We start from the raw sequence: 72,089 nt of genomic DNA on the forward strand, positions 1-72,089 counted from the left end.
GCTAGCTTGGATATGGCAGGTGTGCTTCCTGAACTTAGTCGCACTTTTTCCTTTTTCTTGTCTCCTCTTTTCCTAATGACTCTGTCCAAATAGGTTCTTTTGTGAACGCTGCTACCGAAGATGAGCGTGTTGAAGCTCGATCCAATGTACTTCTCAGGCTTGCACAGGAGCATGGTTCTAACTTTTGGGGCACACCTGAACGTACCCGCCAGATCGTCAGATTTCAAGATCGTGCGCTTCAGGTCCTCGATTTTCTCGACTTTTGTACGAGGACTTTGTCTTTAGTTTATGGGACCATGTTTCCGCGTAACAAGATGCCAGAGACCCTTCCTACTTTAATGGAACAATTTCGAGATGCTCCTCGGATCCATGGCTTTGTGCGAGCCCAATTAGCTGCTGGCGCAAGGTTTGCCATGATTATGATAAAAATCTGTTGCCCGAAATTAGATATGGGTCAAATTGTTCCGAAATGCCTGGCGAAGATGGCGAAGAGGAAAAGGAACTTCGGCAAGTATGATGACATTGCCACCCCTGTTGCTGAGGATATGATGGATGAACTTCTTCGACTGGACGCCGAGTTCTTCGTGAAGGGTAGTTATGCGGAACATAGCACTCGCGCTGTAAATAATGAGCGATTGACCATAGATAATATTCTGGGCAATAATTGAAGATTTTCCTCCGAAGGATTTGTATCCCATATGATGTAAACAGAAGCTATATTTGTAAAGTTTATTGTTTTGTCTTTGCCAAGCCCCCAAGCATTTTGCTGGCGATGATTTTTATAATGCGAGGTTGTCCCAAGGCAAAATAAATTATTTTGAGTACTATATTTGCAGGCATTAGCCACTGAGCTTTATGTCGATCAATTTTTGTACTGCTATTTTTATTTTTGCTAGGTGCTTTTGCACCAGGGCGAGATATTTTGTAAGTTGTACCCCTCGATATCACGGATATATATATTGTATCTTTTGGGTGCGAGCCCCCGAGCCCGTCGAAAAAGATATATGATTCCACTATCTTTATTATATTGAAGCACCGCGAGCCCGCCTCATTAAAAACCTTCTCCGGCCCCACTCGGTGCCCCGAAAAAGGAAAAGAGTGCGTCTGACAACTCGCGGGCGTTTCAGTACATTGTAGCTTTACAAAGGAGGACTATATTTCGACACTAAGCGTAAAAACGCCTTAGCTGTGCCACGTTCCAGGGATTTTTCTCGGGATTCCCTGTCTTCTTATCCTTGATCCTGTATGCTCCTCCTTCAATGACTTCTGTGACGACATAAGGGCCAAGCCATGGCGACTCGAGTTTTTCAGTACGCTCTTGATTGAGTCGCAAAACTAGGTCTCCAACCTGAAAGGATCTTGGTCGCAAACATCGACTGTGGTAGTTTTTCAGGTCCTGCTGATATTTAGTTACCCTTGACAATACTTCGTCTCGAGCTTCGTCGAGTGCGTCAACGTCGTCTTCCAATGCTCTCCTGGAAACTTCTTCATTATACTCCGTGACTCTGGGAGAGTCGTGCTCTATTTCTATCGGCAGTACTGCCTCTGCTCCATGGACCAGGAAGAATGGAGTCTCCTGTGTCGCTGTATTTGGTGTTGTTCGGATGCTCCATAACACACTCGGCAACTCCTCTGGCCAAGTATGTCGAGCTTTTTCCAATGGCCCTAACAAGCGTTTCTTGATACCATTGCAGATGATACCGTTGGCTTTCTCGACTTGGCCATTGGTTTGAGGATGCGCAACTGACGCGAAGTGCAATTTGATGCCTACCTCTGCACAGTACGCGTTGAATTCCCTGGATGTGAAGTTGCTGCCGTTGTCCGTGACGATGCTATGAGGTACTCCAAATCGAAAAACAATGCTCTTCACGAATTTTATTGCTGACGCTGCATCTGGTGAATTTATCGGCTTCGCTTCTATCCACTTGGTGAATTTGTCGACAGCGACGAGCATATACTCGTATCCTCCTGGCGAGGCCTTATGTAATTTTCCCACCATGTCGAGACCCCATTGAGCAAAGGGCCAAGATAAGGGTATAGGCATTAACTCCGCTGCCGGAGAGTGAGGTTTTGCGGCAAATCTCCGGCACGCATCACCGGTTCGCACTATTTCCTTCGCATCCTCAATTTCCGTTAACTAGTAAAATCCAGCTCGAAAAACTTTGGCCGCAATAGCTCGGCTACTTGCGTGATGGCCGCATACTCCTTCGTGTACTTCCTTCAGAATTACTCTTCCTTCTTCGGGTGTCACGCACCTCTGTAGCACACCCGAAATACTTCGCTTATACAACTCCCCTTTGACCACAGTAAAAGCTTTAGATCGTCTAATTATCCGCCTTGCTTCAACTGGATCATCGGGTATTGTTTTCCTTAGGATGTACGATATGTACGCTTGCATCCATGGAATTTGCACCATCATGACTAGCTCCTGTTCCTCTTCTTCTTCCAGTGATTCTTTTGCAGCCCCCGAGGGTTTTGCCTCCTTCTTTTGCTTTTTTGATTTCATCGGCTTGGTGGATCTCTCGCTTATTTCTTCCCAAAACACACCTGGAGGAATCGCCAGGCATTGCGACCCGATATTTGCAAGAACATCGGCTTCATCATTGCTCAATCTGCTGATATGATTTACCTCACATCCATCAAACAGCTTTTCTAGCTCATTATACATCTCCTTGTATGCTATCATACTCTCGTTGACTGCATCACATTGATTCATGACTTGTTGTGCCACCAATTGTGAGTCGCCAAAGATTTTCAGTCGGGTTGCACCGCAGGCTTTCGCCATCTTCATCCCATGTATAAGAGCTTCGTACTATGCCTCGTTGTTGGACGCGTTTGGGAACGTCATCCGTAAGACGTACTTTAATTTGTCGCCTTCAGGTGATATGAGGATCACGCCTGCTCCAGCTCCCTCTAATCTCTTGGATCCATCGAAGTTCATGGTCCAAGTTCTCGATAAATCTGGATGTCCTATATTTTGCAACTCCATCCACTCTGCGATGAAATCTGGCAAAATTTGCGACTTTATTGCCTTTCTTTTTTCATACGTGATGTCCCGAGGGGAAAGTTCTATTCCCCAAAGGGAGACACGGCCTGTAGCTTCTGGATTGTTTAGTATATTGGATAGGGGAGCCTCGTTAATCACTATTATCGGATGCGCCGAAAAATAGTGCCGCAATTTTCTTGCGGTTGTAAACACTCTGTATGCGAGCTTCTGGTACTGCGGCTACCGCTGTTTTGAAGGCGATAAAACCTCACTGATGAAGTATACCGGTCTCTGCACTCCGTGAAGTTTTCCTTCTTCTTCTCTTTCGACAACTAGTGCTGTGCTGACCACTTGGGGTGTAGCCGCAATGTATAGCAGGAGAGGTTCCTTCTCTTTTGGCGCCACCAAGATTGGTGGTGTCGAAATTGTGCGTTTAAGATCCTCGAAAGCCCTGTCTGCCTCTTCGTTCCACTGGAACTTTTCTCCTTGCTTGATTAAGGCGTAGAACGGTAGCGCCTTTTCTCCCAGCCTGGCGACGAATCTGCTTAAAGGTGCGACTCGCCCAGTTAGTTGCTGTATTTCTTTCAACTTTGTTGGCTTCCTCATTGTTACGATAGCCTGGATTTTTTCGGGATTTGCTTCAATCCCTCTTGCTGAGACTAGGAACCCGAGAAGTTCTCCCGCAGGAACGCCGAAAGAACATTTCGTCGGATTTAACTTGAGACAGAACTTGTCGAGGTTGGCAAAAGTTTCTTTCAAATCCTCGATCAATGTTTCCCCCATTTTTGAAGTTATGATGACATCGTCGATGTAGACTTGTACGTTTTTTCCGATCTGTGTTGCTAGGCATTTCTGCATCATCCGCTGATATGTTGCTCCCGCGTTTTTCAAACCAAAAGGCATTGTTCTGTAACAAAACACGCCATACGGTGTGATGAACGCTGTCTTGGCTTCGTCGTCTTCCTTTAATCGGATCTGGTTATAACCAGAATATGTGTCCAAGAAGGAAAGACGTTCGCATCCTGCCGTGGAGTCGATAATTTGATCAATCCTTGGGAGGGGAAAGTGATCCTTTGGACAGTGTTTATTGAGGCACGTAAAGTCGACACACATGCGAAGGACTTTCGTGTTTTTCTTCGGCACCATCACTGGGTTAGCTACCCACGTGGCTTCTGTAGATATCTCTTTAATAAAACCAGCATCTTTGAGTCGATCAATTTCTGACAGCATAGCTTTGCGGTTTGGTTCTGAAAAACGCCGCAAAGGTTGTTTGATTGGTCTCGCAATAGGATCCAAGTTTAGGTGGTGCTCGGCAAGTTCCCTGGGTACTCCTGGCATGTCAGCTGGACACCATGCGAAGATTTTCCAGTGCTCACGGAGGAACTCGACGAGCGCGCTTTCCTATGCGAGGTCCATATTCGTTGCAATGGACGTCGTTTTCTTTGGGTCCGTCGGGTGGATCTGCACCTCTTTTGAATCCTTTGTCGTGTTAAAGGTTGGTTCTCTGAGTGGCCTCCCTGTGTCTGGCAACACATCATAATCAGTGAGCCTTGGCGCTATATATTCTGCTTGCATCCCGAAAGTTTCTGACAGCTGATGAAAATCTCTGTCGCACTTGTCAGCTAACGCAAAGCTTCCCTTGACTGTGATTGGTCCTTTGGGTCCAGGCAACCTCCACAATAAGTACGTGTAGTGAGGTACTGCCATAAACCTGGCATATGCTGGTCATCCCAACAAAGCGTGATATTGCGACGGGAAATCCACGACTTCAAACTCCAATTTCTCTATCCTGTAATTTTCTCGGGTCCCAAACTGAACGTCGAGATTGATCTTGCCCAACGGATAATTTGGTTTCTCTGGCGTGATCCCGTGGAAATGTGTATCAGTTGGTGCTAAATTTGCCAGGGATATGTTCATTTTCCTTAATGTATCTGCGTACATAAGGTTTAAGCTGCTGCCGCCATCTATGAAGACTCTCGACACTTCAAAACCAGCAATTACTGCGGGTAAGATAAGTGCGGATTGCCCTGGTCGAGGAACCTGCTGTGGGTGGTCCGCAATTGTGAAGCCAATGTCCTGTCCCAACCAATTTAGGTACCCGACTGTTGGTGGAGGCATCTTTTCTGCCATGAATACTTGCCGTGAAATTACTTTCTGCGCCCTGTTAGATGGCCTGGCTTTCTGAATCATCAAGACTACACCATTAGAGTTAGGGTCAACATATGGAGGTGGTTGTGGAGCTGCCGCTATTCTGAGCTGGTGTCGATTTTCGTCCGTAATTGCGGGAGGAGGTGGGAGATGTATCTCGCTCCTTGGCCCCTGGGGGTTTCTATTCATCGCTTGAGCGTTGGCCATCCCTGCGGCTCGCAACATTGCTTGAAAATTTCGAAACTCCTTCTGCAGATGTCCGGACTGCCTCTTCCCATTATTATCAAGGTAGAAATGCATCTGGCATGGTCCGTTCATCATTTCCTCGGGAGACACATATGGTCTCTGAAACCTTGGTCCACTATTTTGCCTATTACCGCGGTAGTCACCTCTGTTGTCGCCTTGTTGCTCGTTACTTCTTTGGTAATTATCTTGATTGCTTCCTCCAGAGTTTCCTCGGAACCCAGCCGATATGTGGCCAGGAGCATCATTGTTGTAGAACTGGCGAGAAAATCGCCTTCTATTTTGAAAATTTCGACTGCGGTCCTCCTCTGGCGACCTGTGTCGCTTGTTATGTATAGCATCTTCTCCATCTGCCCACTTGTTTGCTATTTCCATCAATGCTGATATTGTTTTTGGGTTAGTTCTTCCTAGGTCCTCGACAAAATCTCCTCGTCGAATTCCTGCCACGAACGCATCTATTGCCCTCTCGTCAGATATATCTTCTGCCGAGTTTTTGATGATGTTCCACCTCTGTATATATTTTCTCATAGATTCGTCGTGTTTCTGTCGGCACGCCCTCAACTCTTCCAGTGATGCTGGTTTCTTGCAGGTGGACCGGAAATTTTTCACGAAGATGTCTTCGAAACTATCCCAGTTGTCGATAGAACCTGGGGGAAGTTTCTTTATCCAAGATCGTGCGGCTCCACTCAGATGTACCTGGATGCTTTGCATAGCTGTTGCCCTCGTTCCTCCTATTAACTTCACCATCTCGAGGTAGTCGACGAGCCAATCTTCAGGATCCTGCAAACCATCAAATTTCTTGAAGTTTTCGGGTAGTTTGAACCCTGAAGGGACTCGAGTTTTTCGGACTCGTCTTGTAAAGCATGGGAGCCCGCATAGATCTTCATCTGCAACTTCTGGTGAGTACCGATGTTCTCTTCTTTCTTGCCGCGCTCTGTCTACTCTTACTTGAGCCGTTGTATCTCTTGCTCCACTTGTTCTTGGTGGATCTTGCACTACTGCAGTGGGTCGTGGACTATTTTGCCTTGCAGTTCCTTCAGGAGGTGTAGTTGTGAATGATGTTCCCATGACTCCAACTCCTGCCATTGCCATGTTGAACAACGCTTCTCTCGGATCCCCAGGGGGTGGTCTGGACGCGAGGATATAAGCTTGTGTTGCCATGTACCCAGCTTCTGGTGTTTTTGGGATAATATTTCCCCTGGTGTCGATCGTCATGAAAGACATGTCGAGGTTTTGAACCAGAAATGTTCAAAAAAAAAAAGAGGTTTTGAACCAGATGCTCCCTCTCTCTTCGGGTATATTTTGCAGTCGAGATCTTGCTCTTCTCCGAGCTTCTCTATGACTATCTCCCGAAGTTCCTGATTGTCGGCTTAGTTCTGCTCTTCGCCTGCTTGACGCAGAAGCTGCCTCCTTTCTCCTGTTCAAGGAAGCTGTTTGTTTTTCCAGTTCCCTACTCACACGAGCAAGTCTATATTGATAAGCTTGTAATTCTTCTGCCGTAGCAGTTGTAGTCATTGGTTCTGAACCGTCCATGGCTCTTGCGGCTCTATCCCATGCTGCTTGCGGGAGTTGGACTTTTTCACGAGGTGAAGACCCGACATATTTAGTGCCTAGGCCTCTTCTGAGATCAGCGGGATCGACGTATGGGTTTCCCAAATCGTCGAAAGCCTCTGACGTCTCTGGTTCTGCTCAGCTTGCCTCCTCGATTGCATAGACTTGATGATATTTTGGGTGTTGATTTTTGTCAGGATTGGTAACACCATCATAGAGATTGGTGAAGACCTTTCCGATGGCCGCAGTTTTGTCGATGAAGTTGAAGCTGTCGACGCTGTCGGAGTCGCTGCTTATAAAGGAGTCCGTAGATGACCCGAAGGATGTGTCGCTGAAGATCTTGGCGAGTTTTCCGCCTGCCTTGGTGTTGATGACGCGTGGCGACGAAAGTTCTTCATCGCTCGATGAAAAGTCAGAATCGATCGCTGAAAATTCTGACGAGATCGGAACTTCGAGACGATAAGATCCCTCCTTGTTGACGATGAATCGGAATTCTCCGAACGTCATGATGATGGGCTCCTCCAGATACGCACATGCATCCAAACGGGAGGGCGGGTGAGGTACAAAATCGACTAGATCAGTTTTTTCCCATTTACCTCGATCCATCGCATTGCTTGCTACCGACGAAGTCGACGATTCTGGACGTGCCATCGAGATCAGCTCCTTGCAACCTCTAAATCCCACAGACGGCGCCAATTGACAAGGGATTAACTTGTCAATGCCTACGGATTGTAGACTAGGGTTTCGTTGGATGTAGAGGGCAAGTAGATCTCGAAGGTTTCAGCCGAAAAGTACTCGACGATGTAAGAACTAGGGTTTGTGAGACAATGATTCGATCCTTTCTTTGTCCCTCGACTCCCCCTTATATAGGAGGCGTAGCCGAGGGATTCATGACACACAAGTTTACAGAGTCCGGGAGGGTTTCTAACCCATCCCGCAAGATTACAATCGAGGACTCCTATTACAACTCTAGCTTTCCTTAACAGTATCTTGGACTTCCGAATCTTCTTATTCTTCGGGTCGTGGACTTTCAATAAACCCCGGGTACCATCTTCGGCAGGCCCATTGGGTATGCCTATGTCACCGGCATACCACTGCATGGTGTAGTATGCAAGTCTGATATAACACCAATGAAACACCGTTCCACTAGTATTATATCGCTCAGAGTGGTACAACAGAAACATATGCGGGTCCAAGGCATGTCTATAGAATTACACACAGACTCTGTTACATAAGATCATCACAGCCTCCTACTTTACAATGAGGTAAAATTGCAAATAAACTCCAGAAGAACGACTCGTAGTCTAATCCTATCACGAACTCTACGTGTAGAGTATTTAACTAGCTACAGGGGCTATGAATAGATTCTAGCTAAATAGGAACTAAGTTTTAGGAAACTAGTTCCCTTCTATTGCTAATCTAGGTTTCTCCTTGTTGGATGAGGTGTTTAACTCCTCTGACAGGGTCCTGTCCCTTGAAGTAGTTATTGACTCCTCGGCCTTCGAGTTGCACTGTAGATCCTCCTCCGATGCCTCCATATATAAGCAGGGGATTTAAGAGTGGGATGAGTACGAGCGTACTCAACAAGTTCATTATAGGAAAGAGGTGTTTAATGCACTAGCTACGGCATTAGACCGGAAAGTCTAATACCAATGTAGGTTTTCATAATCATTTCTTCAAAAGGTTGCTTTTATTCAGAAGAAATATGTCCGTCAGCCTTCACCGGTTTACTAGAACTTCATGGAGTTCCTTTCCGGCAGCGTTCACAGTTCCAAAACCTGGAACAGGGAGTGACAGGTCACGATTCATTACACTCTGCAGAGGTATGTTGCTTTACCCATAAGAGATCTTAACCTTGGTGCCAACCGAGGGCGACCCGTCCACACTTCCTTTGGTGTGAGGCCCGGTATAAGGTCATAGCCAATCATATTCCTCCGCTACCTCGCACACCCACCCTTTGTTGCATGCCCCGACCCTGGGTCCTCGCCGGTCCCATTATTCCCATTTTAGGGTGGACCCCGACCACGACGACAGTCTGGGATCGAACCAAACTCCTTCGCCGGTAGATGCAACCCCTCATAGACCGCAATACCGTGGGGACTTTAGGCTTCCCCAGCCACCAAATGATCCTCGGGCTACAAGTGTCTACGGACTATGCCGTGGGGACTTTAGGCTTCCCCAGCCACCAAATGCACCCTTGGAATACAAGTGTCTACGGTAGAGCGCGTCCGTTGATGTACAAGAGGTGGAAATACAATTGACTATTCCGTCCCACTCCAGATCTTATGGTTAACACGGGTATTACGGCACAAGAATCACTGGACGACATTTGTTGTTTAATCCTAGATGGATATAAACCCTTGCAATGGAACCTCCACCATATCAACATATACCATGGTTCCATTGCCCACCACATAGTCATATTCATAGTTATGAAAATAGTATTTTTGATTTTTATGCAAGAGTGATAAGTATAGTACTTTGCAAGTAATTTGGTAAAAATACTCAAATGACATGAGCAAGCGATGAACTTGCCTTTCTTGACTGCAAGATTATGCAGGCAAGGTCTTCGATATGCAATAACTCCAAATTCTGAAATAGCATCATCGTCCGGTAAGGACGATGTTTAAAAGATTTCAAGGATGCAATAATGCATAAGTATGAGATGCATTCACTCTAAGCGTGACCTAACCCCGATGATTTAGGATTAGTGAGTTGTAATGATTAGTTCAAAGTGTGTTGCACTTTTAGATGGTTCACAAACAAGGTTTTTATTAAGGTTGATTGCTTGGTACTATAAATAAGTAATGCAATATATCACAACAATAAGATTACTAGAAAACAACAATAAGAATTGGTATAATCCTAACATGTAATGAACAGTTGTTGGTTTTAGCACTCTATGGCATGGTTAATGCTTAATTATCATATACTTCAAAAGAATAACTTTTGAAGAAAATGTTCTTTAATAAAGAACAAGTATGATAATTAGGGTTGTGGAGTTCTATGGGTTGCTATGGTTGCAACTAGTTGTTAGAGTAAGTATTAGGTGGATCACAACAATGTTGGATTAATCGACATCTAGGGCTTGTAAGGTTGAGTTAAGCCTAGGCATCCTAAGCAATTATTGTACAAGGCTGCTATCAAGGTTGGTTCATCTTGCTGATGATAGCTAGCTAGGGTTTATAGGTCCTATTAGGCAGGTTTGATGGCTACTCTATATTTACTTAAAAAGAATAACTTTTGAAGAACATACTTCTTAAGTAATAAGAAGTATATCAATTAGGGTTGAGGTTGTTTAGGTTTTATTATTGGATTCACTAAGTGAAGAATGGTTGGTTTCTAAATAAAATGGTTCATAATTATCCAACACTAGTAGGGTTTAGTGGAACATGGTTATGTAATGCACAATAGTAGATATGGTTGCTATTAGGGTTCATCACAATGGTGTGATTCTTGGTATGGATAACTAGTGTTGATGCCTAAGAGAATAGTAACTAGGGTTTACACTAGATTGATCATATTTGTTCATCTTGGTTTGATGAGTATACCTACATATGATGCTAAATTATTGGTGATAGGGTTCCTATATTGTATGTGAATTTGGTAATCATTTAGCTACTAATTATGGATTTATGATTACTAATGAAGTAACATGATCACATGTTAATTTTGGTTTTAGGTTTGGAAATAATCTAGGGTTCACATGAAGTAGTGGAGTTAGGGTTTGGTTCATAATTGAATTAAGGTTTTAGGGCTCCACCTAAAATTATGAGGTTATCACTTTGTTTATAATGGAACTAGGGTTTCCTAATTACCCTAAGTTCTTAGTTTGATAAATTCATTATAAGGTTAAAGTTATTAAGAACTTTGAATTAAAAATAAGATTGGATTTGGCATTTTATTATTTTTAAAGAATTAATAATTAAGATAATTATTAATTAGGGTTTAAATTCCAATAATAAAGATTTAATAAGTTCCAAATAAAGGGAATTAGTTTTAATGTTTTCTTTATTTACTTTACTGGTTTTTATTTATTTTATACTATTTTCCTAATTATTGAATTTTTAATTCAATTAGGAATAATAGAAAATGCTTAAATAATAATTATTAAGTACTTAAATTTTTATTATAAATAAAAATTTCATATTATATTTTTATTAGATATAGTTTTCTTTTCTAAGAATTTTAATATCTTATTTTCATTTTTCTGAGTTAATATGAATTTTCCAAATTCTTTCAAAGTTGCTGGAATAATGGAATTGAATTAAAACGAAGTTAAATACTAAGGTTACCCGGGTTAGAGCTACACACAGCCACTGGCCAGTGGGCCATTGCCACGGTGGCTGCCACACAAGCATTGACCAAGGTCAAAATCGAAATCATCTTCAGAGGCTACTGGACGGCGTGGATTTCGTCATTTGACGACGATTCCGAATGTGCGCGGGCAGGAGACTAAGCGGGCTAGACTCAGGGTGATGTGGTGGTCAGTTTGGTGGTGGCGCCGCTGTCTTTGGGTCGCCGGAGCTCGGTCGGCATTGAGGTGCGGCGGCGGCAGTTTACGGGATGGATGATGCGGCAAAGCTATGGCGATGAATTGAGCAAAGCGAGACTACCAGAGGACTCAGGAGATTACCAGGAACACGATGATGAGGTCGGAGAAGCTCGCCGTGGTCTGGTTCGCCAGAATTTGGTGTCACCGGCCTTCGGGAAGATGAGATCGTCGGCGTCGATTTCGATCACGGCGGCTCGATTCCTTCCGTGGGCGTAGCAAGTCGAGGACGGCGGTCGCGCTGGAGTGCTCGGCTTGGCTCGGGGAGGCTTCCATCGCCGGCGATAAAGGTCACCGGTGAGGTCCAGGGTTTCGGTGAGAAGGAAAATGGGACAGCGAGGAAGAAGAGAGCGGTTAGGGTTCGTCCAGGGTTTTTATATGGCGCTAGGGCGCGCCTCGTCACGACGCCGAGCTCTGGGAGGTCGTCAGCGTCGAGGAGAAAGAGGGCACGGCTCCTTGCTATCCTCCATGCGTGAGAAGTCGATGAGGACGAGATCCTCGTTGATATTTTGGACGAAAGGGTATTTGGACTATGTTGGGCCGTGGCTTGGTCCAGTTGTTGGGCTGCTGCTGGGCAGAATCGGCAAGGTAAGGTCTGGTAAGGTTTTTCCCCCTTTTTCTCTTTTATTTATTTTCTGTTTTGTATTTCTACTTTGAATTCAGATTTGAATTCAAAGTTTAACTCTTTTCTATTTTGACAATTTGTATTAGGATTTCATAACAATGGTAACATGGTATTTTTGTTCTAAATAAATATTTATCATATTGAGTTTTATTGTAATTTTCATTAAGCATAATTTTATGCACTCATTTTAATTTCCTTTTTCTTGTGACTTAAATCTGTTTGGAATTAATAGAGTTGATAATTTCAACTCATAGTATTTCAGAGGTTGTTATTAAGATTTGGTTTTTTTTATTTGAGGAGTGTATGATTCACATTTTATTTTATGTGAGCACCAATGTATCAGGGTTTTATAGTTTCTATCATAACCCCCTTTATTTAGATTAGTTCTATCATTATATTTGAAAGTATCAAAGTAGGTATTGTTTCCATCATGGTTTATCTTGATTACAAGGATAAATGGTTGATCATTACACATACGGTTTTAATTATATAATGTAGCACAAGGTTTTTCTTATGTTCAAGAATTGAAGCATAAGATTTATTTGATGTGCAAATCTAGGGTTCTAATACTATTTACCTAATGACACATGGGTTGGAGATTAATTGTGGTTTAGGTTTTATTGGTGATCACCCAAGTGATGCACAAACTAAGATTGATATGTAATTCTAGGTTATAGATGTGGGATGACACCATATTGCATTGGTTAGGGTTTAATCTCCCCTACCCATGATAAGGTGGTTATTTTCTTAACAGTTGTTATTCTCCTTTGGTTACTAAGGATCCAAGAATTGGTTTTATCTTCTACCAATAGACTTCTATTCTCATTCTTAATTTATCACTAAAGTAACTAAAGTGATTATGGTTCTTTTTATAGTTAACTTTGGTTATATGGAATAATGATTCTCACCATATAAAGTATATAGTTTGACTCTAGGGTTTTCTTAGGTTCTTTAATTGAGGAATAGATAAATTATACATGTGGTAGGATTCTTCTTATGATCACCAAGTGATTCACAAGTTAAGGTTGCGGATATAAGCCTAGGGTTGCTTACTAGTGATCTTCCTCTAATTTCATGTGGTGATTAATATCTACTTGTCCTATTAGGATTTAACTTACCCTCACAACCTCAAGGGCATGATCATGGATTAGGCATGATCAACTTGTTCTTAATATCTCTACCTCAAGTTCTTAAGGTTTATGATCATCACTCAATTAATAATGATCAAGGTTTGGCTTCCTAAGGTATCTCTCATGAAATGAGTTTCTCACTTCTATGATCAAGCATTGTCTTGATCAACTAGGGCATAACACTTCTAATTTACTTTCTTGGATGGGACTAATATGGTTGCCTCAATAATTTATATCCCAGGAGAATGCCTGAGATAACAACTTATAGTTCTACTTAAGGAATGATGATTTAATCATCAGGACATATGGATAGTTCTCTTCCTTAGATTTAAGTGTTGCCTCAACTAGTTTGAGTATAACACCATAGGTTGAGCTATTTCATATAGGAATAGGATATTCTAGGTTTTATGGTGTACTCATAAGATTTCTTTAGGTGTGAAAGGTTATGTCTCCATCTGGATATCTTAGTTGAATTACTCTCCTACTTACTTTATCAATTCATGGATATGGTATTATTCCATGTGATATTAGATTATCTCACCACTCAAAGGAAAAATGTTTACAACCTAATACTTTAGTTCAAAGGTTGTCCTTTATTCTTAAATAGGTAATGCTAGGATTAGTATGATTGGTCTCTCTCATTTGGGAAAGTCTTTAATACTAACCTAAGGTTAGGCTCCATAGAGGTTGATGTGATCATCAATTCTATGTTTAGCATAATTGGGTTCTCTCTCTAGGGTTGTCTTGAATAATACCCTGGGGTTTCTCTTAAGGATGATGATTTGAATACATGGATGTATATCCAAGGTTTAGCTCAAGGTTTGTTATTGCTTCTTTAGTAATTTAGAACTCTCACGTCTATAGGTTTGATGTATAAAGATTTGGAATAGAGAAGAATATATATTCCTGAATTGATCTCCTTGTCTTGTTTCCAAGAATGAAGTAAATGGATACCATGAGGTTCATGGTAGGATCATGGATTTGTTTAAGACATGGAAAAGATAAGTGAAGAATGGTTTGTCCATTTATTGTTACTTGATTTCCAAATAGATGTATGTTCATATGTTATGACAAGGAATTCCATGTTATGATCCTTTATAAGATCAAGCAATTGATCATTGAGTAAAGTGTTGTTGTGTTGATTTTAGTTCCATTTGATCTAACCCCTTAGATCAAATCATCTCTACCCAAAACAAGGTTTTAGCAAAGTCACATTGAGCTTTATAGCGCTTGACTTGATGAGCTACTTCAATTCCACCAAGGTCAAGTGAAACTTCAGTTACTGTGACTGTTTTACTTTAAAGCGCGAAAATTCCCCGGATTTTCTATGCATGAATGCAATGCACACATCTGTTTCCTATATTTTTGTGACCCCATTTCCTGGGATATTACAGTCTCTACCCCTTAAACTAAACTTCGTCCTCGAAGTTTGATCTCTCTCACGTTTCGGAGTGTGGATCTGACTTGTGCAGACTACAAATTTTCTCGAACTCCGTGATGATCTCTATTGATATAATTGTATATATCCCTTGTCCAGTTTCTTCCTGGAATCCATGAGTGTCTATCTCTGAACCATGGCTTCTTACTTCGATTCCAAGATTTCTTTCAATATCCTAATCTTATTTCCTTTCTCAATGAAGATTCAATGATTGGGACTTCTTCTGGTGTTGCTAGTCTTAACTGAAGACTAATTTGACAACTTACTCCTAATTGGCAAAATAAGTCTTTGTTTTCCCTTACTACTAGAACTGCAATAATGGTACTTAGTAAGGTACTTACCATGGAAATGGTCTTGATGGTTTATTTCCCTAAGAATGGATTAGACTAATTTAGTCTATCCGATCTTGGATTATAATTGATACCTATAACTATTTTGGTTCCTTTAGGTTCCATGAAAGGAATCTTTCGAATGGACTTTAATTTTGGTATGGTCAATCTCCTTCGGTCTTTGGCCTTTATGAGCTGTATTTGGTATACGATATTTTCTTCGTCCAACTTCTTTATGCTTGACTTACTTGAGCTTTCGTACTTCTGAGTAAATATTACTCACTTGCTCAAGTGATAGTCCAATTATTACTTCCTCGAGGTATGTACCTCGGCTTCTGGTCTGACATCATTCTGAAAGTAGTGTTCGTTAATCTTATGAAAATAAGACCGAACTTCCTCTCAGTTCAGACCTTCTTCTACTATTTTGCTCAAAGTATTGAGTTATTGTACATCCAACTCAATCTTTACTCTACCCCTTGGAGTTTTCTTATGGTCTTCAACTCCTTTTCTTCCAACCATTGGACTTATGGTTAGAATATTGGTCTAGGTCTAGTTTATGGGTTGTACTTTTCTAAGGTCTTGTGAAGAATAGTTGTGGTGTATCCACTCAATTGTGGACATCCAATGTGAATCCTTCGACTAAATGATTATAGGTCATAGTTATCTGGCTGACAAAATTTTATTTGTTCTCAACTTCTTGGTACAAATAATCCAATTATGGACTACTTGATACCAATTGTGGCTATTTGTTATCTACAAGTGTTCTCTATTATAGGTTTTGACCAATTGGTCGGAACATCTTCTACTTTATCTCGCAGTATTGATCCTATACCAACTGTGGTCTTCTGATACCAACTGTGGTCTTCTTATATATGTTCTGGTTTCATAGGTCATCTTCCTTTTTTGAGGATTTATTTTTGCAAGAAAACCACTAGCTGACACTATGAATATAGTATCTTAAGTGATTTCCAATGCATTTCCTCTTCTATAATGACTATGGTTCTACTTCTACTTCTCCATAATCACCATATTTCTCATCTTCATGCTTCTCCTGTACTAAGGTACTCCTTTGTTGAGGCTAAGCATGAGTCTTGATTGATACTTCCTTTAGAGTATTGTGGTTGCTTCCCACAACTTTGCTCCTTTTGTGTGATGAACCTTCATCTTGTCTTCCCAATCTTCAGAATTCGTCACTTCCTCACACGAATACCATTACCCTCTAAATCGATAACATCAAGTAAGAACTCGATATTGCAACATGCATTTGCATATCAAAGTCAAACTTCATGTATGGATCTAGTCAATCAATGAAATTCCAAGAAAATCCAAGAAGATTCAGCTTTGTGTTTATAATACACACCATCATAAGCCCGAATATAATAGTTGAGTAAGACATCTCTGAACATCAGGCTCTGATGTGTAGTATATAACACCACATAAGATAGGTTTATATCGTGATACTTAGCACGAATATTTGGCATTCTACTATTTATCTTGACATTTACCTGAATTGCACAATTGCAATGAGATAAACTTGAAACAAAGTGGTCTGGAATAGTTAAGGTTAATCTAATTTTCTTTGAAAATACTACTTAACTTCCATTTTGTTGAGGACTATTTCACATGATATGTCTAGGTTCTAACATTGCTACTCTAAACACCTATTTATTAGGATATAGCTCCTATACTTCCAAGTGTTTCTATCATAAGACTATGGTCATGATGTGCTTGGCACACTTCCCATGGTTTTGGAACACAATTCTTGCACTATTGTTGAACAACTGGCTTCTTATTGTTCTCCTCCTAATTATGTATGATGTTCTAATCCATCACATAATGATTCTCAAGTGAATCTTATATGATTACTATCTCTACCATGTAGATAGACATATTTTATTCCTATCACTCTTCCTTACCTCCCATGATTGACTCATCATGGTCTAAACTACCTCATATAACTTATATTCATCCCTTATTATTAGTTGTTTTACAAGTTTGGATAATTTACTTACCCATTACTTGTATTAGTTTACACCTTCTAGTAGGATATTTTCTTATAATCAGATCTTCATCACTTGGTATTACTCTTATTACAAGTCTGGATAATTCTTACTTAACCATAACATGTGTTGGTATACATCTTCCAATAGGATATCTTCCTTATGGTTGTATCCTCTCTTTGGACTACCATGTATTGTATACCAACTATGGTCTACTCATCTATGGTTTTTGAGGATTTAATGGAGTGCTACTTGTTTGGGTTTAGCTAACTAACTTCACTTAGGAAGAATAGGTAAGAAGGGTGACTCAAGTGTGTCAGGATTATTCTCAAGTCATAAGAAGTATTTGGTTTTCCTAAGACAATTTCCTATAGACACTACCAATCCTATAGGTCTCCTTTAAAGGGTTTTAATCCTAGGGTCAAAGCATTTGCTCTGATACCAACTGTGGTGACCTGGCATACCACTGCATGGTGTAGTATGCAAGTCTGATATAACACCAATGAAACACCGTTCCACTAGTATTATATCGCTCAGAGCGGTACAACAGAAACATATGCGGGTCCAAGGCATGTCTATAGAATTACACACAGACTCTGTTACATAAGATCATCACAGCCTCCTACTTTACAATGAGGTAAAATTGCAAATAAACTCCAGAAGAACGACTCGTAGTCTAATCCTATCACGAACTCTACGTGTAGATTATTTAACTAGCTACAGGGGCTATGAATAGATTCTAGCTAAATAGGAACTAAGTTTTAGGAAACTAGTTCCCTTCTATTGCTAATCTAGGTTTCTCCTTGTTGGATGAGGTGTTTAACTCCTCTGACAGGGTCCTGTCCCTTGAAGTAGTTATAGACTCCTCGGCCTTCGAGTTGCACTGTAGATCCTCCTCTGATGCCTCCATATCTAAGCAGGGGATTTAAGAGTGGGATGAGTACGAGCGTACTCAACAAGTTCATTATAGGAAAGAGGTGTTTAATGCACTAGCTACGGCATTAGACCGGAAAGTCTAATACCAATGCAGGTTTTCATAATCATTTCTTCAAAAGGTTGCTTTTATTCAGAAGAACTATGTCCGTCAGCCTTCACCGGTTTACTAGAACTTCATGGAGTTCCTTTCCGGCAGCGTTCGAAGTTCCAAAACCCGGAACAGGGAGTGACAGGTCACGATTCATTACACTCTGCAGAGGTGTGTTGCTTTACCCATAAGAGATCTTAACCTTGGTGCCAACCGGGGGCGACCCGTCCACACTTCCTTTGGCGTGAGGCCCGGTATAAGGTCATAGCCAATCATATTCCTCCGCTACCTCGCACACCCACCCTTTGTTGCATGCCCCGACCCTGGGTCCTCGCCGGTCCCATTATTCCCATTTTAGGGTGGACCCCGACCACGACGACAGTCTGGGATCGAACCAAACTCCTTCGCCGGTAGATGCAACCCCTCATAGACCGCAATACCGTGGGGACTTTAGGCTTCCCCAGCCACCAAATGATCCTTGGGCTACAAGTGTCTACGGACTATGCCGTGGGGACTTTAGGCTTCCCCAGCCACCAAATGCACCCTTGGAATACAAGTGTCTACGGTAGAGCGCGTCCGTTGATGTACAAGAGGTGGAAATACAATTGACTATTCCGTCCCACTCCAGATCTTATGGTTAACACGGGTATTACGGCACAAGAATCACTGGACGACATTTGTTGTTTAATCCTAGATGGATATAAACCCTTGCAATGGAACCTCCACCATATCAACATATACCATGGTTCCATTGCCCACCACATAGTCATATTCATAGTTATGAAAATAGTATTTTTGATTTTTATGCAAGAGTGATAAGTATAGTACTTTGCAAGTAATTTGGTAAAAATACTCAAATGACATGAGCAAGCGATGAACTTGCCTTTCTTGACTGCAAGATTATGCAGGCAAGGTCTTCGATACGCAATAACTCCAAATTCTGAAATAGCATCATCGTCCGGTAAGGACGATGTTTAAAAGATTTCAAGGATGTAATAATGCATAAGTATGAGATGCATTCACTCTAAGCGTGACATAACCCCGATGATTTAGGATTAGTGAGTTGTAATGATTAGTTCAAAGTGTGTTGCACTTTTAGATGGTTCACAAACAAGGTTTTCATTAAGGATGATTGCTTGGTACTATAAATAAGTAATGCAATATATCACAACAATAAGATTACTAGAAAACAACAATAAGAATTGGTATAATCCTAACATGTAATGAACAGTTGTTGGTTTTAGCACTCTATTGCATGGTTAATGCTTAATTATCATATACTCCAAAAGAATAACTTTTGAAGAAAATGTTCTTTAATAAAGAACAAGTATGATAATTAGGGTTGTGGAGTTCTATGGGTTGCTATGGTTGCAACTAGTTGTTAGAGTAAGTATTAGGTGGATCACAAAAATGTTGGATTAATCGACATCTAGGGCTTGTAAGGTTGAGTTAAGCCTAGGCATCCTAAGCAATTATTATACAAGGCTGCTATCAAGGTTGGTTCATCTTGCTGGTGATAGCTAGCTAGGGTTTATAGGTCCTATTAGGCAGGTTTGATGGCTACTCTATATTTACTTAAAAAGAATAACTTTTGAAGAACATACTTCTTAAGTAATAAGAAGTATATCAATTAGGGTTGAGGTTGTTTAGGTTTTATTATTGGATTCACTAAGTGAAGAATGGTTGGTTTCTAAATAAAATGGTTCATAAGTATCCAACACTAGTAGGGTTTAGTGGAACATGGTTATGTAATGCACAATAGTAGATATGGTTGCTATTACGGTTCATCACAATGGTGTGATTCTTAGTATGGATAACTAGTGTTGATGCCTAAGAGAATAGTAACTAGGGTTTACACTAGATTGATCATATATGTTCATCTTGGTTTGATGAGTATACCTACATAGGATGCTAAATTATTGGTGATAGGGTTCCTATATTGTATGTGAATTTGGTAATCATTTAGCTACTAATTATGGATTTATGATTACTAATGAAGTAACATGATCACATGTTAATTTTGGTTTTAGGTTTGGAAATAATCTAGGGTTCACATGAAGTAGTGGAGTTAGGGTTTGGTTCATAATTGAATTAAGGTTTTAGGGCTCCACCTAAAATTATGAGGTTATCACTTTGTTTATAATGGAACTAGGGTTTCCTAATTACCCTAAGTTCTTAGTTTGATAACTTCATTATAAGGTTAAAGTTATTAAGAACTTTGAATTAAAAATAAGATTGGATTTGGCATTTTATTATTTTTAAAGAATTAATAATTAAGATAATTATTAATTAGGGTTTAAATTCCAATAATAAAGATTTAATAAGTTCCAAATAAAGGGAATTAGTTTTAATGTTTTCTTTATTTACTTTACTAGTTTTTATTTATTTTATACTATTTTCCTAATTATTGAATTTTTAATTCAATTAGGAATAATAGAAAATGCTTAAATAATAATTATTAAATACTTAAATTTTTATTATAAATAAAAATTTCATATTATATTTTTATTAGATATAGTTTTCTTTTCTAAGAATTTTAATATCTTATTTTCATTTTTCTGAGTTAATATGAATTTTCTAAATTCTTTCAAAGTTGCTGGAATAATGGAATTGAATTAAAACGAAGTTAAATACTAAGGTTACCCGGGTTAGAGCTACACACAACCACTGGCCAGTGGGCCATTGCCACGGTGGCTGCCACACAAGCATTGACCAAGGTCAAAATCGAAATCATCTTCAGAGGCTACTGGACGGCGGGGATTTCGTCATTTGACGACGATTCCGGACGTGCGCGGGCAGGAGACTAAGCGGGCTAGACTCAGGGTGATGTGGTGGTCAGTTTGGTGGTGGCGCCGCTGTCTTTGGGTCGCCGGAGCTCGGTCGGCGTTGAGGTGCGGCGGCGGCAGTTTACGGGATGGATGATGCGGCAAAGCTACGGCGATGAATTGAGCAAAGAGAGACTACCAGAGGACTCAGGAGATTACCAGGAACACGATGATGAGGTCGGAGAAGCTCGCCGTGGTCTGGTTCGCCGGAATTTAGTGTCACCGGCCTTCGGGAAGATGAGATCGTCGGCGTCGATTTCGATCACGGCGGCCCGATTCCTTCCGTGGGCGTAGCAAGTCGAGGACGGCGGTCGCGCTGGAGTGCTCGGCTTGGCTCGGGGAGGCTTCCATCGCCGGCGATAAAGGTCACCAGTGAGGTCCAGGGTTTCGGTGAGAAGGAAAATGGGACAGCGAGGAAGAAGAGAGCGGTTAGGGTTCGTCCAGGGTTTTTATATGGCGCTAGGGCGCGCCTCGTCACGACGCCGAGCTCTGGGAGGTCGCCAACGTCGAGGAGAAACAGGGCACGGCTCCCTGCTGTCCTCCATGCGTGAGAAGTCGATGAGGACGAGATCCTCGTTGATATTTTGGACGAAAGGGTATTTGGGCTGTGTTGGGCCATGGCTTGGTCCAGTTGTTGGGCTGCTGCTGGGCAGAATCGGCAAGGTAAGGTCTGGTAAGGTTTTTTCCCCTTTTTCTCTTTTATTTATTTTCTGTTTTGTATTTCTACTTTGAATTCAGATTTGAATTCAAAGTTTAACTCTTTTCTATTTTGACAATTTGTATTAGGATTTCATAACAATGGTAACATGGTATTTTTGTTCTAAATAAATATTTATCATATTGAGTTTTATTGTAATTTTCATTAAGCATAATTTTATGCACTCATTTTAATTTCCTTTTTCTTGTGACTTAAATCTGTTTGGAATTAATAGAGTTGATAATTTCAACTCATAGTATTTCAGAGGTTGTTATTAAGATTTGGTTTTTTTTATTTGAGGAGTGTATGATTCACATTTGATTTTATGTGAGCACCAATGTATCAGGGTTTTATAGTTTCTATCATAACCCCTTTATTTACATTAGTTCTATCATTATATTTGAAAGTATCAAAGTAGGTATTGTTTCCATCATGGTTTATCTTGATTACAAGGATAAACGGTTGATCATTACACATACGATTTTAATTATATAATGTAGCACAAGGTTTTTCTTATGTTCAAGAATTGAAGCATAAGATTTATTTGATGTGTAAATCTAGGGTTCTAATACTATTTACCTAATGACACATGGGTTGGAGATTAATTGTGGTTTAGGTTTTATTGGTGATCACCCAAGTGATGCACAAACTAAGATTGATATGTAATTCTAGGTTATAGATATGGGATGACACCATATTGCATTGGTTAGGGTTTAATCTCCCCTACCCATGATAAGGTGGTTATTTGCTTAACAGTTGTTATTCTCCTTTGGTTACTAAGGATCCAAGAATTGGTTTTATCTTCTACCAATAGACTTCTATTCTCATTCTTAATTTGTCACTAAAGTAACTAAAGTGATTATGGTTCTTTTTATAGTTAACTTTGGTTATATGGAATAATGATTCTCACCATATAAAGTATATAGTTTGACTCTAGGGTTTTCTTAGGTTCTTTAATTGAGGAATAGATAAATTATACATGTGGTAGGATTCTTCTTATGATCACCAAGTGATTCACAAGTTAAGGTTGGGGATATAAGCCTAGGGTTGCTTACTAGTGATCTTCCTCTAATTTCATGTGGTGATTAATATCTACTTGTCCTATTAGGATTTAACTTACCCTCACAACCTCAAGGGCATGATCATGTATTAGGCATGATCAACTTGTTCTTAATATCTCTACCTCAAGTTCTTAAGGTTTATGATCATCACTCAATTAATAATGATCAAGGTTTGGCTTCCTAAGGTATCTCTCATGAAATGAGTTTCTCACTTCTATGATCAAGCATTGTCTTGATCAACTAGGGCATAACACTTCTAATTTACTTTCTTGGATGGGACTACTATGGTTGCCTCAATAATTTATATCCCAGGAGAATGCCTGAGATAACAACTTATAGTTCTACTTAAGGAATGATGATTTAATCATCAGGACATATGGATAGTTCTCTTCCTTAGATTTAAGTGTTGCCTCAACTATTTTGAGTATAACACCATAGGTTGAGCTATTTCATATAGGAATAGGATATTCTAGGTTTTATGGTGTACTCATAAGATTTCTTTAGGTGTGAAAGGTTATGTCTCCATCTGGATATCTTAGTTGAATTACTCTCCTACTTACTTTATCAATTCATGGATATGGTATTATTCCATGTGATATTAGATTATCTCACCACTCCAAGGAAAAATGTTTACAACCTAATACTTTAGTTCAAAGGTTGTCCTTTATTCTTAAATAGGTAATGCTAGGATTAGTATGATTGGTCTCTCTCATTTGGGAAAGTCTTTAATACTAACCTAAGGTTAGGCTCCATAGAGGTTGATGTGATCATCAATATCTATGTTTAGCATAATTGGGTTCTCTCTCTAGGGTTGTCTTGAATAATACCCTGGGGTTTCTCTTAAGGATGATGATTTGAATACATGGATGTATATCCAAGGTTTAGCTCAAGGTTTGTTATTGCTTCTTTAGTAATTTAGAACTCTCACCTCTATAGGTTTGATGTATAAAGATTTGGAATAGAGAAGAATATATATTCCTGAATTGATCTCCTTGTCTTGTTTCCAAGAATGAAGTAAATGAATACCATGAGGTTCATGGTAGGATCATGGATTTGTTTAAGACATGGAAAAGATAAGTGAAGAATGGTTTGTCCATTTATTGTTACTTGATTTCCAAATAGATGTATGTTCATATGTTATGACAAGGAATTCCATGTTATGATCCTTTATAAGATCAAGCAATTGATCATTGAGTAAAGTGTTGTTGTGTTGATTTTAGTTCCATTTGATCTAACCCCTTAGATCAAATCATCTCTACCCAAAACAAGGTTTTAGCAAAGTCACATTGAGCTTTATAGCGCTTGACTTGATGAGCTACTTCAATTCCACCAAGGTCAAGTGAAACTTCAGTTACTGTGACTGTTTTACTTTAAAGCGCGAAAATTCCCCGGATTTTCTATGCATGAATGCAATGCACACATATGTTTCCTATATTTTTGTGACCCCATTTCCTAGGATATTACAGCCAAGTATGTGCTTGTGAATCCAAGAGGGAGTATTTATACTCGATAGTGGGTTCATGCCTCTAGTAATCTGGGAGAGTGACAATAAATTCTAATGTTGTAGATGTGCTATTGCTACTAGGGAGAAAACAACAATGCTTTATCCAAGGATAATTCTATTGTTTACTTTACACACTTTACTTAATGCAATAATCCATTGCTTGCAACTTAATACTGAAAGGGGTGCAGATGCTAACCTGAAGGTGGATTATTAGTCATAGATGCAGTTGGATTACGGTCTATGAATCTTGTTGTAATGCCCAAATGAATCTCATAGTAATCATCTTGTCATGTATGGTCTTTATTATGTCAATTACCCAGCTGTAATTTGTTTACCCAACATGTTATTTATCTTTATGGAGAGACACCTCTAGTGAACTGTGGATCCCGGTTCCTTTCTTTTGCACTGATAAAACCATCTACTGAAAATACATGTTATGTTTCCTTAGATTGCCAACTCCCGCAGCAACTGCAAGCATTGTTCTCTTTATTTCACTACAAACAAACATATCTTTCCACACTATACGTCTAATCATTTGTTTTTAGCAAAACCCGTGAGATTGACAACCTCATTGTAAGTTGGAGCAAAGTATTTTGGTTGTGTTGTGTCCAGGTTCAACGTTGTTGCTGACACCGGTAGTGCGCCCAGCAAAAGTCAGCTAGCAACACCTTCAGAAGTGATTTCTTTCTCCTACTGGTCGATTAAACCTTGGTTTCTTACTGAGGGAAAACTTGCTGCTGTGCTCATCATATCTTCCTCTTGGGGTTTCCTAACTGCGTGCTCTGCACAACATCATGGAGTTATTCCTTTGTTCTTGGTGAGAACTCGGTTTAGGAGATGACACGCAGTCAATATCGCCTCCCCCCACCATGCCTTGGAGATACCCGGTGTGTCTAAGAGGAAGGTGTGATGATCACAACAACAAGTTTTTCCTCAGCATGAAACCAAAGTTTAATCGACCAATAGGAAAAAGGCATGACTTCTGAAGGTGTTGTTGGCTGACTAGTGGCAGGACGCACTACCGGCATCAACAACAACGTGGAACCTGCACACAACACAACCAAAATACTTTGCCCCAACTTGCAGCGAGGTTGTCAATCTCACCGGTTTACTGAACACAAAGGATTAGACGTATCGAGTGGAAAGATAAGTTTGCATAAAGTAAACAGAACATGAATTGCAGTAAGTAAACAGAACAGGATTGTAGTGGTTGAATTTATCAGTGTAAATGAAACGGACCGAGGTCCATAGTTCACTAGAGGTGTCTCTCCATAAAGATAAATAGCATGTTGGGTGAACAAATTACAGCTGGGCAATTGACAGAATATCGACCATACATGACAAGATGATTACTATGAGATTTGATTGGGCATTACAACATAATACATAGACCGTAATCCAACTGCGTCAATGACTAATAATCCACCTTCCGGTTATCGTCCGAACCCCTTTCAGTGTTAAGTTGCAAGCAACAGATTATCGTATTAAGCAATGTGTGTAAAGTAAACAATACAATTACCCTTGGATAAAACAGTGTTGTTTTCTCCCTAGTAGCAACATCACATCTACAATCTTAGAAGTTATTTTCATTCTCCCAGAAAACTAGTGGCATGAACCTACTATCGAGCATAAATACCCCCTCTTGGAGTCACAAGTATCTACTTGGACATAGTATCTACTAGCAACGGAGAGCATGCAAGATCACAAATAACATATGACATGAATATATAATCGACCTCAACATAGTATACAATATTCATCGGATCCCAGCAAACACAACATGCAGGATTACATAAGGATGATATTGATCATGTAGGGCAGCTCACAACATCTATACATGAAGCACAAAATAGAGAAGACAACCATCTAGCTACTGCTATGGACCCATAGTCCAGGGATGAACTACTCACGCATCACTTCGAAGGCGGGCATGGCGATGTAGATGCCTCCGGCGATGATTTCCCCCTCTGACAGGATGCCGGGAAGAGCTTCAGAACTCCCCAAGATGGGTTCTGCAATGATGGCCGCGACGGAACTTTTCGTGGATGGAGGCTCGGGTATCCAGGGTTTCCCCGAGAAGATGTATAAATAGGCGGAGGATTTAGGTCGGTGGGGTGCCTGGGGGGCACACACCACCCCTAGGCGCGGGCCACACCCAGGCCGCGCCATGGGGTGGTATGGCCGTCCTGTGGCGCCTCTTCGACCCCCCTCTGGACTATGTCTTCGTTTCAGTAAAATATTGACTTCGGCTTTTGTTTCGTCCAATTCTGATAATATTTCCTGTATAACTTTTCTGGAATACAAAAACAACAGAAAACAGGGAATTGACACAGTGGCATCTTGTTACTAGGTTAGTGCCGGAAATCATATAAAAGTGCAACGAAGTGTAAGCAAAACATATATGAATTGGTGTAAAACAAGCATGGAGCATCAAAAATTATAGATATGTTTGAGACATATCAGGGAGGCGTCCTCTTATGGATTATACCATGTTCCTCACAAAACGAATCAAACTAGTTGGAAAAATACTCTCCACCGCGATTAGACCTAAGTCGCTTGATCTTTCGATCAAGTTGGTTTTTTTTGTTTCAGCTTTATAGACTTTGAAGAAATTTAACGCCTCATCTTTTGATTTTAGGAGATACACATAGTAATACCTAGTAGAATCATCAATCAATGTCATGAAATATTTTTTCCACCTTTTATCAACATGCCATTCATCTCACAAAGATCTGAATATATGAGTTCTAGAGGTGCCAAATTTCTTACCTCTGCAGTCGTATGAGACTTGCGAGGTTGCTTAGCTTGAACACACACTTGACACTTAGAACCCTTGACAGTAGTGAAACTTGGAATTAAATTAAATTTAGCTAGCCGCATTATACAACCAAAATTAACATGACAAAGTCATGAATGCCAAACATTTATCTTAATATTGGTGCAAATATGATTAACAACTTTATTACAAATGTATGATAGGGATAATAAGTGGAAGAAGCATCCGCACTCATAATATTTACCAACAAAGGTTCTAAAGTTTGACACAACAAATTTATTGGACTCAAATAAAATCTTGTAGCCATCTCGACATAGGAGGGACCCGCTAACAAGATTTTTATTGATAAAAGGGACATGATACACGTTCAGTGCGCACAGTCTTTCCTGAAGTGAACTTCAGATTGACCGTACCAACAACACGAACAGTAGCATGCGAGTCGTTGCCCATCAGCACGGAGGAAGTCTCTGCGGCCTGATAAGAAGAAAACATGGAGATATTAGCATAAACGTGTACATTGGCACCTGTGTCAATCCACCATTCAGGAGAATGAGATACTGAAAGGATAGTAGGAAATATACCATACCTAGCATCCTTCACCTCAGTATCTCCAATGACAACATTGGCGGTCTTGCCGCCTTTCCTATGTTGCCTCTTGTCAAAGCGGTTTGGATAATTGAAAGCCCAATGATCAGGATCACCACATATGTGGCACAATACTCCTTTCTTCTTATCAGTCTTTTTCTTGAAGTTGGTAGATTGTGATGCCTTGTTCTTTCCATCAAATTTTCCCTTGCCATCGTACTTGTTCTTGAACTTGTGGGGCTGGAAGTTTTTCTTCTGTACCAAATTGGCACTGGAACCTCCCTCAGCACCTCGAGCACGTGTGTGTTTTGCTCTCGCCTTTTCTTCAACATGAAGAGTACCAACGAGGTTCGTGACAGAAAACTCATGTATCTTGTGTTTCAGAGAAGTAGCAAAAAATTTCCATGAAGGAGGAAGTTTGGCAATTATGCCTCCGGCAATAAACTTGTCCGATAACACACATGTGAACTGCTCAAGTTCGTTGGCAATGGACTATATCTCATCAGCCTGATCAACAAAGGAGCGCTCATCAGTCATCTTAAAGTAATAGTATTACTCCATGCCATATAGTTCACTACCCGCGTCCGAGACCCCAAACTTAGGCTCGAGCGCATCCCACATGTCCTTGCCCACAGTGATGGACAAATATGAGTCACTAATATTCTCACCAAGAACACAATAATAGCGCCCCTCAAAAGAGTGTCGGTTTCCTCGAAAGCTTTCTCCTCGAGGGGAGTAAGCTCTCCTTTAGGCTTGCCTTTAGTTGCATCAAAGCATCTCATGGTTGTGAGCTAGAGAATTGTTCTAGCACGCCATCTCTTAAAATTCACACCCTCAAACGGAGGTGGCCTCAGAGATGCAACAAAGCCAATAGGGGAAAAGTGCCTATAATAAGGTTTTTGGATTGTTGGAGATATAAGCAATTTTCCGCATAAAGTAACCAAGAAAACAGTAGATAAAACATGGTTAGAAATAAAGGAATCAAACTAGACATGTCATCTAACAGAGAGTAGGAGAAAAACCAAACTATAGAAGAAATTAGTACTATGATATTAACTAGGAGAATGAGAAGAACATACGGGACAGCGGAAGTAGACATGTTCACGTTGCCGTTGTTGTCGCCCATGTCGTCGTAGAGGCTACTGATGTCCGGGAAGAAGTCCTCGTCGAGGAAGAGCTCGTTCGAGTCTGTGATGAAGATGAAGCCAGTAGTCGCCCAAAAACTTTATCGCCACTCTCCCGTACATGATCACAAGAGACAGGGTTTCGGAGGCCTGCTGCCCCAACTCGCGGCGCACGCCGCAAGATGGGGTGGGGAAGATCTTGATCGCCGCAAAGCATCGGAACTAGGTGGCTCTGCACTTTTGTGTGTGTTCTTTTGGAGAGGGGCGACCTCTCTTTTATAGGCACACAGGAGGAGGCGAACATGCTGCGATGGAATAGGAAACGACCGGACAGAAGACATAAGACAGAAGACGAACTGAAGAGAAAGCATTATTCATGTCCACTACAACAGAACGTTTCAGCTTCAACCATTTAAATTCCATTCATGTGTGGCAAAAAGGAGAGCGCAAACCGCGGCGCGCGCGTTGTGACGAGGCGGGAGGAGGAGCTCTAGAGTGTGTCAGCCCCTTTCTTGACTTCAAAGAGAGATCTTCATCTTCTCTATGTATAATTCTTGTTTTCCAGGGAGACATTTTGTTAGTGCTGGTCCAGTATATTTTTCACATATCCAGGTTGAAAAGAGTTGCTCATATGAGATAGATAGCCACCGAAATGAATTTGTTGTTGAGTCATGGTAAAGATACGGAATATTTAGTGTGCGGCACTTTGTTGTTTCTCCTCCAAATTTTGTTAGCTTCAGCTCATTCCAGGAAAACATTGGCTATTAGTACACTTAGGACAGTAAAAATGAAATAGAGGTGTTTTTTTGTTTTGTTTTGGGTGCTAATATTGGTTCTTTGGTTTGTTCAGATACGGGTTTTCTTGGATTAGTTTGACTGCTTCTTGATCTTTTTCTCGGGGCAACAGAAGAGATCTACCGGTAAGTCTCCAATCCTGCTCAATGTATTTCTGTCTGTCTTTCTCCCTCACTCTTGCTCTCGGAGCATGTACAGCAGTCACGACAAGGGTGATGGAGAAATCCCCAATCTCATTTCCCTCTTTCTCTATGACCTTACTGCAGTATCTACATTTTGATTTTTAGCTATGCATTTCTAAATAACGAGTGATGAACTTATATAAATTCTCCTACTGTATGTTTTAGGATCAGGTTGTTGTGCTAAGCAAGATAAATGCACATTGGATTAAACCATAGCTATAAGGAAATAATTTTGGTGGTGCTCTCAATTTGTTTCTGTAAATGCAAGCTCTCAATTTGTTTTCAGAATGGCACACATGAGGGTCATTGATTCAGTGTTAGTTCCAATGGTTAAAACCTTGTGCTTCTGTAGTATAATTCCCTGCTCTTTTGCTGCGCAAACTACCGACTGAGGTTCAACAATTTTGCTGCCTAACTCGTTGTTTAATACTCGTGAGACGTGGGGCAGTCGTCGCCCTCGAGTCCACCGACGACGACAACGAAGGGCCGCCAACCGTTGTCCCGTCCGACCGCGAGCTCTGCCATAGCCGACCTCGAGATCTGTCGTCCCTGGCTGAGATTCTCCGCCGTTCCCGTGGGGGGTCCTACCCTTACACGATCCAGCCCTATGCCCTATCTACCTGGAGCACCTCCACCGCCTGCCGGTCCCGTCCCGTCCAGTTGATTTCCGGCCCTGTGGTTCTTCCTGCCCAAATGTGCAACTGTTGCAAGATGCAGCAAGCTGCTCCTCTACGGCCCTGCTGCTTGCCCAAAGGTAATTTGGTCCTACTACTTTCCAAGATCAGCTCTGGTAGGTGACATGCAAAGAACCATTTTAGATCAGATCTTGTATATGGTGTAATTTGCACGAGGCACGTAACAGTTGTGTTCATTCTTTTAGTTCAATCATATAAAATCAACTTCAACTCGGTTTACTACTGATGTTGGCCTTCAGTTATAACCCGTTTAAATGTTGTGTTTTCTCTCCTACTATGCATTTTATTTTCAAACTTAGACCCACCCATTACTTTTGCATTGGTATCAGTAATCAATTTTAGCTGAACTTATGTTTGATAGAGATAGCTTCTGGTTGTACAGTTTTATCTCATTGAACTTCAGTGGGGAAATGTTTGAGCTTAGGCTTACAAAATTTCACCAGCAAGTTAATTGATTTTTTGTGGAACATGTGCTGCAGATCATGACAACAAAGAGGTCATGTTAAACTTTTTATTGGATCAGTTCCAGAACAGCAAGTGAAGATGATGGGAGTAACTTTCACATTTACTGTAGTATCCGCCCTTAGATTTGTTAATACATGTACTCTCTGTTGCCTGTTGATATACTTTACATAATCTCAGGACTCGAAAGGCTGCTAGGTTGTACAACTATTTGAGCTTTTAGCATTTTCATGAAATAGCGTGAACATTTATAACTTAAAATTCTTGTAATGAAGGTTCAGGAGATAAAGGGTGCAATAAGTTTTTTGCTAAGAAAATCTGGTGATAAACTATCTACATCTTTCTTAGAAAGTCTGCTGCTGGAAAGAGTAGTGAGGAGGTAGCACTTCTGTGATCTTAATTCTTTAAGTTAGTGTTTGCTAATGTACTGATAAGGTGATGCATTTAATCTATATCTTAATCAAATGATTAGATTGGAGATTCTCACTTTTGTTCTAGGACTCTCTGGGTTAATAAAGATACAGTATATATGTTGTGAAACTAAAGTTTGAGACTGTATTACCTGAACAATATCCTTGTACATGACATGACCTTGTAAAACGAAATTTCGATGTTGCTGAGATTTACGAGGCACAAATCTGTCGGTCAGAAGAGATATCATTGATAACAGTGTTTTGTGGGGGTTAATCTTCTACTCAGATAGGCTAATGTGCTTTTCTCTAATGAAAAACTATAAAGCATGAGTGTATTCCTGCAAAATATAAGGGTGAGCTTAAATAAAGAATGATTTCCTGAAGAGAATGGTTAAGAAACCCAGCAGGTGCTTTGCCTATTCTGGATATCAACATATGTTCTTCATGAACTGTCTTTGATTTTGATATAAAGCTTTGATGGACAGCAGGACTTCGCCTCCTTGTGTTCATTAGCTCAAAGGATGTGACCCTAATATTTGGCCACCAGATCCATCAGGCCGATGGAAGCCAAGACGATGACCCATGGCGAAGCTGCGGCGTACGTGGCATCTTTGGTCGAGCCAAGTTATATAGTATAAGATTGTCTCAAAAGGAATTAAGTTCGTTGACTAGCGATAATAAAGATACTTGATCCTTTTTCCAGATCACTATGATATCTCTTTCAGATTTCTATGTGTATTGTATTATGTTTACACCGGAGCTTGAGGGACAACATTCAGTTAGTATTATTATGTATATATCATGTATCTATTGTGCTATAAAATTATGCTTGCGTAATTTGACTTTAAAAAAATGTTTTCTTACATTTGCTTGCTCGCCATTAGATGGGCAAGCGTGCGGCTTGCCGCGCTTTCCTACCTAGTTGGTTAACAATGTTGCCGCAAGCCTTTTCCTACCTAGTTAGTTAACAATGTTGCCACATGCCCCCTACGAACATCACAATCAGCGCACGGGTGCATGGCGCGCCACACCTTACTGATAAGGAATTGACAAGGGGGAGAAAAGCTCACTCCAACAACAGACGAAGGGAACACCAACTGGATGGAACAAAGAAAACATTAGCTCCTTTATGGATGGAACAAAGAAAACGTTAGCTTCTTTATTATTATTAGGTATATATAGGCATAGATAGACTTCCACTACATCATTACATCATGATTTAACTTATTAGTTCACTAATCAATGTAACACGATAAAACTTAGTTCACTTCGTCATTACATGATCCATTACATCACGACTCATGATATAGCTTAGCTCATTACATCACTTCAGTACATAATAACTTATTATAGTATAGATGTCACATGATTACATTCTGAAGTCCATCAAAGACCAGACAACCGTGAAGCCGAACACCCCTGCGCCACACAGAGTATTCCAGTGATCTGAGCCAGTGCGTTTTGGGGTCAAATCAAGGGTTCGTTCTCCCTTAACACCATCAGCCTCATTAACAATGTGAAATGCCAGCATTTCTTTAAGACAGATAGTCATGACACGACGCCGTAGTTTGACAACCCGACTTTCATCACATGTTACCACGCCATCTGCCTTACTATCATGAATCAGAATCGGTTCTTTAATGCCCTTGATGCCAACCGTAATATTTCCATCCAAATGTCCCATAAGAAGCTTGATTTCAAAGGTTACTTCGACTGCATTCAAAACAGTTGCAACTCTCACTTCCATAGTGCTGAGCCAGCTCTCGAGGGTTTCACTTCTAACCACAACATCTCTCTCTCTAGACAATACTCGGCCATCAATACTAATTAGTCCTTTGCTGAACTGCTTGTCTTGATCCTCTTTATCATCCTTAAGATCTCTGATCTTAAGATCTATCTCTAGATAGATAAAGTCAACCAAGACTAGACCTCGATCTGGGCCAGTTAAAATCAATGTCTTGTCCTATCAAACGAAGCTCACGAGAAATTAGTGTATGTACAGCTGGAATGGCAATTAAAAGCAACCTATGAAAAGAATTGCACATGATATTAGAGTATATTTATCTAAATACTGTTGAATTGCACAAGACGATAATAAGCAATCTCTCTTATCATCAACCTATAATACTCAAAATGGTTTTTTAGAGGTCTATTTAACAACCTATATTAAATGCATTTGTCAAATATAATATAAATTGAACGACAAGGACTCTGAAGCAAATATGTACCTCATCGTTGATGACTTGGCAATCATCTCTATGACGGCGGAACAAATAAATGCACTTGTAGTCAATGCTATCTCTGACGATAACACTGCCATAGACGTTGATTGGCAAGCTTACATCTGAGGAGACTACGCTGACTGAGAGGATGTTTGCAGAGTCCTCTAGCGCGAACTCATCTTCGTACACGCTATCGGTGTATCGCATTGGAGGGATAAGAGCTGAAATGGAAAAGCAAAAGGCCAAAAACATCTATCAAATATGGTGAAAAAAAACATCAGCGATATTATTTCATCACCATTTCCCACTGCTCCCTACTGAGTTAACCCATTTAATGTTGTTATAGGTTGACTCAACATAAATGGCTATGGCTTCATCCAAATCAGAGAATACAAGATGCATGGATGATTTCTCAGAAAAGCTGTACGTTTCTCCTATCCAAATATACAAGCACGTCTACTTGATATGACTTACAACCAAATTTTCTTCCCCTGATATGCCCATAACTGCATCCTAACGCAGTATGCAAGCCTAGATAAACTACGAGCTAGTATGGAAAACATAAGACGAATAGTCGATTATCATGCATAACAAATTCAGCACATGATTAGTATGAGTAGTACTACTGCATACTATTTCATAATCCATACTGAACCAAAGTGAAAGATGTATCCAAACCACCTATTCTCTGACTGGATGCAGATTTTCTGTAACCACTATGCAATCATGAACATGAATGAAACTAGTAGGAGAAAATATGATTTCACTATATGTGCCAAGGTAATTTCAGTAAAATCAGTGATCCATGTTGTTAAGTGATATATGGATCCAATCCAAATCAATGCAGATTCTTTGTTTACCGCTACACAGTAACAATGAACATGACCTGTGCGGGTAATCTCCCAGTAATCGCCATGGACTTGGCAAGCGAGGGGCCTAACCACGCGGAGATTTTTGCTGTGCCGAGGAGAGAGAATACAACTAGACCGCGCAGAGAAATAGACCAGGGCACCCCTCTACTTGTTGAACGTGCCAGACAATGGTTGGCTTTCATTGGATTAACAAAACATCCACGAAGCGGGCGTGGCTCCTCTGCAGTACAGCTATTACTGTACAGCTACAGTAGTTAACAAAATCTGCCGTTAAATTTCATCCAACGGCAATCTCGCGCAGGAAACAGAAGCATCACCGTGAACCGCTGCGCCTATGGTGCTGAGGGACAAGAATCTGGCGGCGCTCGGCGGAGGGAGGTGATTGGAAGATCCTTCGCCGTACTTTCCACTGCTACGTAATAAGCCCGTCAGCCCCGCCGAACAACCAAAACTTAGCCAGGCGCATTCTGGCCGACGTTGCCGGAGTCAGCGCTATGCTTTCGGTCGACTGGTTTCCCTACACGATCTTGTATACAGGTTGTGACTATTGTTCACGGCAAGCAGTTTCACTAAGAATTGAGCTCCTAGCAGTGGCAGTCCAGCGCAGTGCAGGGCACGCCGACGAACAGATTGGCAAGGAATCGAACACCTAGACTGAGTAAACTTCCGTTTCTTGTCAAACAGCATCCATGGCGGTCCCTGCCGCTCTGGGAGTGTGGGACATCAACTGCTGCTAGGTCCCTGTTGGCGTTCTGATGCCGATCGGCATGCCATTGTGGCTGGACGCACTTTCTCGCGGTAACGAAGTGTATGGACTCATGACTCATCGGTTGAGCAGTTGCATGCTGCGCGGCGCGCGGCAGTGGGGACTTCATACGCGAGGAAGAAGAAGATACTAGGATCGCTGGGATATGCTAGTTAGATGTACGTCGTTGGATGAAATTTAGCAGCAGATTTTATCAACTACTGTAGCCGTACAGTAATAGTTGTACTGCAGAGGAGCCACGCCCCCACGAAGCCTCCTCCCGTTTGTTTCTTTTGTTAAAAAGAAAGAAAGAACTCGTATCGAGACCCAGGCCGTCCTCTCTCCCAGGACTCCTCACACCACTCGCTAATCTTCCCTCTTGCTCTTATTTCTCTTGTCCGCTAGGGTCCAGCCTGCGTCCACGTCAGGACAGAGGGACGGTGACCTGAGTAATCGTTGGTGGCGGCAGGTGAAGTGGAAATTATGAACATGATTAATCATATTACCGGTATGGGAAAATAAATGATTCATTGTTGAAATGAAGTATCACCCTTTGTTCACGTCCTGTCAGTGGAAACTGAAGCTTTTAGGACATATCCAGATTACAAGCCACCAGACGAGCCTGTGTCTGAGTATCAGACCATACCACTCAACAAGATAGAATATTTTGGTGTTCACTACAAACGGGTAACTAGATTGATAGTCAATCTTTTCTATTGCTGAAATATGTGGCTTAATTCTACTCTAAACAGTATTTTTTTCATGTAGTACTGTTCTTTGAATATAGCTTATTTCAAGTCACTCATGGACTCTCACCACCGATCTACTCTGGAATAAGTGTTGGGTCAACACACTGTCTTCTACACCACTTCTTTGCAACAGGGATTATGTTGCTGGACAAATCTTTTTAGGTAGGCATTTCCTTTTACAAAGATATACTCCGTATATAGGTAGGCATCTCACAAGCCATGTCCCCCTTGGTTGTTTTTGGACTACTATGAAATTAGTGGTTTGTGCTTGCTTTTAGGAGTGCATCGTTTCAGAGGACAGGCCCCTTTTTTGACTTTTTTGAAATCAGAATTTTAAAGTTTCAAAAAATTCCAAGAAAAATCCTGCATATAGGTAATGATGACTTCTACCTGTGCAACAAATCAATGCAAAATATTATGTATTCCGGGCTGTGTAAAGAAGACAAAATTCGAGATCTGAGATAATGAACAAGTGTAAAATTCAAAATCCTGCAGATTTGTCATTATTTATCATTTTTGTGTATGCCAATACATACTATTTCCTATTGAGATTTTGCAAGATCATAGAATACATCATTGCCAACATCTAGAACTTTTCTTTGGAAACTTTAAAACGTCAATCTCAAAAAAAGTCAAAAAAAGGGCTCCAGGGAGCCCGCCCTTCAAAGTGACTTTTCGGTGCTTTTATTCCCTTTTATGTTTCAGATGTAGCTGATTTAAATTATTACGTTTCGTATGTGTATGTTTGAGATTGATCTCTAAACTGCTTAACTTTGTTTTGTTGTTGGAAGGATTCTGTTAGCAGCGTAGAGACAACTTAATGCTTGCGTAGTGGCTTCTGAATAAGGTTTATAGTTTGCGTTGGAGCTTTTGTAATGAATAACGAAAGAGGTACCAAATGAATATAAAATAACAATCCAGATGGTTATACTTCACGTAAAATTTGTTATTTTCTCAGGATTTCTCTAAGAACTTTTGCCATCTGTACAAGTTCTGATCATGTTGCTGCCTCTGCAGGCCAGCAAGACGATTGGTGTCGACGAAGAAGAGTGTCTGTTGTGTCTGATTATGGAATGATTTGGGCACATAAGAGTACTACCGCCTTAGCAATTGCAAGGTATGTTCTAATGCCATGTCTGCTTAGCTAAATTTTGTGTTGACCTAAGTATGAGATCTAATCCCAAATATTTGTCCACACATGACCGTTAAGAGGCACGCCCTAGGTCCTAGTCGATGATTGTACCCCAATATGTAAGTGAACCTTGTACAGTGTGCATACATCAGAAATTTACAAATAGGAGTATTATATACTGTACAGTGTGCATACATCAGAAATTTACAAATAGGAGTAACAATTATGGATGAAGATATAGGTTACTTACACAACTCATTTATGTCGAAGACGGAAAAATCTCGAAGGAAAAACCGAGTGTAGACGTTGCGCTCCAACTTGGTATTGTACTCGATGATGGATTTCTTGACGGTTTGGTGCGCCTCGTCTCTCCGCAGGTTCTCCGCCACCTTCCGCGCCATCTCGTCCTCCTCCCGCCGACGCCTCTCCCTCTCCGCCAACGCCCAGGCCATTTCCTTCGCCTCGTCGTAGAATAAAGGCTCTACTAAGAAGCACTGCTCCTCTTCCCCTTCATCCTCTACATGCGCCATGCCGCCGATGCCTTCAAATCGCCGCCGCCGATGAGGCCGATGAAGCTAACCCTAAGGCGCCGTATAGAGGCCTGCCCGACTGCCTTCCTCTTTGTTTGTTCTTATAACTGCTGATTTGGGCTGGGCCACGACCCGACCGACATATCATCCTACACCTATAGCACGCTCAGCAGCGTGGCGGAATAAGCATCGCCTGAAGGCGATCCCGGGTAGGCCGGCCCATTAACGTGTTCGCCAAAAGAAACGCGGTACAGTAGTAAAAAATGTTTTATAGGTGTCCATGATCTGAAATGTAGCCCCACCGTTCCCATCCCCGTTTCAGTCCATGGAGGCCTGTGCTCCAGCGATTTTTTTTAAAATAATACACTTTTTTTATTAATTCCATAAATAATACTTATTTTTAACTTTTTACACGAGTAATATACCGTCGGGTTCACTGAACCCGAAATTTGAAAATCGGGGCAGACGACCCCGAAACGAGGCGAATCTGGCCCTGTCGCGCCGTGTTGGAGCCACGGAGCCCAACTCGCTTTATTCTGGCGACGGAATCCCGAGGGAAGGCCTGTCGGCCAGTCGGCCTGCTAGCGGCAGAGTTGTCGTGTCGCAGCATCCCGAGGGGGAGGAATCGGCGTCCTCCACCCCGAAACGAGCGATTCGGGTTTCCCGACCCCGAGATTCCCCTGGTTAAATTCGATCGCCCGACGCTGCTCCTCTTCTTCCTCCTCAGTTCTTCCTCACATCAGTCCTCTCTCTCTCTCGTTTCCTCTCAGCTCCACCTCTGTTTTCTCCTATTTAGCTGTGATTTGTCCAACACTTTGATGTTATTTCACCACCAAGTGATGTAGAATCACCTAATCTATAGATGGGTTAGATTTAGGAGCGTTTTGGTGGAGGTGGTGGTGGTGGTGGTGGTAGAGGTGGTGGTGCTGCTGCTGCGTGGTGGTGCTGCTGCGTGCTGGTGCTGGTGTTGCTGCTTGGTGGAGGAGTTGGCCTGCTAACGGAGCAGTTTCGCACGCTTCAAGGGTAAACCCTAATCTGTGATATTAGATGGTATAATTATGCATGGTGTGTTCGTTAACTTGACGGATTAGTTACAGATATGTAGTTGGTCATTGTTGGTATATTTATTAATTTATGAGTGTAGGTGTTAGATTTTTTGACGAGTCTGTAATTTGTATAGGTGAGCAGATATGTCAGATAGAGTAAAATTCGTTGTTTACTTCGGTAACGGCACGGTCCGAACAACTCCGATGGGAGATGATCTGAGCGAGTTTCAGTATGAGGAGTTGCATTTGTCAAACCCAAAAACATGGCGAGTTAGTCAGTTGAAGGAGTGGTTGACCGTGAATTTCGGGCTTAATCCCGAAGCATACACTGTTGGTGTGCATGCTTTGTGGAGCAGCTCAAGTACCCAAAATTTCTGGCGGTTGAAGGCGATTGAGCGGACCTCTCAATGGGTGCACTGGTTAGAAGCGTGCGAGCGCAGGGAACTCACCCCATCGCCTTAATGCTTCCCGAGGCGACGGAGGTGAATTCCCAGGAAGGTGAGGGTGAGTTCCATCCAGGCCACAGCAGTCAAAGTTATGATGCTGGCGGCAGCAATTTCCAATCCGGGCAGAGTAGCCATGTAGCTGGTGGTCATGATGGTAGTGCTGAGGTTGATAGAGAGGAAGAAGAAGAAGGGCACATGCAGAACATGATGGACGAGGAAGACGAGGATGGAGTGGAGGATGAGCTTGACTCAGATGAATCCGATGGATCCGATAATTCAGATGACAATGAGGAGGAGGATCCGATCCCCTCTTCTTGGAACCATGATTTGTCGGAGGCAATGATAGTGGATGATCAGCATGATTCTGCCTGGGAGTACAACATGAACACCATCTCAGTTGGTGCTAGATATGCTGAGAAGAGACATCTGCAGGAAGCAATCACTCAGTGAGCAATGAACACGCAAAGGGTATTCAGAACCACAGTTTCAAGTCAGAAATTCTTGACAGTGGTCTGCAGCAATGCTAGATGTCCATCAAGGGTGCATGGGTACGTACTGTCCGAAGTATGACACAACATGGGTTGTGAGGACTTCGTGCTGCACACCTTTGTCCTTAAGAGTATGCTGAAGGATCACCAAAACCTTACATCCACTCTGCTTGCTCACCTGTTCTACAAGGAGATTGTAGAGAATACAGCGATGGGGGTTAAAGCCATCCAGGAAAGAGTTCACCTTCAATATAAGTATGAAATTTCATATGGCAAGGCATGGAGGGCTAAACATATGGCACTGGAGAACAGATTCGGGACCTTCCTAGATGCTTATGACGGTGTCGTCCGTCTCCTCCTGACATTGAAGGACCGGAATCCGGGCACCCATGTGGACATACAAGACTGTGTGATATCAAAGTTCCCTAATGTCAGGGTTCTTCACAGGGTGTTTTTCGCATTCAGCATATGCATCGAGGCGTTCATGCACTGTCGTCCGGTGATGTGTGTAGATGGAACTTTTCTAACTGGCAGGTAGAGGGTTCAGATTCTGACAGCCATTGGAGTGGACGGCAACAATCGAATTGTGCCTCCCGCATTTGCATTTGTTGAGACCAAGAACACCGCTAGCTGGTTATGGTTCTTCATGCAGTTAAAAAATTTGATAGTGAAAGATCACCCAAATGTGTGTGTGCTCCACGACAGGCATGCAGGTATACTTGCGGCTATCAAGACGCTGAAAGAAGCCGGACCTGATGAAGAGACGCCATGGCAGGATATGCAGAGTAGGTGGTGCATGCGTGATACGTCCCAAACGTATCTATAATTTCTTATGTTCCATGCTACTTTTATGATGATACTCACATGTTTTATACACATTATATGTCATTATTATGCATTTTCCGGCACTAACCTATTGACGAGATGCCGAAGAGCCGATTCTTTGTTTTCTGCTGTTTTTGGTTTCAGAAATCCTAGTAAGGAAATATTCTCGGAATTGGACGAAATCAACGCCCAGGGTCCTATTTTTCCACGAAGCTTCCAGAAGTCCGAAGAGGAAACGAAGTGGGGTCAGGAGGTGGCCACACACTAGGGCGGCGCGGCCCAAGCCTTGGCCGCGTCGGCCTGTTGTGTGGGTCCCCCGTGACGCTTCCTGACCTACCCTTCCGCCTACATATAGTCTTCGTCGCGAAACCCCCAGTACCGAGAGCCACGATACGGAAAACCTTCCAGAGACGCAGCCGCCGCCAATCCCATCTCGGGGGATTCAGGAGATCGCCTCCGGCACCCTGCCGGAGAGGGGAATCATCTCCCGGAGGTCTCTTCATCGCCATGATCGCCTCCGGATCGATGTGTGAGTAGTTCACCCCTGGACTATGGGTCCATAGCAGTAGCTAGAAGGTCGTCTTCTCCTCATTGTGCTATCATGTTAGATCTTGTGAGCTGCCTATCATGATCAAGATCATCTATTTGTAATGCTACATGTTGTGTTTGTTGGGATCCGATGAATATTGAATACTGTGTCAAGTTGATTATCAATCTATCATATATATTGTTTATGTTCTTGCATGCTCTCCGTTGCTAGTAGAGGCTCTGGCCAAGTTGATACTTGTGACTCCAAGAGGGAGTATTTATGCTCGATAGTGGGTTCATGCCTCCATTAAATCTGGGACAGTGACAGAAAGTTCTAAGGTTGTGGATGTGTTGTTGCCACTAGGGATAAAACATCGATGCTTTGTCTAAGGATATTTGTGTTGATTACATTACGCACCATACTTAATGCAATTGTCTGTTGCTTGCAACTTAATACCGGAAGGGGTTCGGATGATAACCTGAAAGTGGACTTTTTAGGCATAGATGCATGCTGGATGGCGGTCTATGTACTTTGTCGTAATGCCCTGATTAAATCTCATAGTACTCATCATGATATATGTATGTGCATTGTTATGCCTTCTTTATTTGTCAATTGCCCAACTGTAATTCGTTCACCCAACATATATTTATCTTATGGGAGAGACACCACTAGTGAACTGTGGACCCCGGTCCTATTCTTTACATCTGAAATACAATCTACTGCAATTGTTCTTTACTGTTCTTCGCAAACAATCATCATCTTCCACACAATACGTTTAATTCTTTGTTTTCAGCAAGCCGGTGAGATTGAAAACCTCACTGTTACGTTGGGGCAAAGTACTGTGATTATGTTGTGCAGGTTCCACGTTGGCGCCGGAATCCCTGGTGTTGCGCCGCACTACACTCCGCCACCAACAACCTTCAACGTGCTTCTTGGCTCCTCCTAGTTCGATAAACCTTGGTTTCTTTCTGAGGGAAAACTTACTGCTGTGCACATCACACCTTCCTCTTGGGGTTCCCAACGGACGTGTGTCTCACGCGCATCAAGACTGTTTTCTGGCGCCGTTGCCGGGGAACGAAGAAAAGTTAGGAGATCAAGACACGCTGCAAGGGGAGTCTCCACTTCCAATCTCTTTACTTTGTTTTTGTCTTGCTTTATTTTATTTACTACTTTGTTTGCTGCACTAAAACAAAACACACAAAAAAATAGTTGCTAGTTTTACTTTATTTACTATCTTGTTTGCGTTCTCTATATTAAAAACATAAAAAAATTAGTTACTTGCATTTACTTTGTTTTGTTATCATGTCTAGCTCTGTACCTGTTACTTCCTCACCTGAGGAATTAGTTTTTACTTTCAAACAAGGGGATGAGGAGAGTTTTAAAGATGCTTGGTCTAGAATTTTTGATTCTTATCGTAAAGCTGAACCTCAAATGACTCTAAGTTTGCTTCTTAGTAACTTTTATTTTGGGCTTATGATTCGCTATAGATATGCCTTAGATGCTGTAGTGGGAGGAGATTTCCTTCATTGCAATGGGGATCTAGCTTTTAATGCCATAAAAAAATTGGTTACATCACATAGTTCAGCTAATAACTTTGATTCAGCTCTTACTAGCATTTATAATAGATTAAACACTCTTGAGACAAGCGCATCTTGCTTGAAAGAAAATTATAGTTATGTTCGCAGCCGTCTTGATCAAGTTTTAGTGAACTCTGAACCTTCAATGTGGGACCCTACTATTAAGGTTATTATTGGTGGTGAAACTTTTCATGCCCGTTGTGATATTATGTCTGAATTTTGCCTTATGCCTAAGAGTATTTATGAATCTTTGACACTTTGGGGACTCGTTGAAGGAGGAGAAGGAATAACTCTTATTGATAACTCTGTTATAATTCCTAAGGGAATAGCCGAGGGTGTGCATACAACCATTCTTGGAAGAACGGTATCCACTGATTATCTTGTTATTGAATGTGTAGGAACAGGACAAATCACACTTGGAAGATCCCTGCTAAAACTAGTGGGAGCAATCATAGATGTGGGAGAAGGCACCCTAAAATTCACCTCTACACCGGGAGGTAGACATGTATTCCCTAAACCAAAGGGTAAGAAAAAGAGTAAGAAAGGTAGGCGTAAAGCCCGAGGTAATGTTAATGCTTCATCTCTTGATAACACTTGATACACACTTTCTGCGCCTAGCTGAAAGGCGTTAAAGAAAAGCGCTTATGGGAGACAACCCATGTTTTTACTACAGAACTTTGTTTTATATTTGAGTCTTGGAAGTTGTTACTACTGTAGCAACCTCTCCTTATCTTTACTTTATTGCATTGTTGTGCCAAGTAAAGTCTTTGATAGTAAAGTCAATACTAGATTTGGATTACTGCGCAGAAACAGATTTCTTGCTGTCACGAATTTGGGTATGGTTCTCTGTAGGTAACTCAGAAAAATCTGCAAATTTACGTGCGTGATCCTCAGATATGTACGCAACTTTCATTAAATTTGGGAATTTTCATCTGAGCAAGTCTAGTGCCCCTGGAAAATTCGTCTTTACGGACTGTTCTGTTTTGACAGATTCTGCCTTTTATTTCGCATTGCCTGTTTTGCTATGTTTGATGGTTTTCTTTGTTCCATTAACTTTCAGTAGCTTTGTGCAATGTCTAGAAGTGTTAAGAATGATTATGTCACCTCTGAATATATGAATTATGCACTGACCCTCTAATGAGTTTGTTTTAAGTTTGGTGTGGAGGAAGTTTTCAAGGGTCAAGAGAGGAGGATGATACAATATGATCAAGAAGAGTGAAAAGTCTAAGCTTGGGGATGCCCCCGTGGTTCATCCCTGCATATTTTAAGAAGACTCAAGCGTCTAAGCTTGGGGATGCCCAAGGCTTGGGCATCCCCTTCTTCATCGACAACATTATCAGGTTCCTCTAGTGAAACTATATTTTTATTCCGTCACATCTTATGTGCTTTGCTTGGAGCGTCTGTTTGTTTTTATTTTCGTTTTGTTTGAATAAGATCGGATCCTAGCATTCTTTGTTTGGGAGAGAGACACGCTCCGCTGTTTTGTATGAACACATGTGTTCTTAGCTTTATCTTTAATGTTCATTGCGAAAGTTGGACTATTTCATTCATTGTTATATGGTTGGAAACGGAAAATGCCGCATGTGGTAAATGGTATAATATCTTGAATAATGTGATACTTGGCAATTGTTGTGCTCATATAGATCATGTTTAAGCTCTTGCATCATGTACCTTGTACTTATTAATGAATAACTACATAGAGCTTGTTAAAATTTGGTTTGCATGATTGATCTCTAGAGTCTAGATATTTTCTGGTTAAGGTGTTTGAACAACAAGGAGACAATGTAAAGTCTTATAATAGCTACAATATGTTCATATGTGAGCTTTGCTGCACCATTTCATACTTGAGTTTGATTCAAACAACCTTGCTAGCCTAGCCTTGTATTGAGAGGGATTCTTCTCGTGCATCCAAATCCTTGAGCCAAATACTATGCCATTTGTGTCCACCATACCTACCTACCACATGGTATTTCCCCGCCATTCCAAAGTACATTACTTGAGTGCTACCTTTAAATTTTCATTCTTTGCCTTTACAATATATAGCTCATGGGACAAATAGCCTTAAAAACTATTGTGGTGAAGAATATGTACTTATGTGTCTTATTTCTTAATAAGTTGCTTGTTGAGCGGTAACCATGTTTCTGGGGACGCCATCAACTTTTACCTTTGTTGAATATCATGTGAGTTGCTATGCATGTTTGTCTTGTCTGAAGTAAGGGCGATTTTCATGATCAAATGGTTTGAGTATGCATACTGTTAGAGAAGAACATTGGGCCGCTAACTAAAGCCATGAATCATGGTGGAAGTTTCAGTTTGGACACAAAACCTCAATCTCTTATGAGAATATTACCTGTTGTTGAATGCTTAAGCATTAAAAGAGGAGTCCATTATCTGTTGTCTATGTTGTCCCGGTATGGGTGTCTAAGTTGAGAATGATCAAAAGCGAGAAATCCAATGCGAACCTTCTCCTTAGACCCTTGTACAGGCGGCATAGAGGTACCCCTTTGTGACACTTGGTTGAAACATATGCTATGGAATGATAATCCGTGTTAATCCAAGCTAATTAGGACAAGGTGCGAGCACTATTAGTATACTATGCATGAGGCTTGCAACTTATAGGATGTCTTATACATAACACATATGATTTTTTACTACCGTTGACAAAATTGTTTCTTGTTTTCAAAATGAAAAGCTCTAGCACAAAAATAGCAATCCATGCTTCCCTCTGCGAAGGGCCATTCTTCTACTTTATTGTTGAGTCAGTTTACCTACTTCTTTCTATCTTAGAAGCAAACACTTGTGTAAACTGTGTGCATTGATTCTTACATGTTTACCTATTGCACTTGTTATATTACTTTGTGTTGACAATTATCCATGAGATAAATATGTTGAAGTTGAAAGCAACCGCTGAAACTCATATCTTCCTTTGTGTTGCTTCAATGCCTTTACTTTGAATTTATTGCTTTATGAGTAACTCTTATGCAAGTCTTATTGATGCTTGTCTTGAAAGTATTATTCATGAAAAGTCTTTGCTATATGATTCATTTGTTTACTCATTATCTTCATCATTGCTTCGAATCGCTGCATTCATCTCATATGCTTACAATAGTATGATCAAGATTATGATAGCATGTCACTTCAGAAATTATCTTTGTTATCGTTTACCTACTCGAGGGCGAGTAGGAACTAAGCTTGGGGATGCTTGATACGTCCCAAACGTATCTATAATTTCTTATGTTCCATGCTACTTTTATGATGATACTCACATGTTTTATACACATTATATGTCATTATTATGCATTTTCCGGCACTAACCTATTGACGAGATGCCGAAGAGCCGCTTGTCGTTTCTGCTGTTTTTGGTTTCAGAAATCCTAGTAAGGAAATATTCTCGGAATTGGACGAAATCAACGCCCAGGGTCCTATTTTTCCACGAAGCTTCCAGAAGTCCGAAGAGGAAACGAAGTGGGGCCACGGGGCGACGACACGCTAGGGCGGCGCGGCCTGGGCCCTGGCTGCGCGGCCCTATTGTGTGGGTCCCCCGTGACGCTTCCTGACCTACCCTTCCACCTACATATAGTCTTCATCGCGAAACCCCCAGTACCGAGAGCCACGATACGGAAAACCTTCCAGAGACGCAGCCGCCGCCAATCCCATGTCGGGGGATTCAGGAGATCGCCTCCGGCACCCTGCCGGAGAGGGGAATCATCTCCCGGAGGTCTCTTCATCGCCATGATCGCCTCCGGATCGATGTGTGAGTAGTTCACCCCTGGACTATGGGTCCATAGCAGTAGCTAGATGGTCGTCTTCTCCTCATTGTGCTATCATGTTAGATCTTGTGAGCTGCCTATCATGATCAAGATCATCTATTTGTAATGCTACATGTTGTGTTTGTTGGGATCCGATGAATATTGAATACTATGTCAAGTTGATTATCAATCTATCATATATGTTGTTTATGTTCTTTCATGCTCTCCGTTGCTAGTAGAGGCTCTGGCCAAGTTGATACTTGTGACTCCAAGAGGGAGTATTTATGCTCGATAGTGGGTTCATGCCTCCATTAAATCTGGGACAGTGACATAAAGTTCTAAGGTTGTGGATGTGCTGTTGCCACTAGGGATAAAACATCGATGCTTTGTCTAAGGATATTTGTGTTGATTACATTACGCACCATACTTAATGCAATTGTCTGTTGCTTGCAACTTAATACCGGAAGGGGTTCGGATGATAACCTGAAAGTGGACTTTTTAGGCATAGATGCATGCTGGATGGCGGTCTATGTACTTTGTCGTAATGCCCTGATTAAATCTCATAGTACCCATCATGATATATGTATGTGCATTGTTATGCCTTCTTTATTTGTCAACTGCCCAACTGTAATTCGTTCACCCAACATCTGTTTATCTTATGGGAGAGACATCACTAGTGAACTGTGGACCCCGGTCCTATTCTTTACATCTGAAATACAATCTACTGCAATTGTTCTTTACTGTTCTTCGCAAACAATCATCATCTTCCACACAATACGTTTAATCCGTTGTTTTCAGCAAGCCGGTGAGATTGACAACCTCACTGTTACGTTGGGGCAAAGTACTGTGATTGTGTTGTGCAGGTTCCACGTTGGCGCCGGAATCCCTGGTGTTGCGCCGCACTACACTCCGCCACCAACAACCTTCAACGTGCTTCTTGGCTCCTCCTGGTTCGATAAACCTTGGTTTCTTTCTGAGGGAAAACTTACTGCTGTGCACATCACACCTTCCTCTTGGGGTTCCCAACGGACGTGTGTCTCACACGCATCAATGCGCCACGTGGAGGTCAATTTCTTCTCGCAGTTTAGGAGAAGAGTCTTATGAATCTGTTCAAGAAGTTGTGCAAGCAGAATCAAGAATGCAAGTACACTTTTATCCGAGGCAAGCTGGATGAGTTCACTAAGGACCATGTGCGGCAAAGGAGAGCCGCGCGAGCTGCATTACCAGCAGCTCATGCAACAGTTGTGGCACAGGGTACACAGGTTCCGGAAGCCACAGAGCCAGATCCTATTGGGCTATGTGACCTGCCTGGATTTGACCCACCCAATACTAGAAGGAGGACTGGACGACGAATTAAAAAAATTGCAGAGTGGATAGAGCACGAGCCATTAGAAAGGTGGTCTTTGCTGCATGACACACATGGAGCTAGGTATGGTGTGATGACTACCAACCTAGCTGAATCATACAACTTCGTGCTTAGGGGAAATAGGGCATTGCCGCTGACAGCCCTTTTGGAGGGTATGTTATATGGCACTATGAATTATTTCAAAGAGAGACGCCAGTTGGCTATGAGTCATATGCTGCAAAATCCAAATACTCCTTACTGTAAGGCCATTATGGAATATATGGATGTCAAGATGAAGAAAGGTATGTCACACACTCTTCTGGCCATTGGTAATCAGGAAATGAGGTTTGAGGTGCGCTTACCTACCGACAAGTTTGGTTGTGTGAATGCAGTGAGAACACATGAGGTCAGAATTGGAAATGAAGAATGGCCATCGTGTGAGTGCACATGCAACAAACCGAAGGTTCTTCACCTTCCATGCTCCCATGTGCTGGCAGGTACCAGACAACTAGGGATGGACTCAATCTCTTTCTCTCTCCATATTACATGAAAGAGTCTATGCTGAACACCTGGACCGGTGAGATGGTAGGATATAGAGTTGTGGGAAATTTTACTACGCTGATACCAAATGAAAGGCGGTACATCCCTGGCCTAAGGTTATTGCAGACAAGCAGAGGTCGACGGGAGACAAGGCGCATTAGGAATGCTATGGATGAGGTCGAAGCGGGTGGTCCAACTAGGCAATGTTTTATGTGCAACCAGTTTGGACACAGGGACCCCCTATGTCCCACTCTCTACCCAGCGGCTGGAACGGCGGCTAACCGTGTTCGAGGCAACCGAGGAAGGTGTGGGAGGGGAAGAACTAGAGGGAGACAGTAGCAAATTTGTAATATGTATGAACTATGGTTTAAGTTGTAGTATGTGTGAACAATGCTTCAATTTGTAATATGTAAGAACTAAGCTTTAATTTGTAGTATGTCTGAACAATGCATCAATTTGTAATATGTATGAACTATGCTTTAATTTGTAATCTTTGTGATCGATGATTTAATTTGTGCTATGTTTGAACAATGCTACAATTTGTGATCGATGGTTCTATGTGTGCAGATATGGCGGTTCGATCGTTGCTTGGTCCACTGATTGATCATAAACATCGTGCAGCGCACTTGGAGGCTGATCCGCAGAGCCTCGAGCCCCTGCAACCCGTACTCCAAAGAAGATCTGGATGATACACCCTGAATGGGTTGACAGGTACGTGTTCAATTGTTTTGTATCAAATTTATAAGAACTATATTGGACCTGCTTTAGCTTGTGCATGATTTGTTTTGCAGGTTGAAGTGGCCTGGTCTACTACCTTTCGATCGATTAGTGGGGGGCCGAGATCACATGTCGCACCTGAACTACGATGTTGCTTTTGATCACCTTCTTAGTGGATCGGTGGAGACCCGAGAACCACACGTTCCACTTTCGCTGGGGTGAGATGACTCCTACTCTAGAGGACGTGTCTATGTTGTTGGGCCTTCCGTTGGCTGGTTTGCCCATAGGCCCATTGGAGAAAACCGTCAGCTGGCAGCACAGCATGGATGCACGTTTCCATGGTATTCGCGCAGACGTTGGGCCTATGACTTTTAAGGCTCACGACCCTCGCCAGGCATGGCTACACGAGTTCCAGGTTCATAACAGTTTCGTCTTATTTATCATAGCTTATTTACCTCATAATATGTAAGTACTAACATTGAAATATATCTTGACAGATCGAGCAGTTCGGATACCCAGATGAACCGATGACTCGGCCCAGATCACTCGCAGCTTGGAGGCGTACCTCATGTGGCTAATCGGGAAGACGATGTTCACGGACAATCACGGGAACACGATCAGTGCGTGGTACATCCCTATAGCTCATGAGATAGCATAGGGCACAGAAGCTGAGCACATCACACAGAGGAGCTGGGGTTCTGCGGTCTTAGCCGCTACGTACCGAGGTATGTGTAAGGGTTGCTAGCTCACCTCGCAGGGTTCTGGAATTGTTGGATGCCCACTCCTGTTGCAGCTCTGGTCCTGGGCGAGGTTTCCCATCGGCCGTCCTGAGATTGGTGGTGGGTCTTGGTCGACAGACGAGATGTACGACGCTGAGCGCATCGACATGCCGACGTTTGGTTCTCTATGGACATCGCGGAAGGTATACACAATATTTACTCCGTGTTTATATTGTTATATAAAATGTAACACTAACATAGTTATGCTATGTTATGCAGAGACGTTTTGGGCATAATCGGCTAAGAAATTGTTACCCAGCATTCACACAACAGTTTGACCTACTACTAGAGAGCGATGTCAACTGGGAGCCATACAGTGAGGACCACCGCGACGGGGCATACCCAGTCGGGATATCGAATATGTGTACCAGAGATTGGGCCTACTGGATGACGAAGGAGAAGATCATCTTCGATATCTTCGTGGAGGAGATGTCGCTGCAGAGGGTCATGAGACAGTTTGGACAACGTCAGTTGATCGAGCCACCATATCCCACCGTTCCTCTACCACACGCATCCACATGTGAGTACAATTTAATTTTATCCTAAGTTATTACATCAATTGGACAACCATTGACGACATGCATTTTCAGGTTGAACAGAAAAGGAGCAAACAAGACTGCTGTTGGATGGGTACAACTCCTGGCTCCATACATCACGGGTTGGGCCACTGCGCCAACAGTATCATGGGCCACTAGGGAACTTTTTTAACGTGTCACTCATTACTTTTCCCTTATATGATTCTCTATACTTCATAAATAATTCTGCAAGTTCCATAGAGTATAAAGCAGGTCCTTCCATAACAACAATTTTTAGTTTTTTGATTTTTCAATTTTTTATGGAATTTTAGATATATAGGAAAAATAAAACAAGACAAAAATAAACTAAACAAAACAAAATGAAATAAAAACAGCGAGAGAGGTGGAGTGTACTCCCCAGGTGAACTTATAAGTAGAGCTATGCTCCCCGGCAACGGCGCCAGAAAATAGTCTTGATGACCGACAAGTATAGGGGATCGCAACAGTCTCCGAGGGAAGTAAAACCCATATTTGTTGATTCGACACAAGGGGAGCCAAATAATACTTATAAGCATTGACAACGGAGTTGTCAATTCAGCCGCACCTGGAAAAGCACTAGCAACAGGGTGATGTGAAAGCAGTGGTAATATGATGCGGCACCAGAAAATAGTTGGTACTACTTTGATGGCATGTTGACAGGGAAATGTGACGCGGCAGTAATGTGAGAGCAATAGTAACACAGCAGTAGCAGTAACACAGAGGAGATGGCACTGGAAAATATCCCAGCGCGCGCAGTTGATTGAAAAGCAATGATGATGAAATAAAGGACCGGGGTTCCCGACGATCTACACTAGTGGCAACTCTCCAGATAACAAGTGTTGGGTGAACAAATTACAGCTGGGCAATTGACATAATTGAATTTAGCATTAAGACAAAATATCCAGTCTATTAATATCGTAGGCATATTTTCCATATATATACATACGTGCTCGCAATGAGAAACTTGCATAACATATTTTGTCCTACCATCCCGTTTGCAGCGGGGCCTCAAGGGAAACTACTGGTAATTAAGGTACTCCTTTTAATAGAGCACCGGAGCAAAGCATTAACACTTGGTGAAAACATGTGATCCTCATATCAAAGTCATCCCCTCCGGTTATCCCAATTCGAGATCACTTTGGGACCTCGGGTTCCGGACAAAGACATGTGCATACAATTTGTAGATACAATCTAAGCAACAATTATAGAGCCTAGATCTAAGATCATGCCACTCGTGCACTAGTGACAAGCATTAAACATAACAATATTGCAGCAACAAATACTTCACAAACTTATAAGGTATACTGAACATAATGATCAATCCATCAGATCCCAACAAACACAACACCAATTACATCATATGGATCTCAATCATGTAAGGCAGCTCATGAGATCATTGTATTGAAGAACATGGGAGAGAGTACCATCTAGCTACAGCCAAGAACCCATAGTCCCTGCGGGAATTACTCACAAACCATCATTGAGTCGAAGTGGAGGCGGTGGAGTCGATGGCGATGGCTCCGGGGGCACTTCCCCGTCCCAGTAGGGCGCCGGAACAGAGACTTCTGTCCCCCGAAACTTGGTTTCGGCGATGATGGCGGCTACGGAACTTTTCGTGGACGGAGGGTGATATGTTTCGGAGTTTGTAGGTCAGAGGGGTCTTATAGGCGAAGAGGCGACGCGAGGGGGTGCACGGGGTGCCCATACCACCCCCAGACGCGGTTAGGCTTGGGCCCGCGCCTGGGCATGGTATGGCTGCCCCGTGGCACATCTCCGTCTCCCCTTCTGGCTCCCGGAGTCTTCTGGTATATTAGAATTTCTGTGATTTTTCCAGAATTTTCCGAGCACTTTCAATTTTGGATATTTTCTGCAATACAGACATAATAAACAGAAACTGGCACTGTGGCACTTGTTAATAGGTTAGTCCAATAAATGTCATAAAATGATACAAAGTGCACATAAAACATAGAGAAATTGGTGTAAAACAAGCATGGAGCATAAAAAATTATAGATACGTTTGCAGCGTATCAGCCTACAGCCAAGTATAAATACTCGACTGTAGCCTCGGAGGCTACTCCCATCGGGAGAGCTGGTCGCGCACCCGATGAAATAAATAAAGCAAGTAGCAGGTCTGAATTCAAAATATAGAGTGAAGGAAAAATCCAAGTTGAGCCTACACCCAAGTGTAAACACTCGGATGTAGCCTCGGGGGATACTCCCATCGGGAGCGCTGGTCGCGCACCCGATAAAATATATGAAGGAAGAGAATAATAAAATAAAATATAAGGCGAACAATTATCGTCGTACATCTTCGAGTTACATATAACTCGTCATGTACTCCCATCGGGAGAACAAGATATTATCATAGAGTGACTTGGGAAAATTGGCAATTCCAACAGTCGGTAAAGGTACTCGACAATATATTCCCAGAGCGCGTCCGCCGCGGTAAAAACTTTGGATGCCGTAATACTTTACGAAGGTAAGTGCAATGTCCCAGGTTTAGAGATGATCGAGGGGTAGATTTTAGAAAGGGATGTGCATTGCATCGTAAATTCTGGGGAAATTTCGCGCTTTTAGAAGAAAACTGCATCGAAGGGGGACAAGTTTCTCTCTCGACACCTTACAGGGTTAGGGTTTCGAGAGTGCGATAAATTTGGACCTCACTTAACTCAATTAGGTTTTTGAGAAGAGAGAGAGAGGTTAGTGCATCACAACTTTAAGTTGCATGATTGAATTCAAACAACTTGTGTTTGAATTTCAAATTCAAACATCAAATGATTATATCATAATTCAAATTGAGTAATTCATTAAACAAATATAATTAATCAAGAATATAAATAGTACATCTATTAAGTAAAGCTCATTAGAGAAACATTGAGCTTTATTGATAATCACACAAGATACAAAGTCATTTACAATATCCAGAAGTGAATTATGAAATCTTACAACTCATTACAAGAATTGAATAAATAGAAAAAGAAAAAGGAAAATTACAAGTAAATGTAATGACCTAAACTACACAAGATATCTTCATGAAAAGCTTGGGCTTGATGATCTTGATCTTCATCTTGATCATCTCATTGTTTCCTGCACAAACACAAAGATTAAACAAGAGGTTATGCCAAGTGGCATTGCCACTTGGCAGGTTAGTAAAAGAATGAAATTTGAGAGGATATGACCAGAATCAGCCGAGCTGATCCACTCACAGGCACAAGTCCCACACACACACACACATGCAGCTCACACTGCTTGTGTGCATGCTCAACAGCAAGCCAGGGAGTGTTGCATGCATTCCACACACACATAGCCAGGGGAGAAGCACCAGCATGGCTGTCGACCATAGAGGAAAGGAGAGAGCCAGTATAAAAGCTTCTCAGAAGCAAACCCTAGCCATTCCATCGACAGGCTTCAAAGGGTAAGAACACCAAGCACAGCAAGAACAGCAAGAACAGGAAGAACAGCCATAGTTGTTCAACCTATTCCAATAACACAGAGATTAACCAAGCATCAGAAGCTTGCCAGGAGGAGCAGGGCAAGCAAGCCAACAACCCAGAAGCAAAACCTCTACACCCACAACTTTTCTAGGAACTGGAGTGAGGTATACACTGATGAGCATGAGCAAGCCATAGTTTTGCTCATAAATAAGCATATGCATGCATCACAGAAGCAAAAAGGGGTAGAACACCCTGTTTGTGTCATCACTTGGCTGCTAAGCCATTTGGTGCTAACAAACATGAGAACAGCCAGCAGGAAATCATCCCAAGGGAACATTGGTTGTGTCAAAACAGTGACACAACCAAAGAAATCCATCATGGATTTGATCCTATTTAGCCAGCCAGATTTACCAAGCACCCTACAGCTAGCTAAGCCATCAGAATATGGACAATAATCTGTCCATTATCTTTTCAACATCAAATATCCTAGCAGCCCATGGATGACTACCAGAAATATTCCACAGAAGCATACACAAATGGTAGGAGCAACCATTTCTAGCAGAAAAGCCCTGCTAGGGTCACAACAACTACCTAGCCACACAGAAAAGCCCACTAGAGAAACATATCATCACTCCAAGGACTTCATGCATCACAGGAGGTGCCAACACATGTTGGTTTCCATCCAGTTAGTGCATAGGATGCACAAGATCACTACTGCATCAAGTAGATCATGTCTATTGTCAGAAATAGGAAGCAAAGCTTCACTGACAAGCACAGATAAATGAAATCACACACACAGATGCATCCTGATGTATCCAATCATTCAACCAGCCAGCAGTATTGCTTTCACAAGCAAAAGCAACCACCAGTACTTGGTGATGAGCTGGATCCACAAGCAACAGCAGCATTTGAAATGAATTCATACAAATGCATAAGCCAACAGGAAACCCTGATGATCACAGGATCATCCAAAACCACAGTTAACCAACCATTGTATCACAGATAATCAAATATATGAAATTACAATTGTATCCAGAAGCACACCATCAAGGGATGGTGCTGCCTAGCCAACAAACATGCTCAATGGAGCATTTCCATATATTTTAGCACAAGGGATAGCACACTAGGAGCACTGGTTCTTGCAAGTTGCAAGGATTACACACAGTAATCAAGCCAGGGCAAGTAATTTGTAATATCCCAGGTTTAGAGGCAAGAAAAAGAGAGAACACGAGAGTGTGCATTGCATTCATGCATAGAAAATCCGGGGGATTTTCGCGCTTTCAAATAAAACTTACCACAGTAACTGAAGTTTCACTTGACTTGCTGGAATTGAAGTAGAGCATCAAGTCAAGTGCTATAAACTTCACTGTGATCTTTGCTAAAACCCTGTTTTGGGTAGAGATGATTTGATCTATGGGCTACATCAAATAAAAGTAGATTTACAACAAACAACACCTTAAGTAAGGGTCAACTACAAGATCTTATAAAAGATCTCAACATGGCATTCCTTACAACCACACATTAGTTAAGAATCAAACCCTAACTTAATAATACTTAAAAGTTAGCAACTACTTTGTGTGTAATTTAATTCACTTATAAATAAGGTAAACCACAGGGTCTAAAGTGCATAAAAGCCACACATTCTTATTTAAATCATAACTTATTAAATACATGGAATATCATAAAACTAAATCCGTTTACATTCCGAATTATAGTTCAAACTATTTGAAAAAAAAAATTAACTATGAGTATTTTGAAACTCATATGATCATGCCTTGGTGAAATCAAATCCAACTATCCAAATTTGAGGAATAACCCTCAACTTTGACCTTTTGACCAATATTATAATATAAATCAAATCAAATATGATATAGTGACTCATCCACAATAATAAAACCATCCACAAGATATTTAGTAGCAAATGCCACTTGGCTATCCAAAAATAAATCATATGAGAGGATAATGATCTTGCCACATAGGATGAAAATATCTACATGATTTGCTTTCCAAGCTTTGCCACCTCATGCTCAAAGGATTGCCATGGATGAGGGCATGACAACCAAGCACCTTACTCATCAAACCAACACAAGAGTCACCACCTATGTGTCATGATACTAGAGCTTGCCCAAGCCTATAAATAGAGCCACACCCTTCATCCATTTGGACACCTTGTACCATGCTACAAGGAAACCAAACACTTGAGACCTTCCATGTGAATTAGCTAGGATCAAGATGAAGAAGCTAGGAGGTGGAGGCATACCACAAGATGCAGGTTTATCAGATTTCCTGAAGAACAAGCTACAGAAGATACCAAGGTAGAATTTCTAGGCAAACCATATATGTAGAGGATCATATCATCATCTCTTGAGTAGGATCTTAGGATACTCCAAGATGTTGAGAGGTGAGAGAAGTTATAATACTAACCATAGTCATGTTCATACAAGAATATTAGGGAAGTACTAAACCTAGTTCTTCAAGTCAATATTTTATCTTGGAGGTGAGAACCCTATTCCTATAGAAATACCTTAGGAAACCAATTCCATAATCATCACAACTTAGTATTAATTATAAACCCTAAGAATCTAGGATGAGTGTGATGGGAGGAATAATAAGGAGGGATTAGTGAGGAATGAGTGGATCTTATCTAATGCATGATTATACCTTGTTGATATAGATGATAAGTTAACACATATGATTAATAGATCTCATCCATCACATGAAATAATAAATATATCACTAGTAGTTCATCCAGGCCAATCCTCATGCCTTGTGTAGAGGAATAATCCTAGTCAATTAAACATAACCTAACTATTGCTCACACCCTAAACCTAGTGGTGTATCACATTGGTGATCACTACTAAAACCCTAGACCACCTTTAAATACCAATCCAAGTATTCCTTTGGATTATAAGTAGAACCCTGCCATGCCTCATGGCTGTTTATATTCAATTTAGTGAAGAATATGCAAAACCCTAAACCATTTCATATGGGATCCACTCCACATAAAATCATAAGTCCTAACTTGTGTATCATAGATCACAAGTATAAGCCAAGCCATACATACTTTAGAACTAAATGCCATTTGGTGAGTAAAGTGAAACCAATATCCAAATCATCTTCTTAAAACTTAAGAACTATCCATCACATAAAATCATGAACCAATTCCATTTCCTTTACTATTTGTTAAACCCTAGCCATAATTAAATTATATGTGAATGATCACTATGGTTAAGCACTAGAAAAATAAAATGTGTTCACTATGCACATGTTCTAAATTTCAAATCATTTAAATAGATTTGGTTCCTAAATTAAAAAGGGAATTGAAATAAATAACTAAACCATTTATATTTTACTCAAGCCTCACAAGATATTAATTAAATCCTAAACTAAATATTTGTTTAAATAACAAGATTATACAGTGAGCTTGGTTATCAAGTTATACTGATATTCAAATGTTTAAGAACCTACAAAACAAAACAGAATTCAAATTTGAATTCAAATAACAAATTCAATTCAGAAAATAAAATAGAAAATAAATAGAAAAGAGAAGAGAGATGGAACTTACCTGTCCAGGCCGCAGTAGCCCACACAGCAGCCCACGTCGAGGCCCAGCAATGGACCAAGAGCAACTCAGCCCAAGCCAGATACCGATTCGGGAGCTTTAAAATTCATGCGAGAAGAAAAACGAGATCGTCGTCTTCTCCAACGACGACAGCGTAGAGGAGCTCGGCCACGTCTCCCGCCGTGGATAGGAACGACCCTGGACATCGCAGACATCTCAAAACCGCGCCCAAATCCTCTCGCGTCCGAGCCTATCCAAAAGCATCTCGATTCGTGCTCGTTTACAGTACCATTGTCACCGCCACATCTTGGCCGTCGCCGGCGGTGAACTTCCTCATTTGCCCTCGCCAAGCTCTATAAATATGCCAAGAATTTCCCCTGGAAACCCTGAAGCCTCGCCGCCCATCCATTGCTTCTCAGTCATCCTCTATTTCATGTGTTCTTCCACTCACTGTCGCCGACGAACTTCATGGCGCTGTCGATTGAGAGCACCCCGGAGTCCGTGGCGTAGCTCGTTGGATGCGCCAGATGCCGTAGGACCTTCTGGCGGAAGGAATCGAGAAGGGGAGCTCGGAGCAACGTCAATTTCCATTTCCCCTTTCTCCGGCCATCGCCGGGAATGGCGAAATAGGGCCAGCTCCAGTCCACCATCGACACCATTGACCACTCCAATCGCCTCCTGGTGAGATTGCGCACCTCTAGCATCCTCCAAACCTTCTCGGCATCGCGTGTAGCTCGATTTCGAGATCATACCGACTCGCACCGCCGCGGAGACACTCGCCGGAGCTAGCTCCGGTGACCTTTTCGTGGCGGCGTTCTCACTATCCTGCTCAGTAGGTCGGGGCGGTTCGTTTGGCGATCTCCGCGCACGCGCGGGATGGCCAGAACGCCGACATCGTCGTTCACCGGCGCGTCTCCGGCGTGGATGACGTGGCAGGTGGGACCTCAGGGTGTATTTGACTAGTCTTCGCCCTCGTGGCATTTGACCTGGTCAGAGGACCCACCTGTCGGTCACTAGGGTTAGATCTAGATCGGTACAGTTAGTATTTTCCATTTAATTTCAAATTCCAGAAAATGCTGAAACTTTGCAAAATTGTATAAAATCCATTTCAACTCAGAAAATTATAAATAATATATCAAAATGCTCACAAAAATAAACTATATTTGAATAAAATATAAAACAAAAATGTGTGTCAAAATAAAATTTCACTTATTTTTAACCTTATTAATTATGCCTTTTCAATTATTTAAAATGCAATTTGAATTCAATAATTAGTAAAATTCCAAAAATTAAATTTTAACTATTCAGTAACTAAGTAAAATGTTAAGATTAATTTTAGTTACCAATTTTGCAGTAACTTAATTATTAGTGGTAATTAATAAACCCTAGTTTGCAAATTACTATTTTCTATTTTCTTTAAATATTAATCACTCAAGAAAATTATTAAAGGCCAATATGATTTTGGTGATTCAAAACTTATTTAATTAAACATCTTTAGTTAACGAGTTAATTATTTTAAATCTAATAACAATTATTAAACCCTGATTCTTAATTAAACCTAAATAAGAATTATCTAATTATTAATTCTTGTGGAAAATTAATAAAATGTTAAACCATTACTAATTTTAATTCAAAGTAATTAGTAACCACAACTCTATTTATCAATTATAATTTTAGAAGTTGTACCATAGTTAGAAACCCTAGTTTCAATTTAGTAAGACTTGGATCCCATTATTTCATGTGATCAACCTAAATTAATAGTAACTCTAAAACCCTAGTTGCTTATCACATCTGATCATGTGAACTTCAACTTTAATTGTAGAACCTTGATAAGTAGCCAATTAATGCTTAATCATGATCCATTGGCATAAACCAAGTCACATGAGATTATCATTTCATGTTCCTATTCTTAATTAAAGCCTATATGATTCACTAGTATCACCTAGGTATAAACCCTAGCTTGTTAATATATTAGCACCACTGATTATCATACTTAGTATCACACCATTAGGATTAACCTCAATCATCAAACCCTAGTAGCACCATAATAATAAACCCTAATACCAACCTTGTGTAGCAAATCACATCACATGCTCCTATCCAACTAAAACCTACTTAGGAAATGATAAGCCACTTAGCTTAGAAACCATTAGAGATTATTTAGTAAAGTAATTGTGAGACCATAGTAAACCCTAACTCATAGCAACACCTTGATAATCATCCTTTGATATGATGTTTAGAAGAAACCATGGTAATAATCCTATCAATACTTGCTACATATAAACCATTCTACTTAAAGAACCCAACTAGTCCCTATTAGTGAACTAAGTGAATCCAATAGTAAACCCTAGAAAGCCATAGCTTCTATATATAGTAGTTCATATTCTTGTTTAACCTGTTCTTCAAAAGTTATTCTTTTGAAGTACAAATGTCAATCAAACCTTAGAAGCCCTATCCTTCTTTGAAATACTCATTATTTCTTAACTAACCTGTTCTTCAAAAGTTATTCTTTTGAAGTATAGTATAAGTAATCATCAACCATGATCTGTAGCACTTAAAATTGATAACTGTTCTTTACATACTATTACATCACTATTCTTATGTGTATGATTATTATGATGTCTTATATTACTTGGTTATGATGCTAATATAACCAAACCCTAATAAGAACCTTATTTGAGAACCATTCTAAAAGTGCAACCAACCCTAAAGAAATCTTTACAACTCATACATCCTAAATATTCGAGGTTAAGTTACGCTCGGGACGATTGCATCTCATACTATGCATTATAGCATCTTTGCCAGTTCTTTAAACATTGTCCTTACCGGACGATGATGGTATTTCAGCATTTGGAGTTCTCACGTATCGAAGCTTTTGCCTGCATAATCTTGCAGTCAAGAAAGGCAAGTTCATCGCTTGCTCATGTCATTTGATTATTTTTATCAAACTATATGCAAAGTACTATACTTATCACTGATGCATTGAAAAGCAAAATATTATTTTCCAATTATGAATATGACTATGTGGTGGGCAATGGAACCATGGTATGTGTTGATATGGTGGAGGTTCCATTGCATGGGTTATATCACCCTAGGATTAATTACCAATGCCGTCCAGTGATTCTAGCGCCGTACATATCGCGTTGACCATAAGATCTATAATGGCTCTGGGGAAGTCAGCTGTATCTTTTCCCTTCTGCACGCCAACGGATTGGTAGAGACGGTGGGGTGTTGGAGGCACTGCCGCAATAGGTTGGGAAATCCTTTTAAATCCCCATCCATTAGTGATGTTAATCTCTACCATCTATGAGGGATTGTCCGGAGTACACCATGAGTAAAGCCGTATTATCGGGGGAAGTCTACTGGAGGTGTACGGTTGGACAAAAGGGTGGGTTTGCAGGGTCGCGGAGAAGGCAGTGATTGGCTTGGACCTTACACCTGGCCCCACACCAAGGAAGTGTGGACGGGAACGATCACCCGGTTGGTATCAAGGATAAGTTCTCTTATGGGAAAAGTAACGCACCTCTGCAGAGGATACTGAATTGTGACTGTCACTCCCTGTTCCGGGAAGGGAACTGCGAACGCGGCAGGAAAGGAACTCCACGAAGTTCTGGTCAACCTGTGAAGACTGACGGGCATAGTTTTCAGAATAAAATAAACCTTTTGAAGAAATGTTTATGAAAACTTGCATTGGCCTATGACTTTCTGGTCTATGGCTGTAGCTAGTGCATGATACACATATTTCCTAATATGAACTTGCTGAGTACGCTCGTACTCATTCTATCTCGTTTGAACCCCCTTCTTAGAGCAAGGCACCGAAGGAGAAACTACCGTGGTACTCGAAGACAAAGGAGTCAACTACAACAAGGTGAAGAAGCAATCAAAGAAGCCAATGGAGTCAACTACTGTATCAGCTAGAGTGGAACTTAGACTAGTAATAGAAGGGAACATTTCCCTAATCCTAGCACCTAAGTAGCTAGTTGTCTATAGCAAGCCAAGTAGCTCTTTAGCTTGAGTTAGCAATAAGATAGACTACGAGTCGTTCTTCTGGAGCTTTATTTGAAGTTTTACCTCACTGTAAAGTAGGAGGTTGTGTTGATCTTATGTAAACAGTTCGTGTGTACTTCTATAGACATACCTTGGACTCGCATATGTTTCTGTTGTACCACTCTGAGAGATGTAATATGAGTGGAACGGTGTTTCACTTGTGTTATGTCAACGACTTGTGTACTACACCATGCAGTGGTACGCTGGGTCATCACATAATTGGATACACATGATGATCTAGCAAGAGTAGTATCAAGCACAGAGGCACAGGGATAGTTTCAAGCAAGAAATGCAAGCATAAGCAAGCACATAGCTTAGGAAAAATTGCACAGTAACCATAGTTGTAGCAAGGCAGAGCTATGCACAGCAGCAGCACAAGCACAGGCATGGCCGCAGAAGCAATGGCCATGGCCAGCAGAGCACAAAGAAGAAGACACACAAGAAGAAAGATATCCATGGCAACAGCAGCGAGCACATCAGCATACGCGCATCCACAGCAAGCACAGCAGCAGAGCACATAGGTGTAGCAGCAGCACAATAAGGTGGATGCCAGGGCATCCAGAGGAAGGAGAAGTGGTAGAACAGGTAGCAGAGGAGAAGGGAGCACATACCGAGGAGGAGATGGTCGACACGACCATGGCAGCCACAGCGGCGCATGCCAGGGTACACGGCGGCACCAGGCCTGGCCAAGCCAAGCCACGGCAACCACCACAACACCCCAGCGCAGCACCACGCGCCCAGGGGAGCGCCAGGAGGAAGGTCCTCGACGTCTCCAACGCATGGCGGCGGCGAACGCCGAAAGCCAGGCGCACTGGAGGGTCGATGGAGAGCGAACGAGGACGAGAGCGTCAGATCGACGCGGACCATCATGTCCGCCGTCGAGAGGCGGTCCAGATCCGCACCATCTCGTCGCCGGCGATGGCCGGAGACGGTCGGATTTAATCGGCAACGGCGCAGGCGACGCGGGCGTCGCGGGAGAGCAAGGAGCTAGGGTTCGCGAGAGAAAGTGAGGATGGGGGCGATCGGGTCCGACCGAGCCAGATGGTGCGGCTCGGGTTAGACCCAACCATGTTGGGCTCTCCTGACAGGTGGGCCCAGGGGCAGAATGGTCTTTTCACCATTTAAATAAACCAGGGACTTTAAGAAAAATTAGAAAATAAAAGAAAACCCTAGAAAAATAATTAAAAATATGAAAACCACTCAGCATAGAATTCTCTATCATAATAAAATATGAAATATAATTTTTGAAATAAATAAAAAGTGGACCATAAATCTAAGGCAAGAAATGAGTAATAAAGCATCATTAAAAATAACACACATATTTTTAATGATAAAATAAGTCCATCAAATTATTTTGGACTTTAAAAACACCTTGGTAAAATTCCAAGGTAGTATTTTGCCTTAAACAAAGTATCCCTAAATTGTTCTTAGTAATTACTTCCGACATGAAATAATAAAGCATCGGGAGGGGGAAAACCAAACCCTAAAATTCAAAAGCATGCATAATTGCTTCTTTAACCATTGCCCTTATCGGACAATGATGCTTCTTTCAGAAACAGAGGATCAGGGTCAATCCAAAGCATCCAACTGCATTACATCGCAGTTGCCAGGCAAGTTCATCGCTTGCTCATGTCATTTGAGTATTTTTACCAAATTACTTGCAAAGTACTATGCTTATCACTCTTGCATAAAAATCAAAAGAACTATTTTCATAACTATGAATATGACTATGTGGTGGGCAATGGAACCATGGTATGTGTTGATATGGTGGAGGTTCCATTGCAAGGGTTTATATCCATCTAGGATTAAACAACAAATGTCGTCCAGTGATTCTTGTGCCGTAAAACTCGTGTTAACCATAAGATCTGGAGTGGGACGGAGTAGTCAATCGTATTTCCACCTCTTGTACATCAACGGATGCGCTTTACCGTAGTACACTTGCACTCCAAGGGGACAAGCGGTGAGGCTGGGGAGTCCTAAGTCCCCACGGCATTGTCCGTAGTACACTTGTAGCCCAAGGAGCAAGCGGTGAGGTTGGGGAACCCTAAGTCCCCACGGTATTGCGGTCTAGGATGGGTTGCATCTACCGGCGAAGGAGTTTGGTTCGATCCCAGACTGTTGTCGTGGTCGGGGGCCGTCCTTAATTGGTATAAGAGCACCGGTGAGGACCCAGGGTCGGGGAATGCAACAAAGGGTGGGTGTGCGAGGTAGCGGAGGAATATGATTGGCTAGGACCTTATACCGGGCCTCACACCATTGGAAGTGTGGACGGGAAAGCTGCCCGGTTGGCACCAAGGTTAAGATCTCTTATGGGTAAAGCAACACACCTCTGCAGAGTGTAATGAATCGTGACCAGTCACTCCTTGTTCCGGGATTTGTAACTGCGAACGCTGCCGGAAAGGAACTCCATGAAGTTCTAGTAAACCGGTGAAGGCTGACGGACATAGTTCTTATTAATAAAAGCAACCTTTTGAAGAAATGGTTATCAAAACCTGCATGGGTATCCGACTTTCTGGTATGGTATCATAGATAGTGCATTAAACACCTCTTTCCTAATATGAACTTGTTGAGTACGCTCGTACTCATACCACTCTTAAATCCCCTGCTTAGATTGCCTGAATCGACTTGAGAAGGACTCTGACAACCAAGAAGGGGCAGAAGATATCTGCTATGAAGAGCCAGACCTCTCTGGAGGCGTAGAAGGTGTAGACTATCTCATAGTCTACGGAGCCGGTGACGGTTCCGAGGAAGCATAAGTCTAGAACCGTAGAGTAGTAGTAGTAACCGAGCAATACGAACACCTCGTACTTAACTGCTCGTTGAGAATCAATGTATAACCTGCTGAGACTTTTATATTGTAAGCTTAGTTGGGTTCACCTGGAACCTAGGAGTATTCCTCTCCAGACCCAGGAGGAACTCCGTAATGATGTATATATATGGTTTGTAATAATAAATGAATGAGTTATGGACCAGCTATGTTCTGTTGTACTACTCTAAGGGATCTAACATTTGCGGATTGGTACTTCGTGAATGTTATATCAACGACTGGCATACTACAACATGCAGTGGTATGCAGGGTCATCACAGTTGGTATCAGAGCAAAAAGCTTTGACCTTAGGTTGGAACCTAGTAAATGGGACAGAACGTTAGGAGTCAAATAGGATTAGTAAAGAATTCTCTAAAAATATGGTGTATATTCACTTGAGAATAAAACAATCATATCTTTTAGTGCGATAATTCTTTATTATCTCTATTATGATGCATCATTACTAATATTATACTCTTTCTTATCTACAGCCAACTATGGCAAGTTCACGTTCGGGACGTAACGTGAAAGTGAAGGAATCAACCTTGAGTGACTATGACGGAGGACTTGCGGACATTCTTCGTGCTATGTTACTTGAATTTGGGTGCGATCCCCAAATCCAAGTAATGAAATACATGTACTACGATGGTGCAGTATTAGCAAAGTGTAGGGTAGGTCTAAGACTTCCTGAATCCCTAGGAATGAGTGTAGTGATGCCAGCAGGTGAGGCAAGAACTATTAGAACAGCCTACCATATCGCCATCATGAAAGCCATTACCGACATTCGTGAGCACAAGACTAAGGACCTTATAGGTTCTAAGTTTGCCCACATTCCTCATATGGAGGAGGATGATGACCCTATGCTTAACCACTTCAAGTTTGCAAAGCGAAAACCAGCAGAAGCTGCTAAGTACATGGATAACTGCCGCAACCTACTGACATTGTTCTTTCAGTTGAACCGACATCTGTCGGGGGCAATTGACACAATGTTGGAAGAATTCACCGAGCCCAAGGAGGAGACAAAGGGAAAGGAACCAATGGAGGGTGAGGTTCACACACCAGTTTATTCAGCTGGTGACTTCATTAGTATTGACCATCCAGAACAACAAACCACACCCATTACACCTAGGTACTTTCCTAGTAGTTCCCAAGGAGGATATGAAGGTGGAGAGGAATCCGTAAACCATCAGCGTTCCGAGACTCCTATAGAGAACTCCATAGGTTGGCGTTGGGGATCATATATGGGAACCTATAGCGATCCAGTCAGGTGTAATCCTGAGATGGATGAGGACGCCACAACCCAGTTCCAGAACCATCAGTATAGCAGGGGAGACTATGAGGAGTATCTGATACTGATCGAGTCGGATACAGATGGTGGGAATGCCTATGGCGGAGTCACAGGGGAGTACACCCCAGGGGTGGATTATGCTGCATTGAATAATCAGTTCATGAACACAAATTTCTCCCTGGGATCATCCTCTGATTCCGACTATCAACCGACGGGAAGACCCTATGTTCCAGATTCTGTCAGGAGGACCACCCGTTCAACTGGATGGAAGCCTGGAATGTACCGGGAGTGAGATACGACTAGAGACTACCAATGGAGGCGAGACTACAATACAGTTGTACCACATGTATTGTAGTATGCAATATTTGTATAAATTGTAATTATACTTCAATAAGTGAGTTTGCATACTCACACTACTACTGAGTATTGTAATAAACCGCTTAAGTATGTATATACATGGTATATGTTTGGTGTGATTTGCATTTGCTTCTTGATTTCCATTGTGTGACTAGCTCTGTGCACAAGGTTCAGCTCAGAAAGCTTGCGCATGGAGTAATTATGAGTACCACTTTGTGTTGCAGAACTAGGGGGATATGTCGGGAGCGCCGGGCGAGGAGAGCGAAGCATAGCGCCTTGAGCGCGAGGCAAAGCAGAAAGAAGAGGCAGATGAAGCAGCAAGGAATCAATTTCCACCACCACCACCACCCATGACGCAGCAGAACTTCCTCCAATACATGCAAATGTTGGAGGAAAGGCAACGCATGACTATGGAGCAGCAGAACAAGTTCTTTCAGGAGCTGCTACATCAAAATAGGGTGGAGAGGCCAGATAATCAGGGAGTCACCTTGTCAGACTTCCAGAATACCAAGCCAATATCCTTCGCATATGCACCCGAACCCATGGACGCGGAGGATTGGTTGATGGATACGGAGCGTAAGCTCAACACGGTGGGATGCAACGACCTGGAGAAGGTCAGATACGCAACGCATCTGTTGTGTGGACCCGCCGCATCTTGGTGGGATAATATAGTAGCCGTTTATCCGGCTGAAAAGGTGTTCACTTGGGAGGAATTCAAGAGGAAGTTCAGGGAATCCAATGTCCCTGAGAGTATTATGGAGTTGAAACGCCGAGAGTTTGAAAGTCTCGAGCAAAAGGATAAGGCTATCCTGACTTACGTCAGGGAGTTTTCAGGATTGTCCCGGTATGCAGTTGAGGAGGTCAACACCGAGGACAAGAAGAAGAAAAGGTTTATGCGAGGATTGAATCCTCAGTTCAAAGTTCAGCTTAGGATGTTGAGAGCCACGGAGTTTCAAGAGTTGGTGGATGCAGCCATCACTCTAGAGGATGATTTCAAACAACTGCAGGAAGAGAAGCGAAAGAAGGCCAGATTTGAGCCTAAGAAGTTCATCAGCAACAAACCAAATACCAGCCTGAGTTTCAAACCCAGATACAACAACAACAACTACTACTACTACTACAACATGAGGAACCAAGGGTTTCAGACTGCAAACCAGATCGTTTGTCACATTTGTGGAATGGTAGGACACATCTCGAAGGATTGTCGTAAGCCCAAAATAATATGTTTTGGGTGTCGTCAGGAGGGGCACATGTTGAAGGATTGCCCCAAGATAAAGAATGGAGGAGGACAGTCAGGAGGAGGAGGAAACCGAAGTGGGAATTCCGGAGGGAATTGGAAGAGTAAGAAGCCCTTCAGAAAGTTAAATTGCACCAGCCTAGAGGAGGTGATTAACTCGGATAAAGCGGTCATAGGTATGCTTCAGATACTCACTCATCCTGGCAAAGTACTTTTTGATACTGAAGCAACTACTTCATTCATTTCTCAGCAATTCATCATGAAACATGGGATTAATTGCACTAAACTAGAAACACCCATCACCATATTATCTGCGGGGGGAACGATCTTAGTTACCCACATTAAGGAAGAGCAGATCATTATGATCCGCAGATGTGAGTTCAACGCAAACCTATTTGTTCTACCTACGAAGGACATAGATGTCATTCTTGGTATGAACTGGTTAGAGGAGAATGGAGCACTGATAGATTGTGCCAATAGGACAGTGTCTCTGAAAAGCCCAGATGGAGGAAGAATAATCTATCAAGGAGACAAGCACACCCAGATTGAAGTTGAGTTAAAATTAAACAGTAAGAAGGAGGTGAAACTCGAGGACATTCCAATTGTCAATGAATTCCAAGATGTGTTTCCAAAAGAGTTACCTGGAATGCCACCTGACAGAGAAATAGAGTTCACTATTGACCTAATTCCAGGAACAACCCCAATTGCTAAGGCACCATACAAGATGGGACCCAAGGAGTTGAAAGAACTCAAAGAGCAATTAGATGATTTGGAACAAAAAGGATTCATTCAGGAAAGTATATCACCTTGGGGATCAGCAGTCATATTTGTGGACAAACGAGATGGAGGTCGAAGGATGTGTGGAGATTACCGGAATTTGAACAATGTGACTATCAAGAACAAGTATCCACTTCCCAGAATTCAAGATCTGTTTGATCAAGTTAGAGGACCAGGAGTTTTCTCCAAGATTGATCTGAGATCGGGTAATCACCAGATAAAGATCAAGAAGGAAGATGTTCCGAAAACTGCCTTTGTATCGAGGTACGGACATCATGGGTACTTAGTCGTACCTTTTGGATTAACTAATGCACCAACAATATTCATGAATCTCATGAACAAGATATTCATGTCTTATCTTGATAAGTTGGTCATCGTGTTCATCGATGATATCTTGATATACTCCAAGGACAAAACTGAACATGCAGAGCATCTCAGGATAGTATTGCAAACACTGAGAGAACATCAGCTCTATGCCAAATTCAGCAAGTGTGAGTTTTGGCTAGATCAAGTAGAATTTATTGGACATGTTATCAGTAAGAATGGAATAGCAGTTAATCCAAGCAAAGTGGCAGCAGTATTAGAATGGGAAGCACCAAAGAACGTCAAGGAAATCCGAGGATTCCTATGAATGGCAGGATACTACAGAAGGTTCATTGAAGGATTCTCCAAGATAGCAGGACCAATGACCAAGTTGTTAAGAAAGAATACACCGTTTGTTTGGTCAGATGAGTGTGAGCAGAGTTTTCAGACTCTAAAAGAAAAGCTAACAACAACACCTGTGTTGGCAGTGCCAGAAGTGAGCAAGGACTATACAGTGTATTGTGACGCATCCAAGCATGGACTAGGTTGTGTACTCATGCAAGACCGGAAAGTAATATCCTATGGATTGAGACAACTCAGGCCACATGAAGTCAATTATCCGACACATGATCTTGAGCTAGCAGCAGTTGTATTTGCATTAAAAGGATGGAGACATTTTCTATATGGAGCAAAGTGTGAGTTATACACCGATCACAAAAGTCTCAAGTTCTTCTTCACTCAGAAGGAATTGAATATGAGGAAGAAAAGATGGCTTGAATTAATCAAGGATTATGACTTGACCATCAACTACACACCAGGGAAGGCTAATGTTGTAGCCGATGCTTTAAGTCGCAAGAGTACCGGAGGAGTTGAACAAGAACTACCACCGGAGTTAAAGAAGGAAATTAGCCAAGCACAGATACAACTCTGGGAGAAGGAAGCTCATGAGGGATTGTCAGCTTTACAAGTAGCCGATGAATTAAGCGTGAACCTAAAGAATGAGATTATCATGAGTCAATTGGACGATCCAATCATCGTGGAGGAGATGAGAAGGATTGATGAAGGAAGACCATCAGAATTCCACCGAGGAGAGTTGGGATCACTATGGTTTCAGAGAAGGGTTTGTGTTCCAGATAATGATGAGATCAAGGAGATTATACTCAGAGAGGCACATCAAACACCGTACTCAATAGATCCAGGAAGTACAAAGATGTACATGGATCTCAAAGAATTGTTCTGGTGGAATAACATGAAAAGAGAGATAGCACAATACGTGGCAGAATGTCATACATGTCAAAGGGTGAAGGCAGAACATCAGAGTCCGGCAGGACAGTTACAACCTTTACCAATCCCAGAATGGAAGTGGGAAGAGATAGGAATGGATTTCATCACCGGACTACCCATGACCAATAAAAAGAAGGACATGATATGGGTAATCGTGAACCGGTTGACGAAAAGTGCACACTTCTTAGCAGTAAACCAGCAAGACAAAGGAGAGAAACTCATCGATCTATACATCAAAGAGATTGTGAGTAAGCACGGAGTACCCAAGAAGATAGTATTGGATCGAGGATCCATGTTTACATCAGCATTCTGGAAACAACTGCATGAAGCTTTGGGATCTAAGTTAGATTTTAGCACCGCCTATCATCCTCAGACGGGAGGACAAACAGAGAGGACAAATCAGATACTGGAGGATATGCTTAGGGCTTGTGCCCTAGATTTCGAAGGATCATGGGAAGAACACTTACCTTTAGCGGAGTTTTCATACAATAACAGTTATCAAAGTAGTATCAAAATGGCACCGTTTGAAGCTCTGTACGGAAAGAAGTGTAGGTCACCTATCTGTTGGTATGAAGCAGGTTCAAGCAAGAAGTTTGACCCAGATTATGTGAAAGAGAAGCAACAGATCATAGATGTAATAAGGGACAGACTCAAGATAGCTCAAAGCCGACAGAAGAGTTATGCAGACCAAAAGAGAAGGACATGGGAGCCAAAAGTTGGAGACATGGTATACCTTAAAGTAAGTCCGATGAAAGGTCGACAGAGATTCGGAGTAAAGGGGAAGCTTAGCCCTAGATACATCAGACCTTTCAAGATACTGAGTCAGAACCGTGGGTTAGCCTTTGAATTGGATCTACAGGGAAGGTTAGCTCAAGTACACAATGTATTCCATGTGTCACAGCTCAGAAAGTGTTTGAAGACCCCAGATGAGCCAGTATCACATGATGAGCTAAAACTACAACCAGATTTGACTTATATAGAAAAGCCAGCTAAGATTCTCGAGGAAAATTGGAAACAACTCAGGAACAGAGCTATTAAGGACTGTAAGATTCAGTGGAAGCATCATCCTGAGAGAGAAGCCACCTGGGAAAAGGAAGAAGATCTGAGGAAGTCATACCCAGAACTGTTCAGGTATTACAACCACAACTTCGGGACGAAGTTTTCTTTAAGGGGGAAAGGCTATAATGTCCCAGGTTTAGAGACAATCGAGGGGTAGATTTTAGAAAGGGATGTGCATTGCATCGTAAATTCTGGGGAAATTTCGCGCTTTTAAAAGAAAACTGCATCGAAGGGGGACAAGTTTCTCTCTCGACACCTTACAGGGTTAGGGTTTCGAGAGTGCGATAAATTTGGACCTCACTTAACTCAATTAGGTTTTTGAGAAGAGAGAGAGAGGTTGGTGCATCACAACTTTAAGTTGCATGATTGAATTCAAACAACTTGTGTTTGAATTTCAAATTCAAACATCAAATGATTATTTCATAATTCAAATTGAGGTAATTCATTAAACAAATATAATTAATCAAGAATATAAATAGTACATCTATTAAGTAAAGCTCATTAGAGAAACATTGAGCTTTATTGATAATCACACAAGATACAAAGTCATTTACAATATCCAGAAGTGAATTATGAAATATTACAACTCATTACAAGAATTGAATAAATGGAAAAAGAAAAAAGAAAATTACAAGTAAATGTAATGACCTAAACTACACAAGATATCTTCATGAAAAGCTTGGGCTTGATGATCTTGATCTTCATCTTGATCATCTCATTGTTTCCTGCACAAACACAAAGATCAAATAAGAGGTTATGCCAAGTGGCATTGCCACTTGGCAGGTTAGTAAAAGAATGAAATTTGAGAGGATATGACCAGAATCAGCCGAGCTGATCCACTCACAGGCACAAGTCCCACACACACACAAAGGCAGCTCACACTGCTTGTGTGCATGCTCAACAGCAAGCCAGGGAGTGTTGCATGCATTCCACACACACATAGCCAGGGGAGAAGCACCAGCATAGCTGTCGACCATAGAGGAAAGGAGAGAGCCAGTATAAAAGCTTCTCAGAAGCAAACCCTAGCCATTCCATCGACAGGCTTCAAAGGGTAAGAACACCAAGCACAGCAAGAACAGCAAGAACAGGAAGAACAACCACAGCTGTTCAACCTATTCCAATAACACAGAGATTAACTAAGCATCAGAAGCTTGCCAGGAGGAGCAGGGCAAGCAAGCCAACAACCCATAAGCAAAACCTCTACACCAACAACTTTTCTAGGAGCTGGAGTGAGGTATACACTGATGAGCATGAGCAAGCCATAGTTTTGCTCATAAATAAGCATATGCATGCATCACAGAAGCAAAAAGGGGTAGAACACCCTGTTTGTGTCATCACTTGGCTGCTAAGCCATTTGGTGCTAGCAAACATGAGAACAGCCAGCAGGAAATCATCCCAAGGGAACATTGGTTGTGTCAAAACAGTGACACAACCAAATAAATCCATCATGGATTTGATCCTATTTAGCCAGCCAGATTTACCAAGCACCCTACAGCTAGCTAAGCCATCAGAATATGGACAATAATCTGTCCATTATCTTTTCAACATCAAATATCCTAGCAGCCCATGGATGACTACCAGAAATATTCCACAGAAGCATACACAAATGGTAGGAGCAACCATTTCTAGCAGAAAAGCCCTGCTAGGGTCACAACAACTACCTAGCCACACAGAAAATCCCACTAGAGAAACATATCATCACTCCAAGGAGTTCATGCATCACAGGAGGTGCCAACACATGTTGGTTTCCATCCAGTTAGTGCATAGGATGCACAAGATCACTACTGCATCAAGTAGATAATGTCTATTGTCAGAAATAGGAAGCAAAGCTTCACTGACAAGCACGGATAAATGAAATCACACAAACAGATGCATCCTGATGTATCCAATCATTCAACCAGCCACCAGTATTGCTTTCACAAGCAAAAGCAACCACCAGTACTTG

At 41.7% G+C, this 72,089-nt stretch overlaps 2 protein-coding genes and 1 long non-coding RNA gene across 4 annotated transcripts; 2 read left to right on the forward strand and 1 right to left on the reverse strand.

Moving 5' to 3' along the window:
• Positions 1-29,923: 29,923 nt before the first annotated feature.
• LOC127342451 (uncharacterized) lies at positions 29,924-32,010 on the forward strand. 2 transcript variants are annotated; one of them, XR_007876652.2, is made up of 3 exons: positions 29,924-30,329; positions 30,750-31,111; positions 31,631-32,010. It is a non-coding gene; the product is annotated as an uncharacterized lncRNA (long non-coding RNA). The 2 variants fall into 2 exon arrangements; XR_007876653.2 differs by having other exon boundaries at positions 31,634-32,010.
• A 353-nt stretch (positions 32,011-32,363) lies between these two features.
• Positions 32,364-37,478, reverse strand: LOC127342452 (uncharacterized). The gene is made up of 3 exons (XM_051368410.2): positions 37,116-37,478; positions 33,374-33,588; positions 32,364-33,108 (listed from the first exon to the last, which is right to left on the reverse strand). Exons 1-3 carry the CDS (start codon positions 37,393-37,395, stop codon positions 32,515-32,517), a joined length of 1,089 nt encoding a protein of 362 aa, XP_051224370.1. The 5' UTR covers positions 37,396-37,478; the 3' UTR covers positions 32,364-32,514.
• A 1,985-nt stretch (positions 37,479-39,463) lies between these two features.
• LOC127339628 (uncharacterized) lies at positions 39,464-39,913 on the forward strand. Its single transcript, XM_051365452.1, has one exon. It carries the CDS (start codon positions 39,464-39,466, stop codon positions 39,911-39,913), a length of 450 nt encoding a protein of 149 aa, XP_051221412.1.
• Positions 39,914-72,089: the final 32,176 nt, after the last annotated feature.

The sequence above is a fragment of the Lolium perenne genome, chromosome 3, assembly GCF_019359855.2.
Source record: "Lolium perenne isolate Kyuss_39 chromosome 3, Kyuss_2.0, whole genome shotgun sequence".
NCBI lineage: Eukaryota > Viridiplantae > Streptophyta > Magnoliopsida > Poales > Poaceae > Lolium > Lolium perenne.

Bases quoted from the DNA above. Each gene is read 5' to 3' on its own strand.
- LOC127342452 (XM_051368410.2), bottom strand. From the start codon at position 37,395: ATGGCGCATGTAGAGGATGAAGGGGAAGAGGAGCAGTGCTTCTTAGTA. The intron at 33,589-37,115 runs GTAAGTAACCTA...TTTCCATTTCAG, and splicing joins CTTCGACATAAATGAGTTGT to CTCTTATCCCTCCAATGCGA. The intron at 33,109-33,373 runs GTACATATTTGC...TTCGTTTGATAG, and splicing joins GCCAAGTCATCAACGATGAG to GACAAGACATTGATTTTAAC.
- LOC127339628 (XM_051365452.1), top strand. From the start codon at position 39,464: ATGGGTTGTGAGGACTTCGTGCTGCACACCTTTGTCCTTAAGAGTATG.